The following is a 72,089-nucleotide window of genomic DNA, read 5'->3' as shown; positions in this document are numbered from 1 at the left end:
GGGATTGAATCTCAGATCTCTTATATAACCATCAGAGACTTTACCAGTCGAGCTAATTGAAACCCACCTTAAAGACATGATTAGATACAAACACAAATACTTGAGTTATATATATATATTTTTTAATAAAAAAATTCCAATCATGGAAAATAATAAGATAAAGATTCCAAAACATTTACATCTCAGATCACGAGTTTAAGGTGTAAATCAAGGTCTTGACAAGGTGGCAATCCATTTAAACGCCCTAACGACCTTTTACCTTAATGAATCCGTCTAAAACCAAAATCCTTATGACATTATGAACGCATGAATTCGTGTCTTGTGGCACCATGATTCCTTCCCAAGAATCCAAGATCATGCTAACACGCTAAGTTTATTTTAGAGAATGATTCTCAAGATGCCAATGTTTCTATGGCCAGTTGGCCACCTTAACAAACTCACATTTTTGGACTTTTGGAAGGATAAAATACCTCTCAAAATTTCTCATTAAAAAAAAAAAAAAAAAAGTCCCCCAAGTTAGGAGAATTTGGAGGGGTAGGTATTCCATTTATATTATTAAAAAAAATTAAATTATAAATTTTTATACATTTTTCTTTAAATTATCAAATTTGCCTTCCTTTTCTTCTCCCCACTTGTGCGGCTAAGCATTCTTTGAAACCCATTATTTTAACACAACCACGCGTTACCAAACTCTATACAATAAATAGAGTTTGGTAATGCATTTTTCCAAATATTTCCAAATTGTTCATCATCAAGAAGGTATGGTTCCCATTTTTCCAAATATTTCCAAAGGGGAGTAAGTTTCAGTTAGCTCAATTGGTAAAATTTTTTATGGTTGAATAAGAGATATGGGGTTCAATCTCCGCCTATACCAAAAACTGATTAATGTCTTGATCTGACGATAAAGAATTATTACCTAGAGTTGACACTATAACTTGAAATTCTATATAAAATATATATATATATATATATATATATATATATATATATATATATATATATTCCCAAAGAGGAGAAATGAGAAGGTGAAAGGTAAAGGAGGTTTGGTTTGGGTCTAGTTGACTTGAACATGTTAGCTAGGCTGTTTGGTAAAAGCCTTTAGTTGCAGCTTTTTTTTTTTTTTTTTTAATCTTCATATATTTTTTTAGGCAAAGTTTTTCCTTTAATAAACTCTATTTTAAAAAGCTGGATCGAAGTTGCGTAAATTCAACATTTGGACATGTCCAATTCCTAATTCACACATCGAATCTGGATCGGCATCAATCTGAGGTTCTCTTCTTGATGCTTGAAGAACGTAATGAGGGCATTTATGTCATTTTGTTCTGGTAGAGGCATTTAAATAAGTGCCGAAATGAAATGAGCATCCAAATATTTTAAAAATAATGTCTTGGTTGTAGTAATTAGGACCACGCGTCATCGAGAGCCGAGAGTTTCACGTATTCGAATAACCACCACTCTGTAACGTTATCCCTTTTCTCTTTATCTAAAATGGCCACTCATCCACTATGATTGTTTCCCCCGGATCAGGTAAACCAATTACCCAATGCAAATCCGTACAGATAATAGCCAGTGCCACGCAGTTTTTGACGCGTGTCTAATAAAAATCTGAATTTCTTTTTTTACAACCACCAACTCCAAAATGCCATTGCTCGTACCACAACATTATTTCCCATCAATAATAATTTTTTTTTCTTTTAGAAAGTTGAGCTCGAAATTGGTTTTAAGCTATTCACCTAATTAATTATTATCCGTGAATTTTAGTTAATTTAATTAGTAAGGTCTTTAATAATTAAATAAGAGATTTATGATTTAATGCTACCATTAGGAGCGAATACTATAAGTTATGAAACTTTCTATAAAAAAAAAAACTCTTATCAAACCATTTATTTATATTAAACGACTCGCTTCTATTCTCGTTGGGATTAAGTATAGACAGGAAATCTACAGATCAACAAAAGTAAACCAAATTCTTATAGTTCGGAGCCCAACTCCAACTACTTCTTCGTAAGTGAGGTGAGGTACTTATTTTGGTTTGAATATGGGGTTGACCTTTTTTGGTTGACATAGCCACGACTTTGGTTGTAGTCAGTTTAAATACATAAACCCCTAGTAAAAACTAGTAATAAGAGGTAGGATAATAGGTTCTCGTACTGTGACCTAGACCCTAGCCTCCTACCTTCTAGCCCACTCTTGAGGATTTTTTAAAACTTCCACAATCTCTTCTACCTGGATAAGAACTCAACTCACCAGATAGATTATAAAACTCTCAAAAAAAAAAAAAAAATCTTATCAAACCATTTATTTATATTATTTATAAAATTCGTACGACTCTTAAAAATATTATGCGACTAAACTCATATGTACATGGATGTGGAGTTAGCTTAACATATTTTAGGACCCTTTTATATTTTTTGAGAACATATTTTGGGACATAATGAGACAACTTTAAGCGAAACTTTTTATTTATATTTAAATATTATTTGAATAACATTTATATATATATATATATATATATATATATATTTTTTTTTTTTTTGCATTTTGAAATGCAAAATTACTACTAATTTATGTTTTTGTGTTCAAGTTTGCTAACAATTCTTTTTCAACTGATATAATCACTTGATTTTTTTTCTTATCTCTCTTTTTTTTTTTTTTTTTTTTTTGGAAGCCATTTTTTTTTCTTATCTCAAATAAGATTTTATCAATTTTTACGGACACTATACAACTGTGTCATGTATTATTAATAATATTTGTAAGCGATAAATGAATTAGGAAAATAATCTAGCTTTCTTATATAATTTGGTTAATCTGAGTATTTTCATTTATTTGTAAAACTTTTAGAATAAAAGTAAATATAAACCATTAATATAATAATAAATATCATGTTTGGGATGGTCATTGTCTCTCTTGGCAACGTTGGATTTCAGGTATTGAACATTAGATTTTAATAAGGATTTTATGAAAAACTAATAGGGAAAATTATACTTTACCATCCTAAATTATACCATAAATTACATTTTGCACCATAAACTTTCATAATGCATGGTTAGCACCCTAAACTATAATCCATGTTACACTTAACACTTCATTGTCAATTATACTGTTATCTTGGACGACATCACTTGAAAAGACTCAATTGCCCCTATTCTCAATCCCTTAAAAACAAATAAAAAATTACACTTTACTACACTAAACTTTGGTCTTCCATCCAATATAACAGCGGGGTGCAAAGTATGACATGAATTATAGTATAAAAATGCTAACCGTTGTGAAGAAGAAGGTTGAGAGGGTTCAATTTGATGAGAATGAAGAAGGTTGGGTTTCCTTTATGTATGAAAGGTTACCTAATCTATGTTACTGGTGTGGCCATCTCACTCATGATGACAAGGAGTGTAGTCTCTGGCTGCAGAGTCGTGGAACACTATCACCAAGCGAACAACAATTTGGTCCATGGATGCGTGCTAATCAATACAACCCAATGAAGAAGACAGTTGTGGAAGTCTAAGGGTATGACAAAGGAAATGCAGAGGCGAAGTATAAGGAGGGAGGGCTTACTAAGGCGGTGGACAAGAAACAGGGAATACCAACGAGGTTGCAGAGGATGGAAAACGCTGCTAGCGGTGGTTCAGGCAGTACAGTTACCGGTGAGGCAGTGACAGTTACCGGTGAGGAAGTGACAGTAAAAGGGAATCAATGTGCAACGGATTTTACGGAGGAATTAAAGGCAATAGATGAGGCAATAAACGGAAATATCGGAACCCAACGTCCACACGCAAGTCAAACGGGAGTAAATGAGGCAAATCATGGAAAGATGATGAATGTGGAAATTATGGAATGCGAGGAAAGGGGAACGGATCAGCAGGGTGCGGAACTAAATAATATCCCACGGTTACAGAAACGTATGGAAGAGGGAGATTTAATGAATCCAGAAATTTGCATGGGGTGGGTGGAAAAGGAAAAAACAAGTAAAGGAAGAAAGAAGGAGGGCATGAGGAATACGACAGGTAGTGAGGAGGGCTTAATTAGGCCCAGGCAAGAGGAAGGGGCTTGGCCCAAAGGAACATGGGTTAGAATTAGCAGACCAGCTAGTGGAAAAGAGGAAATAACAGAGCAGACAGAGGGGCCCAAACGGAAATTGAAAATGCAGCAAACAGAGGATGGCCTAATGCAGGAAAAAGAAAAACATACTAAAATTGAGCAAGAAACAAAAAAGACTTAAGCTTGCTATTGGCTTCAGAATTTGGATCGGCGGAGGTTGCTGGGTAGCCCCGCCGAGTCCAATGAATCTATTAAGTTGGAACTGTCGGGGGCTTGGGAACCTCCGGACAGTTAACGCCTTGAAAGAGGTAATAAAAAAATAAGCTCCCAAAATAGTCTTCCTCATGGAGACTAAGTCGAATGAGGATTGGATGATTATGGTTCGAGACAAATGTGAGTTTAAGAATGGTTTCTTTGTGGATAGCGATGGTGCAAGTGGTGGGCTGGCACTACTATGGAAGGAGGAGGTTTGTGTAGACGTCCAAACTTACTCACAAACACACATTGATGCTTTTGTGGAAGGCGAAACAGATTCAGGTTGGTGGCACTTAACAGGATTTTACGGCAATCCGGATACGTCGAAGAGGTTAGAATCTTGGGCAAGGATGAAGCAGTTGAGTCACACGTCCCCTCTACCATGGCTGGTCATTAGAGGCTTCAATGAATTAACTAGGATGTCAGAGAAAGAAAGGGGTAGTTCTCGGCCTAGGCAGCAAATGATGAGATTTGTGGAGACAATTGACTACTGCAGATTGAAGGATATGGGATTTATAGGTCCATGTTTTACTTGGCTGTATCAGAAAAAGGATGGGACTCAAATACGCGAAAGGCTTGATCGTGCATTGGCCACAAATGAATGGATAGACCGGTTTCCTATGGCTAGATTGTATCACCTCACATCCTCAGCTTCTGACCATTCACCATTGTTGCTTAGATGCACAAATAAACGAAGGAGAAGAAGACCAAGGCGGTTGTTTAGATTTGAAAAAATGTGGCTCAAGGATCCGAGGTGCGAGGCAGTGGTGTTGGAGGCGTGGAAAGAGGGGCTGACTTCTATTTCAAATTATCCATTATTATCATGTTTAGATCAATGTCGGATGAAGCTTGAGGCATGGAATAAGAACGAATTTGGGCATGTTGGCCAAAAAATAGCTGCTCTACAAAAACACTTGGAATGGCTGGAGCTACAGCCAGCATCTCCAAGTAATATCCAAGACATGAGGAATACAAGGATGGAGCTGAATGGGTGGCATGAGAAAGAGGATGCTATGTGGTTTTAAAGATCAAGGATTAGTTGGTACCAAGATGGGGATAGAAATACTCAGTTTTTCCATGCAAAAGCATCAGCTAGACATAAGAAAAATATTATGGAGGGGCTGCTTGACTCAAACGGATGTTGGCAAGATGATGAAGACCGAATGGGAGAGATGGTGGTGGATTACTATAAAGAGCTTTTCACAACAAGTGAGCCGAATGAGTTCACTGAGGTGCTGCATGCTATTCAACCAAAGGTGACACCAGCCATGAACCGAAAGCTTGCAAGGGATTTTACGAAGAATGAAGTAAGGATAGCACTCAAACAAATGCACCCTCTAAAAGCTCCTGGACCGGATGGTATGCCTCCTTTGTTTTATCAGCATTTTTGGTCGAATATTGGTGAGGTAGTCATAAAAACCATTCTTGATTTTCTAAATAATGATTTAGCACCCCCTAATTTTAATGAAACTCATATAGGCCTTATTCCAAAAATTAAAGAGCTAAAATGTGTGACTGATTATAGACCTATTAGTCTTTGTAATGTGGTTTTTAGAATTACATCCAAAGTAATAGCTAATAGGTTGAAGAAGATACTACCATCCATTATTAGTGACACCCAAAGTGCTTTTGTGCATAGACGGTTGATCACCGATAATGTTTTAGTAGCTTTTGAGTCCATGCATCACATTCATCACAAAAAGGGGGGCAAGAAAGGGGAGATGGCTCTTAAATTAGATATGAGTAAGGCGTATGATAGAGTAGAATGGGTGTGTCTTGAAAGGATTATGACAAAATTGGGTTTTGAGGAAAAATGGAGGAATCTGATAATGAGATGTTTTTCATCAGTGTCATACTCTGTAAGAATAAATGGTAATCCAAAAGGGCATATTATTCCTACAAGGGGTCTACGACAAGGAGACCCCTTATCACCTTATTTATTCCTTTTATGTGCAGAAGCTCTATCAGCTTTAATTCGGAAAGCGGTGGATAATGGAGAGATGGAGGGGTTGAGTATTTGCAGAAGTGGACCAAAAATCTCACACCTTTTCTTTGCAGACGACATCATTATTTTTTGTAAAGCCACAATTGAAGAGTGCAACACCTTACAAAAAATCCTTGCAGTCTATGAGAAGGCATCCGGGCAGCAACTGAATAGAGCAAAAACATCACTGTTTTTTAGTAGAAACACTACGGATGAGGTGAAGGAAGAAATCAAGAATCGATTTGGGGCACAAGTCATTAAGCAACATGAGAAGTACTTGGGATTACCGTCTCTTGTGGGAAGAAATAAAAGAAATTCGTTTAAGGAAATCAAAGAAAGGCTTTGCAAGAAATTAGCAGGGTGGAAGGAGAAACTCTTGTCAAAAGCAGGAAAAGAAGTGTTGATTAAGGCTGTAGCTTAGGCTATACCTACTTACATAATGAATTGTTTTAAAATACCCGACTCTCTATGTGACGAATTGATTAGCCTGATTCGCAATTTTTGGTGGGGTCAGAAACAAAATGAGAGGAAGATGGCGTGGCTTAGTTGGGATAAATTATGTGAACCAAAGGCAACCGGTGGAATGGGTTTTCGACAACTAAAACAATTCAACCTTGCTCTACTTGCTAAACAAGGGTGGAGACTTCAAACAATGCAAGATTCCTTACTATATAGGCTGTTTAAAGCACGGTATTTCCCTCGTACAGATTTTATAAATGCTTCAATTGGTACAAATCCATCGTATGTGTGGAGGAGTATTATGGAGGCTCAGTATTTGGTGAAGGAAGGAAGTCGATGGAGTGTAGGGAAGGGGACATCCATTCGGGTATGGAGTGATAAGTGGCTACCATCTACCTCAACATACAAAGTAGTATCCCCCAGATTATTCTTGAGTGCAGATACAAATGTGTGTGAGTTAATTGACCAGGAGTCTACACAGTGGAAAGCACAAGTGATTGATGCTCTGTTTCTCCCACATGAGGCAGAGTGTATCAAAAGTATACCGTTGAGCATACAGCCACCGGATGATAGAATTATATGGGCAGAAAGTGCAAATGGCTTATTCACTGTTCGGAGCGCATACAAGCTAGCAATGAACCTCTCCCGGTCTCCCAATTATGGCTCAAGCTCAGATGAGAGTCAAAATAAGAAATTTTGGAAGCTACTATGGATGATACAAGCACCACATAAGATTCGGCATTTTATTTGGAGGGCATGCCAAGATAGCCTACCTACAAAGACAAACCTGGTATGAAGGAAGATTCTGCAAGAAGACTGCTGCATTGACTGCCATGAAGAACCTGAGACAACAGGACACTTATTTTGGAGCTGCCCGAGAGCCAGAGAAGTATGGAGCTGTACAAAGATCCATTTCGATATAGCTGTAGATAAGATCCGCTCATGTTTTGATTTAATGTGGCACATGATTATGGAAGGAAAGTATGAGGAGTTCAAGGTAGCGTTGGTTGCAGCAATAGCATGGGCAATCTGGAGTAATAGGAACGAGGTGCGTAATGGAGGAAAAAAGAAATCGGGTGGCGAACTGGTGCAGTGGGCTTCCCGTTATCTGAAGGAGTATTATGTGGCCCTTGATCGACCAGCCACGGTTCCAGAAGTTCATGCTGAGAGATGGACACCTCCACCGCCAGATAGATATAAAGTGAACGTGGATGGAGCGGTCTTCAAAGCACAGAAGGCAGTCGGAGTTGGGGTCTTAATTCGGGACTGTTATGGTCAGGTAATTGCAGCACTGAGCAAGTGGATTAATGCACCATTGGGGCCGTTGGAAACTGAGGCAAAGGCTCTTGAAGCAGGAGTTCAGTTCGCAAGGGATATCGGTGTACAGGACATTATCATTGAAGGGGACTCCCAAACAGTTGTAAATGCACTGTGTGGTAACACCTCACCTCCCTCTTCAGTGGCAGCAGTGATAGCAGGTATCAAAGTCTTGAGTGGTTTTGTAAGACAGGTGGATTATTCACATGTCCGTAGACAATGTAATAGACCAGCGCATTTGTTAGCAAAGCATGCGTCTGGTATTATTGATTTTATTGCTTGGTTAGAAGAGAACCCTTGCTTTATTGAGCAATCTCTTCACCATGATGTTCTGAACTTGAACTGATTATTCAATGGAAGTTGCAATTTTCCTATCAAAAAAAAAAAAAAAAATGCTAATCGTGCATTCTGAAACTTTATAATGCAAAGTGTGATTTAGGATATAATTACCTCCAAAAGTATTAATTCTAATTCTAATTTTGATAGAGAGAGAAATGAAGAGTTTATTCAACTCCCACGTGTTTGGGAGATTACAACTTTCTTATACTCTTAAATTGCCATAAATAGTGTAATGCTTCTTACTAACATTTTTTTTTGAAATATAATTTCAATCTATAGTGTTCACTCCATGATATTTTTTTTAAAATGTAATTTTTATTTATTATGTAAGATAGATAGATGGGGCATTTTATTGGCCAATATAGAAGTTTAAGGACTTATTTATTTATTTTTGGCCAAGTTAGGGGCTTACTTTTTTTATTATTGTATTTTTTGCTAAAGGTCGAGTTGTTCCTATATGTATGGCCTTTTTAATTGTCACGTGATGTATTAAAGGAAGAGAGCTCAAACCGTTTGGAGTTAAACTTTTTCCACTAAAAATTTAACAAAATATTGTCACTTTGGGTCAATTGGTTGGTGGGTTTAATGGAGTTGAAGGATGTTTCAATAAATTTTTTTTTTTAAATAATGCTAAAGGTTAAATAGTAAAATTAAAGCTTACAAACTGATTTGATAATGAATGTGATTGGTGGGTTTCAACCATCTCATAAATGAATATTTGGAAAACATGCGCTTCCTTGCAAGTTAGCTATACAATAACAAAAGTTTCTCTGACCTAGGGTAACCCTAGCCGTCAGGAGAATAATCTAGTACCTACGTCAAAGTGGGGTTTCTACAGTCTTCCATAGTTCTACAGTCCTCTTCCCACGTTTTTGGACCTGAGGGAGAGAGCGGATAGTTCTTTTTTCGTTGAGATGGAGAAGTTGATGGGTTCGTGGAAGAGGTTTTCTCTCTCAGAGTGCGAAGGCGATAAGTTTGCTGTCCAAGAGGAGAATACGGTGGAGGAGCATATATTGGCAGCGAAGTTTTTGACTCGTCGAGTGCTGAATATGGAGGCCATAGCCAGGACTTTTACACTCTTGTGGAAGACCAGGAAAGGGTTCGAGATTAGAGACATGGGGGATCATAAGATTCTCTTTGTGTTTCCTGAGGAGGCAGATATTGATAGGGTTTTGGAAGGGGAGCCCTGGTCTTTTGATAGGCATCTCGTGGTGCTGAAAAGAGTCGACAGAGACGCTGCACTCCGATCCCTGGATTTTAGTGTGACCCGTTTCTGGATTCAGGTCCATGACTTGCCGGTTGGAAGTTTCTCTTTGGAATTGGCTAAGAAGATTGGAGCGGTAGTTGGCAAGGTCGAGAACAGAATGACGGATGAGGGCGATCAGTATGGAGTTAATTTCTTTCGTTTAAGGGTAGCGGTCGATATCCAAAAACCGTTATGCCGTGGACGTACTATTATTACGGCTAGAGGAAAGGAGGGTTGGGTTAACTTCCGATACGAACGACTGCCCAATATCTGTTATTGGTGCGGAAAGCTTACCCATGGAGATAGAGAATGCCCACTATGGATTAGAAGCAGAGGTACTCTCAAGGCTGGTGATCAGCAGTTCGGTGCATGGCTCCGTGCAACCACGCCAAATCCTTTTAAAAAAACAGTGATCCGGGTGCCGGGTTTGGAAGAGGAAGATGGTTGGAATGATTTTGAGATGCATGGAGAGAAGGATACGGCAGACAGCAGTTCAAAGGAAGTTGGCGGACGTGGCTCCAGTCAAGAAGCAGAACAGAGTAGGGAGGAGACCGGTAATCAAGTTGGTCAGGTGGCCAACCGGGAAGCAGAATTGGACAGCTCCGATCCGCGGGAGTCCAGTTTAGAAAGTCCAAATATTGCGGCGCCGGTGTCGCTTTGTAGTAATGTAGTAACGGTGCAGAAATCTTTATTTCAGGAGCAATTGGAGGAGATTGATTACGAAATTTCCAAATTTGATAACGTAACAGTCAACGAAGTCAATGATGTCCATGATGAGGTCACGCTCCACCAACAGGAAGATGAGAATCAGGTAAGCAATGGGCCTGGGCTGTTGGGCCGCTCCTCTGGTCCGGGTGTAGTGCAAGATAAAGGGAAAAATAAGGAGAAGGGCTGGGTGCGTAGAGAAAGAAGTCTAGTTCGGCCCACTGAACATCATTCTTCCATTTTAGCCAAAAGAACTTCCAGAGACGTGAATGCAGAAACAGAGGAAACAGAGGGGCACAAGAAGAAGGTAGCAAAGTCTGATTTAACATTATCGGTGGAGGCTGGTTCCCAGCCCCGCCGGAACCAATGAATCTTTTAGCGTGGAACTGCCGGGGGCTTGGGAACCGCCGTGCAGTTCGAGAGCTTGTAGACATTGTACAAGCGCAAGGTCCCGAGATCGTGTTCTTGTCGGAAACATGGTCGGATAAAGATTGGATGGAATGGGTTCGATGTCAGTTGAAGTTTGCTGGGTGTTTTACTGTCCCAAGTGAAGGGAGGGGCGGTGGGTTAGCACTCTTGTGGAAAGAGGATGATATGGTTTGGGTTGATAGTTTCTCACAATATCATATCGACGGGATAGTGCATGGTGGTTCGGATAACAGATGGCGCTTGACTGGTTTCTACGGTGAACCGGAAACGAGCAGAAGAGCTGAGGGATGGAATATGCTTCGTATGTTGAGTTCTAAACCAAAGCTCCCATGGTGCTGCCTAGGAGATTTCAATGAGTTATTGGAGGTTACGGAAAAAAGAGGTGGTGCACAACGGTCCCATAATCTCATGCAGTCTTTCCGAGACGTTCTTGATGATTGCGGGTTTGTAGACTTGGGATATTCTGGACCTGAGTTCACTTGGCATGGTCGTCGGCATGGTGAATGGATTTGGGAACGTCTAGACCGAGGGGTGGCAAACTATGATTGGTTAGCTCGCTTTCCGACGGGTAGAATCACTCATTTGAACTGCTATACATCAGATCATAGACCAATATTCTTAGCTCTTGATCCAAACGGGGAAGTACAGAAGTGGAAGCGAAAACCATTCCGGTTTGAAGCTATGTGGGTTACGGACCCGGATTGTGGGAATACTGTTTCTAGAGCTTGGTCACACCAGTGTCCAAATGGTACTCCTATGTTCACAGTGGCAAGTAAGTTGAAGAGATGTAAGAAACATTTAAAGAAGTGGAGCAAGGCACATTTTGGTAATGTTAAACAACAAATCCAGCAGAAAAAGGACTTGTTATGGAAAGCTGAGGAAAGAATGGTCAGGGAGAATAATTATGATGAGGTGTTGAGGTTGAAGTCAGAATTGAATGTCTTGATTGATAGGGAAGAACAAATGTGGCATCAAAGATCTCGGGTTCAATGGATTAAAAGTGGTGATAAAAACACTAGTTTCTTTCATGGGACAGCCACCAATAGGAAGAGAAGGAATTTTATCAAAGGGTTACGGGATGCAGAGGGTGTTTGGCTATCTGAGGAAGCTGCCTTCACAAAAGTTTTGGTTGATTTCTATACTGATCTTTTCACAACATCTAACCCGCAAAATTTGGAGGTTGTTTTGGAGGGAGTCCAGGAAGTTGTTCTAGGGATATGAATTTAAAACTTACAGCTCCATACAAGGCTGAGGAGGTTGAGTTAGCAATAAAAGAAATGGCCCCTTTGAAAGCTCCAGGGCCGGATGGCATGCCCCCTTTATTTTATCAGACTTACTGGACGGAAGTTGGTATGGATATTACTCAAGCTGTTTTATCTTGTCTTAATTCTGGCTCTATCTTAAAATCCATAAATCATACGTTTATTACTTTAATTCCAAAAGTAAAAAACCCGGAAAGAGTTTCTGAATTTAGACCAATTAGCTTGTGTAATGTGATTTATAAAATTGTCAGTAAGGTCATTGCAAATAGGCTTAAACCACTCCTTAACAGTATCATATCTGAAACCCAGAGTGCTTTTATTGCTGACAGATTGATTACTGATAATGTATTGATTGCCTTTGAATCTCTCCATCACATGAAAACTTGTTGCTCAGGGAAGACAGGTTTTATGGCTTTGAAGCTAGATATGAGCAAAGCCTATGATCGGGTGGAATGGGCTTTCCTAGAGAAAATTTTACTGAAGATGGGTTTTCAGAATTCCTGGGTATCTCTGATCATGGAATGCATTACCACAGTGTCATATTCTATTTTGATAAATGGTGAGCCACAAGGAATGATTGTCCCAACAAGAGGGCTAAGACAAGGGGATCCTCTATCCCCTTACCTCTTTCTTTTTTGTGCAGAAGGGCTAAATGCGATTCTAAGGGGGGCAGCTGATGATGGACATATTCATGGTTTCTCTATTAGTAGGCGAGGCCCAAAGCTTACTCACCTATTTTTTGCAGATGATTGCTTACTTTTCTGCAGGTCTACACTAGCAGAATGTGATAAAATAAAGGAGTTATTGGCATTGTATGAAGCAGCTTCAGGCCAGATGGTGAATCAGGATAAAACCACTCTTTTCTTCAGTAGAAATACTGATGAAGTAACTCGGGAAGCAATTAAGGGGTCACTTGGTCTTTCGGCAATTCAACATTATGAGAAATATCTGGGTCTACCTTCCTTTATAGGGAGGGGGAAGAAAGCAAGTTTTACTATAATAAAAGAACGAGTGTGGTCAAAAATGCAAGGGTGGAAGGAAAAGTTACTCTCTCAAGCTGGGAAAGAGGTAATGATTAAGGCAGTAATTCAATCAATTCCGGCATATTCTATGAGTGTCTTCAAATTGCCGGTTAGCCTATGTAAAGATATTGAAATGATGATTCGTAAGTTTTGGTGGGGGAATGGTGAGGCAAAAAAGGTGCATTGGGTGAAGTGGAGTACGTTGTGTTCCTCCAAATCTATTGGGGGTATGGGTTTTAGAGATATCCAAAATTTTAATAAGGCAATGCTTGCTAAGCAGGTATGGAGACTCTTGAACAATAAGGATTCACTTCTTTTTAAAGTGTTTAGCTCTAAATATTTCCCAAATGGAAACATTTTGGAAGTCCCAATACCTTCAAAATGCTCCTATGCATGGAGAAGTATCCTACAATCCAGGGATGTCATTCATAAGGGGGCTGTGTGGAGGGTCGGTGATGGCCGGAAGATAGATATTTGGAGTCATAGTTGGTTGCCGGAGGTGGGACAGAGCAGAGTGATCTCGCCTAGGAATGATGCAAGGGTTGAGAAGGTGTGTGATTTATTTTATCCTAATTCCAAAACATGGGACCCTGGTTTGATCCAGCAATTTTTTTACCCTTGGGAAGCAGAGAAGATCATGAGGATATATGTCAGTGCTGTGAATACAGAGGACTCGCTGGTTTGGCCTCTAACCCCGAATGGTGAATACTCGGTTAAGTCTGCATACAGAGTGCTTGCTGCAGAAGCTATCAATGGACTTCCTTCTTCGTCAGGTGGGGAATGTTCCTCACTGTGGAAGCGTATTTGGAAAATTCATGCGCCATAAAGGATCAAACACTTTATCTGGCGTGCAGCAACGGACTCCCTTCCCACAAAACAAAATCTTGCTCGACGGAAGATTCCGGTGGACGTGACTTGCTCCCTGTGCGAGGATTATCCAGAAACACTCTTGCATGCATTATGGCTGTGTGATCAAGCCAAGTCGGTCTGGAAATCAGAGTCTAGATTTTCTGGTTTGTATCGGAAAGCCCACAGGAGCTTCGCGAACTTGCTAGACTCTGTTTTTCAGCAAGGCTCTGTTTTCTCTGTCGCTCTCTTCTCAACAATTACCTGGAGTCTTTGGCAGCGCAGAAACAAGCTGCGTGTACGCCAACCCACGTGGCCCATTCAGGAGATAGGTCGAAGAGCAAAGGAGCTGGTTATGGAGTTCTTCGAGGTTCACCAGCGATCTCCGAACGCAGTGCAACATGTTCCTCGTGTCAAGTGGTCACCGCCAGCAGAGGGTGGATACAAAGCTAATTTTGATGCGGCTTTTTTTGAGAGTAGTGAGCTTGCTGGAATTGGGGTGGTGGTTCGGGACAGTTCTGGTAATGTCATGGGAGCGTTGAGTCAAAAAATTTCTAGACCCCAATCCGTGGAGCATGCTGAAGCCCTTGCCGCCTGTAGAGCTGTGATCTTGGTGAAAGAATTACTGCTCACTCAAGCGTGTTTTGAAGGTGATTGTCAACGGGTGATTCAAGCCATCAATGCAGGTGGTCCCAATCGTACACTGTTTGGACATATTATTGAAGAGATTTGCAATTTCAGCTCATCCTTAGTAAGTTGTTCCTTTGTTCATGTTCGTAGAGAGGGTAATAAATTGGCACATGCCCTAGCTAGAAGAGCAGTTTTATCTGCAGACACTGATGTATGGGTAGAAGAGCTACCCAATGACTTGGATGATGTATTTCGCTTTGATTTAGTTCAATAAATTTACTTACTTCTTTCTCAAAAAAAAAAAAATGAATATTTGAATTGCTTTTTATGTTCCTACTGGTTTGGTTGGTCTAGGTATAATAACTATGGTTTTTATTTATTTATTTATATTTTATGATTAACCGGTTATTACTGACTCTTATTGATTAGTAAACAAATAATTTTATTGGTAAGTTAAAATTATAACCAGTAATAACTTACTATCTATGATTTGTAGTGAAAGTATTGTAAAATTGTTGCGTACATAATACTTCTCATAAGTTTAATGTAGTGAACTTGTAGTACTTGTACCATTTCTACCAAACCTATCAACCCTCAAGTTACATCTACAATACAATATTATTGGTCTGTAGGATTTTTAGACTTACTTTTATATATGATAAACAAACGTTTAGTTAACAGATACCCTTTAAGTATTTATTAATGGACAATTTTAAGAAAATTTTAGTATTATTTTTGTGCGAAATATAAAAAGCTATAAAAAAAATTTAGTTATATTTTTATTTTCCTATAAAATATTTGTTGATACCCATTTTTGCAAATCCATATCCAAAAGCCCATAAGGAAGAAAGCCCAATAAAAATCAAGGCCCAAAGGCCTACCAAGAAGACCGAAGAGCAAGAAAGGTTCAAAGAAAGAATACAGATTTGCCGCAGATCTACAGCAAAATACAGATCTGTCGCAGAATACAGTTCTTTGACAGAATGGCTTCGGTAGATAAAGACAAATTGGGTCCAAGACCCTTTTGATCCAGTCAACATTATTTGGCCCACAAAGGCCCAAATCTTTTTGTATAAAAAGATAGGCATGAAAGCTAATATGAAGAAGCATGATGAAAAGAAACAAGGAACAGTAGGAAGTGTCAGCAGCAGGAATCACGTGAAGGAAAGCAAAGCCAAACCAGACGAAAATGACAAACACAACAGGAAACGCATGAAGAAATAAGACAGAGACACACAGCAGAACAAAACAAAACTAATCTGCTACGGTAGAAACGACGTGAGAACGAAAGAAGACAAAAATAGAAGACAGTGGAGCAAACACAGAAAGGCCGGAGCACCACCAACCTGTACACAGCCAATACAAGGGAGGTGGGCCTACGGTTAAGGGGATTCAGAGGGTGTGGTTTGGTGGTGGGGAGAAAAGGGGGTTTATGTTTAGTTTCTTGCCATGAATTTTTTTGGAAATATACCTTGCTGGGATGGTATCTTACCCAAAAGAAGTAATAGATGGTTGGGACCATCTGATGCATGCCATAGAGCTAGGTAGCGAGGTAGCCCAGTCCTTATTGGTTAGTCACCTAGAGGTAGAGGTATACAACAAGAACAAACAAAAGGGAATTTTGTCATGAAATGAGTAATGGTGCAGTTGACGTATTCTGAGCAGAGGTAGTGGCCGGGCAACCAATGGGTTGGTGGGTAGTCCTGAAGGGATGCCCATAACAAGCCAAAAACAATTGGTGAAACCCTAGGAGTAAAATGGAGAAATCTCATTGAATTAGCTCACTATAAAAGGAAGAGCTAACCATGACAGAAAAGGGGGAGACCCAATAGGGGAGAAGCACCTAAGGGAGGCATTTAGAAAGAGAGAGTCACCCAGAGAGGGACCCAACGGGGGGGAAGCACTTAAAGGGGGAAACTTATGGTAAGAGAGTAGTAAACACCTAGAGAGAAGGACCCAAGAAAAGGAAAGACCAAAAAAGGGGAACAACCCACGGTAAGAGAGTAATAAGAAACTAAGAATAAAAAGAATGGAGAGAAAGAAAAAAAAAAGTGGTAAAAAGAAGAGAAAAAACACGGCAGAATTAAGGGCATGCATCAATAGACCATCTTTTCTCTCCCTCTTAGCAAACCCACTCTTTGAAGTCTTCAAAAGTAATAGCTAGTAGTCATTTAGGCTTATTCTCCAAAATGCATAACTTTGATGACAGAAGCCTATGATAGGGTTGTTCAAATTGGGGTTTGGGTTATTTATTGGTTTACTTACTCTATGGGAAGATTCAATACTTGATTTTGATTGCAAATATATTTGATTTCACTCGTTATAACTTATATCTACTGTATTTAGTCATTCTGCTGTAGCACGTTTTTTATTATGTTTGCTGCATCAGTTGTCCTGCTGTGGTATCTTTACTTACTGTACTAGTTATTCTGCTGTAGCACATTTTATTATAGGCGTAAATGCACTTTTAGTCCCTACATTTTGACGTTTTTCCATTTTAGTCCCTACATTTTATTTTTTCCACTTTTAGTCCCTAAAACCAATTTACGCTTTCCGTTTTAGTTCTTAAAGCCTCATTCCGTCACCTAACTAATGAAGAAACTAACGGATGAATAAAATATATTTTTTTTTTCATGTTGGACAATAAAATAATAATTTTTTATTATTATTGACTAACTTTTCTTCAAAACGTTAAAACCCATGTTTGAATCGGCTGATCGATTCCTTGTTCCACTTCTGCCGCCTTCTTTTTTTCCTTCTTTCTTCTTCTCCCCCTCTCTACAGCTTCAGCAGAAAGGGTATTAAGAGACACGTATCACAAGTTGAGTGTTGGCTCTTTTCTTCGTGTTTTTGCTAGCCTTTACAATCGAGGTGTTGTCCATCTTGCCCGATGTCAAGCCTACAAGCACGAATCCCATGCTGGGCGCCTTGACTCAAACCATCATATATACTTGTCGCATGGTTTTTGCTTACTTAGTCATGCTCTCTGTCATGTCCTTCAACCTTGGAATCTTCATAGCCGCCCTGGCTTCCATTTCTAACAAGTACCCGAAATATACAAAAGCATAAACCAAATTATTCATCAACAAGCACATCCCAATATTTCCAATCCTCATATAATCCTATACCTGGAAAACAACACACACAGTGAACAAAAAATAGGGAACTGTAGGGAAAACACGAAGAAAAGAGTGAACCTAGGCCGAATGGAGTGGGTGTTGTTCAATTTTGGTCGAATGAAGGAGCCATGTAGGTGATGAGGTGTGCTCTGTTTTGGGTTGTACGGAACAGGGGCTGAAATAGTTTCGGTTTGGGGGGTAAAAACATGAAGAGGTCGTGTGCATGTAGAAAACGTAAATTTATTTTCTCCTACTTACACTTTCTTTCATTCCAATTTTTTTTATGTGCATGGATGCATGATATATAGCCAGTACTGATGATGTCCCACCTTACAAAACACAGAGAAACCCACTTATAAGATATGATACCGATGTGAGTTATGGCCTCCATCATTTGGCTTATACAAATAATGGTGTACAAAGCTATTGATAATGAAGAAAAAAAAAATACTTATCTAAAAATACTTTTATTCTTTAAAAAAACAAAAGAAAAACATTCACAGCTAGACTTACCAAATGTCTTTTAATTTGTGTCAGTGACGTGAGGTGTCTTCTTGCCAAAGATTCTTCAGGGGCGCTCACACTAATCTCACTCCCATTTCCTTTTATTATTTCTAGTATTCTCCGCACCATCTCTATATATAGCTCTCACATTGGTCAGCTCCTCACTCACAAGCACTCTTTCTCATTCCTTTGTTACTCATATATTTCACCTCTTTCAATTCTCTCTCTTCAAGTTTTCTTTTACTTTCAGTTTTTGCAGCCCAAATGGCCACAGTTGAGGTATTCAACTATTATGTTTTCTACATGCACACGACCTCTTCATGTTTTTACCCCCAAAACCAAAACTATTTCAGCCCCTGTTCCATATAACCCAAAACAGAGCACACCTCATCACCGACATGGCTCCTTCATCCGACCAAAATTGAACGACACCCACTCCATTCGGCCTAGGTTCACTCTTTTCTTCGTGTTTTCCCTACAGTTCCCTATTTTTTGTTAACTGTGTGTGTGTTGTTTTCCAGATATAGGATTATATGAGGATTGGAAATATTGGGATGTGCTTGTTGGTGAATAATTTGGTTTATGCTTTTGTATATTTCGGGTACCTGTTAGAAATGGAAGCCAGGGCGGCTATGAAGATTCCAAGGTTGAAGGACATGATAGAGAGAATGACTAAGTAAAACCCATGCGACAAGTATATATGATGGTTTGAGTCAAGGCGCCCAGCATGGGATTTGTGCTTGTAGGCTTGACATCGGGCAAGATGGACAACACCTCGATCGCAAAGGCTAGCAAAAACACGAAGAAAAGAGCCAACACTCAACTTGTGATACGTGTCTCTTAATACCCTTTCTGCTGAAGCTGTAGAGAGGGGGAGAAGAAGAAAGAAGGAAAAAAAGAAGGTGGCAGAAGTGGTACAAGGAATCGATCAGCCGATTCAGACATGGGTTTTAACGTTTTGAAGAAAAGTTAGTCAATAATAATAAAAAATTATTATTTTATTGTCCAACATGAAAAAAAAAAAATTTATTCATCCGTCAGTTTCTCCGTTAGTTAGGTGATAGAATGAGGCTTTAAGGACTAAAACGGAAAGCGTAAATTGGTTTTAGGGACTAAAAGTGGAAAAAATAAAATGTAGGGACTAAAATGGAAAAACGTCAAAATGTAGGGACTAAAAGTGCATTTACGCCTTTATTATATTTACTATGTTAGATATTATACTATCTAAACCTTTTCTGCTGAAGTTTTCCTATTTCTTTGTTGTTATGTGTTTTACTTTTGACACAAACTAATCATTATCCTGCCATAAGTATATATATACATATGTCTTATTTCTCATGTTCTGCAAAATTTATTTTATAGATGTATATGTGAATACGTATAAGTATATTTATAAATATATGTATGTATATATTTGAGAATATGCTAACCCATGTAAGCTAACATTTGCTTAATTAGTATTTTCTTTGGATTTTAAATTTGTTTATGTACAGGAAGTAGAAAAGTATTTTTGCAGTAAAAAATGAAGAGTAGTCATTCGCATTGCAAAAAGCTTTACTGTACGGCAAAAGACTTTAATGCACAGCAGACAACTTTACGGCACAGCAGAAGGCTTTATTGCATGATAGAAGGCTTTAATATACAGCAGACAACTTTAATACACAACAGACAGCTTTAATGCACAACAGACAGCTTTACGGCACAACAGAAGGCTTTATTGCACGGCAGAAGGCTTTAATGCATAGCAAACAGCTTTACTGCACAGCAGAAAGCTTTATTGCATAGCAGAAAGTTTTACTGCACAGCAGATGGTTTTACTGCTTGGTAGAAATTTTTGCTACATAGCAGAAAAGTCAGTCCTACGGCAGAAACTGGAGAAAAGTTCATTTCGCGGTAGAAACTGGAGAAAAGTTCCTTTTGCAGCAGAAATAGAGGATAAGCCCACTTTGCAGCATCTTCCTTTGGACTTGGACTCAACGTTTGCGCACAAACTAGCAGCGGCAAAGTGGTACTTTGGAGCCCATTCCGCGGAGCGCCAAGCCCAACTTCCTTCTTAGAAAAAGCCTAGACTAAGTGTTGTCCAATAACATCAAAACGTGTGTCTAAGGTATAAGAAACGTAAAAAGAATCCTCGACAATGTTTATAAAAATATTTCATATATGTCCACAAAATGATAAATTGTTATTGATTCTAATTTAAACCTACCACTGAAATTACATTTTTTTCCACTAATAAAGTTTTGTAAAAATGTTGTCCACAATTAACAGGAATGTTTCAACTTTCCAAATAGTAGTACCATTGTGCCAAACTCCAAGCTATTTTTTTTACAAAGACGTATACCGTTGTTTGTTTTAATTTTTTATATAATTTTTTTTTTGAGAATTTAATTTATAAGTGGATTAAGATATTTGAAAACCTATTTTGTAGACAATGTTTTAGTAGGAGTTATAAAGATGTATTTTTATGATATTATCTTCCAATTTTGTCTCTAAACTTAGTGCATAAGCCTAAAAACAAGAGAAATACTATATCCACAATATTTTCACAACATTTTTATAACAAATTATAGGTGGTAAATTGTTATTAGTTCTAATTTAAACTTACCATTGAAATTATTTTTTTGCCATTTATAACAACCCGTAACAACTTGCCCTTTTTGGTGTGAAAATATTATAAAAATATTTTTCGACAATTAACAAGAATGTTTCGACTTTCGAAACAGTAGTACCAAACTCATGTGCTATTTTTTTTTGTTACTGTTTTTAATTTAAACATAATATTGAAATTATTTTTTTGTTATTAATAATAACCCGTAATGACCTACAAATTTTAATTTATTGTGAGAATATTATAAAAATTTCCGTGTAAAATTAGCAAGAATGTCGAAACAGTAGTATCAAACTCCTGAGCTATTTTTACGTCCAAGTTAGAAATACGTCATTACCTAAAGCACCTTTACCAGTTACCTAAACCGTTTCAATAACTCAATCATTATATCAAAAAGGGGCATTTCCGTCATTTCAAAACTCACAACTAAACCAACCAACCAAACCGGCTCGACAGTGCCAGCGTGGCTGGAGACAGAGAGATTTTATATCAGAAAAAGAAAAAAGAAAAAGAAAAAAGAAAAGACTTTCCCGTTGCCTTTACCGAGACCACAAAACGAACTCACATAGCGCCGTTAAATCACAGACTTGACGGTGACCACCACACCCCTCTCGTGTTTGTAGGAGCTTAGTCCAAACATTTTCAATTTTTTTGTTCATTTTCTTTTAATCTCCGTTTACTCACAGCCCAAACAGGTCCAAACTCTCTCTCTCTCTCTCTCTCTCACATTTTTTTTTTCTTCTTTACCTCTCTGGCGAGCGCTCGGAATCTCGCCGGAGAACCGCCCTGCCTCGCCGGAAACTGGCGGAGCTCTGAAGTGTGAAGGAGAGAGAAAATTCAGAGAAACATGAAGGTATAATATAAGAATTTAAAGAAAAAAAAAATTCAGAAGGAAGGAAGAGAGAGAGGTTAACGTGCAATGCAGGGAAAAAAGGCATCAAAGAGTTTGGAAGATCTTGCACGGCACAGATTCCAAGACTAGATAGAAGAGTAGACGATGATCCTTTCTTTCTTATTTCAAATCTCCTTGCCTTAAGCCGTAATTTATTCCATTTCTCTCTCTCTCTCTCTCTCTCTTCCTTCATATACACCAATTTTGCTCCCCAAAACCCAAAAACCTCTTCAATTTGTCGATTTTTGATGCGTCCTTGTTTCTGATCCTTTTGTTTGATCGGAAAATTCAACTTGTAGAGGTAAGAAACTGTGCCATCGGTTTGCTCAATTTTCATTTTTTTTTTATTTTTTTGGTTTGGTAATTTCGCGCGTGTTATCTTTTAACTGAGTTGTAATCTTTGCTGATCTTCTTGAAAAGTGCTCGTGGATTTGCAATTATTAACATGTGCAAGCTTTAAAAAAAATATAATTTAATGCTTTTTATTAATTTCTCTTTCTATTTTTGTCATAATTTTGATGCGTTTATATCCGAGATCTTAAGCTGATCCAAGTAGTAGATTTTGGTTTTTAATAATTTTTACTTTGTATAATTCTTCTTCTATACGTGTGCTGCTGCTATAACTATTGGATTGTTTTACTGTATCTTAATTTGCTGAACCAGTACAATTACCGTGCAGAATTTCTATTTTCTTGTTGGAGGGAAACTTTTGAGTTATATATAGAGGTATGCATTTGGTTCTCGGCACAGGAAATGGAAGTTTGAAGGCAATTTTTTGATTTTACTTTTTAGCAGCCTTAGGGTTTCGACATGCCATTTGAGATAATGGACTTACCAGGTTTATCCTCATCGTCCTACTTCTCCGAAAGTCTTCCCAACGAGGTATTGAGCTTTCAATTGCTTGTTTATGTTACAATTCAGTGTATCTTCTGTTATTAGAGTTCTTGGCTTAATACATTATTAAATAGCATCGTTATAATGCGTTGAGTTCGGTGTTCCAATTGTCCTTATTTCTTTTTGTTATTATGTTTGGCAGAGACAAGTCGGTTTTTGGAAGTCAAATAACGTGTCTGATGGCTTTGGTGAGTACCATTAATTTAGAAAGTGTTACCGTTTTTTGTCCATAAACAGAATGCATATGCATTTTAAGCAGTTTTTTGTGTGTAGTCTTGTCATTGACGGTGCAGCTTTTCCATTTGGATTGTTGTTGGATTTAGCAGGTACTATTATTATTAATGTAACTGTCAGAATGTTTTTGAACTTTAGAGACTTCGAATTGCAATTAGGATATATACTGATAGATGTTACATAGTTACTCAAAATTGTGTCTCGTCCTTTATATTTAACAAATCAAGGGACCTTGACTGTTTTCTGTCTTATAGTCTTGGCTGTACAGTCTCTTGTGGCGTTGATGTTGTAACAGGAGCATGAGATCGAGACGAGTCATAAGCAACATGTAAAACTGGGAAATTGGAATTATCTCAAATCTAGAGAAAACATGTTAATGACCTGTTTAATGGTTACTATATTAACAAAGGTGCCATACTGTAGATATTAATTAATAGATTTGTATGTGAAATTTATAGCCTAATAGTAATTTTTCAATAATTCCAGAAGCAAGATTTTGAAAGTTCACAAATATGACTTTTCAACTTTTGGAGGCATATACTTCACAATTTAATGCATGAATTGGGGAAGTGAAGGAAGCTTGACTAGTTTTCCTTTTGAAGTGTTTCCCTAAAATTTGCAGCTAGTGTTGCTTTTCTTGTTCAAGTATAAGAATTATCAGCATGCTTTGATATCTAGGGTTGGGACTAAATGTAAATTGGCATGGAATTTGTAGTTTTGAATGGGCCCTTTTCTGCTTTTCTGGACTAACTTGAGAATTTGGCTGTTTGGAAAACCTTATTTGCCCAAAGCATGGGATGTATTCCCTTGCAGGACTTTATCTGTAAAATCTTAGCCAATTTAGTACACCTTTCGTGTATTTTTTTTCCTTAGGCTGATGTCAATATGAATAGATGTGGAATCCAAATTCAATATCACTGAAAATTTTGAAAGATAGAATAATAGAGATAATTGAAAATTTAAATTATGAGTAGACTTGATAAAAGTGCATGTGCTACCCAAGAGTAGCATATTCCAACTTTAATAGAAGTGGAAGTGGTGATTATCTCAGGGCATTCATTTCTTGAAAAATAATAATCATTTTTGTTGATGCATGACTCAATGTGTTGGAGCCAGTCGGGAGATATTATTTACTTCATCTTGCAGGAAGTCTACGTAAACATAGAGAGTAAAGGTGTGTTCTAATTTGTTGGTTTTGGTTCTTTTCTCTAGCGGCATCAATTGATAACCTAGCTTCGCAGTTTTAACCTCACTTTCATTCTTTTTATGGAAGTTCAGCGACACTTTAAAATAGCGAATTAGTTGCAATTTAGTTCTTACATTTGAGGAGAATAACGAATTGTCAGCAAAAAATAATGTGGTTCTATATGACTTCAAGGGTCAGAACAATGCCAATATCCTCTCTTCATAACCAACTCATGTGCAAGCTCAATTAGAACTGAATTCATGGTTCTATCTCTCTTCTAGTTATGAAGCTTTTTCCATAGCAGAAAATTGTGTTTCTGTACAATTATTTATTAAAGGAATTATCTGAATTTTATGTCAGTTCAACACTTTCAAGATTTGATTTTTATAAAGATCCTTTAGGTTAACAACTAAATCCAAATCCAATTAATGAATGTCTATTCTTAGATCAAACTAGAAGTTAGGTAGGTTCTTTCTCTTTTAGGATTCTAATCTGATCAAGCTCAATATATATAATTGACTGAAGATTGAACAATTATGACGTTATATTATTTCTCCACAGATAAAACTAAGTATTAATATCCTTTTTTAAACATAGATCGTTTATTCAGGATTTCAAACTTAAAATAACAATTTGAATTTATGTAATTATTATTTTTACATTCTGTCACATCCTGATTACTCAGCTTATGTTTTAATGTAACTGGATTGGAACTTGGGTCTTGCTAGTTCTGCAATGAACTCAATCTGTCTATGGCCTTATGCAATTCCAATTATTGAGGCCGTTCACTCTTCAGATTCTAATTGTTAGGTGATAATGGGGATTGTGCTAGAGTTCCTGACTGTATAGTGCGTACTTGTTTCATTTAGAATGCTTGAACTCATTTTTGCCTTGATGCATTGCTGTTCTGAAGATAAAAATGTATTTATTTCATTGGAGCAGCATTTATTAATTTCAAATATAGAATAATAATTTAAAAATTAATGTGTGGCTTTCCTATTTGAATTACATTATTTTCAGGGTAGCAAATGAAATACCTTCTCCTAGACATCCATGCAATTATTCCCTTTTATTTCAGAAGATGACATTTGCATTTAGTAATGAATAAAACTTGATCTAATGTGATGAACAGTGAGTGGTAATTCAGTTGCTTCATCACCAATGGAGAAGCTTATGCCAGTGGAAAGTCAGACAATGAAGTCCCAACATCCCGAGTCTTTCCTAATACAAGATCAGCGGATAAATTTTAACTTAAATAGGCATGCTGTGGGAGCAGGCAGAGCATCCAGTCATTCCTTGACTTTGAACGCACAGCCAGCATCTTATTCTGAAGAAGGCAACAAAATTAATATGATGGGCGCTCAGTATGAGAGTAGTCTCTTCTCAAGTTCACTGTCAGATTTATTTAGTAGGAAGTGTAAGTCTTCTTTGCCCTTCACTGCTTCTAGGTTTGCACATGGCTATTTGCTGGTACCAGCTTATATGCCTGAACTTTAAACGCACAACTAACATCAATGAATTCTAGATTTGGTTTCTAGTCTGTACTTTTATTGAGTCTATACACTTTAGTTTGATATGAATTTTCTTAATGCAGTGAGATTATCATCAAATAATACCCTATATGGTCATTCTATTGATACTGTTGCCTCCCACTATGAGGAGGAGGAACCTTTTGAGTCCCTTGAAGAAATTGAGGCCCAAACCATTGGAAACCTCCTCCCTGATGATGATGACTTGCTTTCTGGAGTGACTGATGGACTTGACTGTATTGTTCAACCTAGTGGAGGGGATGATGTGGAGGACTTAGACTTTTTTAGTAGTGTTGGGGGAATGGATTTGGGAGATGATGGTTCATCTGCTGGACAAAATAATTCGGAATTTCCTGGAGTAGTTTCTAATGGTCAGCCAGGGGCATCAAATGGTTCAATAGCTAATGAACACCCATCTGGTGAACACCCTTCCAGGACATTGTTTGTCAGAAATATAAATAGCAACGTTGAAGACTCTGAGTTGAGGGCCCTTTTTGAGGTGTCTTTTCCTCTGTTTTTGTTGGTGTTTTAGTTTGTGCCTCACGTGTATTTTCACTTGGGCATTATTCTTAATAGAAAGTTGAATTTTGATGTGCAGCACTATGGAAATATCCGTACTCTCTATACAGCTTGCAAGCATCGTGGTTTTGTTATGATCTCCTATTATGATATTAGAGCAGCCCGAAATGCAATGAAAGCTCTCCAGAACAAACCACTAAGGCGTAGGAAGCTTGACATACATTACTCAATTCCGAAGGTGAGCTTCTGCATTTTCATCCTTTATGCATGGTGCTACTTTCAGTAATCTATCATCTTCTTAGCATTATGTATGAGAATCTGATGCAGGATCCTTGTTATATTGCAATCGTACTGACCTCTGTAATGGTAATTTGGTAGTTCAGTCCATGTTCTATTAATTTGTGCATATTCATTTTCACTTGACTTCTTGCCTTTTGGGGTTATCTTCTGTCAGGACAACCCTTCAGAAAAAGATATTAATCAGGGTACACTTGTGGTGTTTAACCTTGATTCCTCTGTTTCAAATGATGAACTCCGTCAGATTTTTGGTGTCTACGGAGAGATCAAGGAGGTAAGCTTCTTGTCAGCTATTACGGTTGACTTAACAAAAGAATGATGGAGTTATAATGCATGGTTGGTTCTTGTTCATGTATTGCAGATTCGTGAAACTCCACACAGAAGTCATCACAAATTTATCGAATTTTATGATGTTAGAGCTGCAGAGGCTGCTCTTCGTGCATTAAACAGAAGTGATATTGCTGGGAAGCAGATTAAGCTTGAGCCAAGCTGTCCAGGGGGATCAAGACGGTAAAATATTGTCCAAGCACAATTAACTCTGCTTTTACTGTTTGCGTATTCTTTCTATCCTCTCTCCCTCCACTTTATCTCTCGTTGGAATGACGGTCAAGTAGGTGAAGGCAAAAATATGATACTTGTTCTCATTTGGTGGACAAGATTTGAGTAACCACCTACTGTAAGCATAAGGTTACAGGATGTAAGCATTGGTGTTTGTGTTTATAATTAATGCCCCGTGCTTCTTACTTAACCATGTTAAAATTCAAGAGACTGACCTATTATTTGTACTGAAATGTCATTTGTGTGGTTCATTGCTTTGGATCCATTACTAACTTTCCTCCTTTTTCTTTGTGGCTGCAGTTTGATGCAACAAATCCCACCAGAGTTGGAGCATGATGATGGTGGTCCTTATCTGCAACAAAATAGCCCTCCTATTGACCTGGCCATTGGCTTCCCTGGTATAGTAATTTGCAATTTTGTTCTTTAACTATTAGTTCAGAGAAAAACAAAATTTTTTTCTCACAAAGACGTGTTAACAGGCTCAATTCTGCATGGGGCAATTACGTCTGGTAGCATGGATCATGGAACTGTTTTGGGGGCACACTCTGCAATACAAGCTCCATCCATGGAAACTGCATTGCACCATGCGATCTCTTCTAGCGTTCCTAACAGCTTACCCTCTCTGGTGAAACTTGAATCATTTAGCAATCAGATTGGCCTTGCTGAGTCTGGACGTTCACCAGGACAACTGAAATTTGATATTCGAGGAACTCCAACTTTCCATCCTCATTCACTTCCAGAGTATCATGATGGCTTAACTAATGGTGTTCAGTTGAATTCTCCGGGCACTGTGAATCCAAACATCAATCCCAGTCCACCTGAAAGATTTGATAACAGGCAGTTGCGAAGAGTAAGCTCAAATGGGCACCCAGTTGAACTCAACGAACCTGGTAAAAGCAATGGATCACTAGGTTCATCTCTTTAATGGTTTTCATTATATATTTGTAAAGTTTCCCAATAGCTCAATGCTAACCTAACCCTATCTGAACTTTTCTTATTAAGTTGAAAAAGAAAGAAGAGTCATTAAAAGAAATAACTAAAACCAGAAATAGCAGTGGTTGACTTGACTTTGACAACTGGGTTTGTCAAAATGGCTTACCTTTTCTTTCTTTTTTTAGTTCAGATATATCTGAGTGGTCTAGAATAGAGTTGATTGACTGGATAAGTCTTAGTTGTACCCTTAGTTCTACATTCAAGCAGGCGCCGCATATGATATCCAATGAGGTTCCAGCACTGGGGAATGCGAAGTAACTTGTCAAACCATTTCTTATACTTGGCTGCAATAAATGTTGTAGAGTTGGGAGTGGTGATCTGAGACACTACCACTTGCTTCAGATTCTAATGAACCTTACACCAAACACACTAGAAGATTTCTTCACGATTGTCCATATGGTGTAAGGTTCATTAGAATCTGAAGCAAGTGGTAGTGTGTGTGTATATATATATATTATTTATTTATTTATCGGTTATTAAGACTTAAACTATGGCTGAACTGTTTTTTAGTTAGAAGGAAAATGATGCCTAATTAGTTTGGTTTATTTCTTGGTTATCAATATGTTTATTTAACCGGTTTTCCTCTCTCAGTTTTTGGATCTGCTGGTAATGGGAGCTGTCCTCTTTCTGGACATCAATATACGTGGAATAGCTCCTATCACCGTCAGCCTCCTGGCATGATGTGGCCAAACTCACCATCATTTGTCAATGGAATTTGTGGAACCCATCCTGCACCAAGACTGCATGCACCTCCTAGACCATCTAATATGTTGAATTCAGTTTTACCCATAAATACCCACCATGTGGGATCAGCACCGGCAGTTAATCCTTCTCTCTGGGATAGGCGACATGCCTATGCAGGAGAATCCCCCGAGGCTAATGGATTTCATCCTGGTTCCCTTGAGAACATGAGAATGTCTAATAATTCACTGCATGGGATGGAATTCGTTTCTCATGGCATCTTTCCTCATGTGGGTGGAAACTGTATGGACCTGCATATTCCCCCAAAAAATATAGGACTCCAATCCCATCATCAGAGGTGCATGATCTTTTCTGGTGGAGGTCAAATGATTCCAATGATGAATTCCTTTGATTCTCCAATTGAACGATCTCGCAGCCGTAGAAATGAAGGCGGCTCTAGTCAGGCTGAGAACAAGAAACAGTATGAACTTGATATTGACCGCATAATGCGTGGGGAAGACAACCGAACAACACTTATGATAAAGAACATCCCTAACAAGTAAGAGGCTTCTCAAGTCAATCTTAAGATCATATTTGTAATAGTTGTATCTTTCTTCTTTCCAGTAATAATTACTTGTTTAACATTATTTGATGTGGTATTTAACTGGTATGTGTTAGGTGCATAAAGGTCTCGTTTACCATTTGACAAACAGCTCACTTCATGACCTCTAATTGATGTAGTATTTAAGGCCATAAAATTAAATCAAGCTAGGTAGAGGAAATCTTGTGCTATGCACTCAAGCATTACAAGTGATAGGAATTGGACTCCAGATTTTTTTACTGTAACTGTTCTAGAAATTTCCTGTTATTCATATTTTCCAATCTTGCTGCAAATAGAAGGAATAGTCTCATTTGTTTGTATGTTTCCCCGCATTCCTTTTTGGTTCATTTTAGTTCTGAAATTGATTTGTTTATAATTGTAGGTATACATCAAAGATGCTTTTGGCTGCAATAGACGAACGCCATCGAGGAACTTACGATTTCATCTATCTACCAATTGATTTTAAGGTAAATACAAGCTTCTTTACAAATGCCCTCTAATTTTTTGGATAAAGATTTGTATGGGAAGAACAAGACTTTTTGAGTAATTCTACTTGGAATTATTATGTGTATATTTATCCCCTGGACATTTCTTGCAGAACAAATGTAACGTGGGGTATGCATTCATCAATATGACTGATCCTAGCTTGATTGTTCCATTCTATCAGGTTTGTTATATATAAGCCTTAAGTTGAAAGGTAAAATACAAAGACTAAAGCTAAAAGAAAGTTCTGATTTCTGCAGGCATTCAATGGGAAGAAATGGGAGAAGTTTAATAGTGAAAAGGTGGCATCACTGGCATATGCTCGTATTCAAGGCAAGTCTGCTCTCATTGCACATTTCCAAAACTCAAGCTTGATGAATGAGGATAAGCGATGCCGACCAATTCTCTTCAATACTGACGGCCCCAATGCTGGTGATCAGGTATGAAAATTGCAACATGCTCTTCAGAGTACTTAGCTAATTTCTATATATTATTTTATTTATTATCATTCTTGTTGCACAGAAAGAGATCTCATGCTGACCTTTTCTAATTTGCAGGTGCCTTTCCCAATGGGGGTTAATGTTCGTACCAGACCTGGAAAAGCTCGGACCAACACCCATGAGGACAGCCATCAAGGAAGTCCACCAAAATCGGGAAATGGGGAGGATTATACTGGAGATGCATCTTCAGGTTCTTCAAAAGAGTTAGACTAAGAAAGCCATGCATTTTTTGTGGGCACTAACCTTACATTACTGAGTAATCTAAATCATATCCAACCAAAATCCTGGTTACATATACTAGGGGTGTCTGATGAGGGAAAAAAAGCATCTTTTGCTTTTGATAAGCCTTAAAAGAATTTAGAGGAGGAATGCTTGACCAAAGCAAAATATCTTTTGAGTTTTCTTTTGCTTTTCTTACCAATTTTTGATATTGTTAGAAAAAGGAGCATCTGGTGGAGCTTCAAAATTTTGGGTGGCCTTGAGAGTATTATGATAAAATGACATGTATATGTATAGTTTCTGAACAATGAAAAGGGGAGATCCTTCATTGCGTATTGAGGAGGTTTCTCTGCTACACCTTTTCCTTTCTTTTATTTTCTAATTTTTTTCCCCATCCCCCCGATTTTGTTGTTTCTTGATTGACGAACTTGAAGCCCATCTGTAATTGTTGAGGTACAAAAGACAACTTGTTGTGAAATTTTTTGAAGTGGGATGAACCAATTTATGTATCGTTTTTTGCTTATTAGAGATATATTGGTCCCTTTTTAAATCATTGTTGGCCCTTGTCACCTGCAGATACTCTTAAATGACTCAAAATGAGATACCTTGTTCATTCGTTTTATGATTCATGATATCCTATAATGATTGGTTTGTATATTGTTAGAAGTGGATGCAACTGTTTCTCAAAAAAAAGAAAGAAAAAAGAGAAGTGGATGCAACTGCAATTTGCTGGATTACTCTGTTTTCTTAGTGGGGAAAGATCGACGGTTGAAGGACTATTTTATTATGCAACTTTTCTAGTAATTTACTGTGGCAGCATTTCAAATTTGCCAAGTCCTCACCTAAATAGATATCATAGATGTGAAGTCGACCTTAGTACCATGATATTCTGCAGTGTGTGCGCAAGGCAGTCCAAATAAAGTTAAAATGGTGTTAGGATAAGGAATTAGGCCAAAGAGTATTCCTTTTAAAGTTTTATTACCTACTCATCTCCATAATTTATATTTTATATACTAAAAAGAAAAAAAGGCGCAGAGATATGGGCAATGGCCATTCATGCGCCACTACTACCTTTGCGTATTGGAGGGTGAAAAACAGATCAACTCGGAAGATATTGCTAATGGGTTGTTCTGTACAATCTTATGGGTAGGATTGGATATCTGTCAACATTGCCTAGTGCAAGGGGAATGATTTTACGTTGGGGAAAAAAAAAACTTTTAATGCCCATACCTCATTCACTTGACCATAGGTAGTTTCAAAAATTAGATCTTTTCAAGCCTTTGGGTGGCGATATATATATATATATTCCTGTGTGCCTATATGAAGCTATGATTGCAAAGTTGATCCTACTGATTTTTTTAGCCTAAAACAAGATCCCCTCTCATTGAACCTAAAAATCACAAACCTTGTCTTATAAAGTTCGATAAATACCATTATTCACTCTAAGTTAGATAGTTTTTTGAGTTACCAAACACATTTTATATTCTTTTCCTTTTTTAAACCTTTGAAACTTTTGTTAAGCATTTACGAATCTTGATCTTCCTAACGAAACAAATGAGCATTCTAAGATTTCTAAATTTAATGTTCTTGTGATATTTAGAACTAGTCACTCAAGCATCAATAGTTCACTTTATTATAGTGAACATTTAAGTGAGATGCCATTTTCCACTCAAAAAAAAGAAAAGAAAAAAAAGTGAGATGTCAATCTATCATTTGATTGAGAGAATCTACTCGCACACTTTCTCATTACTTGATGCACCAGTAAGTTGTGATTAATATGGAAGTCTTAGACCAATCAGAACTTCTGCTTTAGCCAATTGTAGAAAAATAGGATTTTTTTTAAAAAAATAACTATAAATCCGAAACAATATTATTAGTTGGGCAACTTTTCAAACTATTTGCATTTCTAGCAATTCGAGTCTAATAGACTCGATTTTGCCATTTAAAAATGCACTTGAAAATCGAGTGTGAGAAACTCGAGTTTGAAAATCGAGTGTCTCACACTCGATTTCCAAGTATATTTTCAAATGGCAAAATCGAGTCTATTAGACTTGAATTGTTAGAAATGCAAATAGTTTGAAAAGTTGCCCAACTAATAAAATAGTTTGAAGGATTTAGTTATTTTTTAAAAAAATCCAGAAAAATATGTCAGCTATATTGTTTAGGTTATTTAATTTGTTTCTAAACATTCATCAAAAAAAAAGAAAAATCTCTGCTAGGAGTCTTGTACTTTAACTGGTTGGCACATTTTGATGTTGTATTTTCAAAGGAAATATATAGATTTCAAATCCCCAATCTCATAACTTTTGAATTATTATTATAAAAAAGAAAAAAAGAAAATCTCACAATTACGTTGTTCTTGAAAAGTTAAATGAAAGGATTTTATTTTTAAAGAAACTCTTCAAATAGACGAACAAGCATAAAGTTTGATGGATTAATAATGCTTTCACCTACATTTTCTCTCTAATTACCTAACGAGATTCATGCTCTATGTTAGAGGGGTTAAAAGGGGGCCTGTGGTGCGCAGCATCATCTCCTAACTTCCAAATATCGTAAATTTCAACTACATCAATCCAGGTCCAGGACATACTCAAGAGCCAATTACTTGTATAATCTCACGTGGCACTAAAATTGAACATTAAATCGTTTCAAGAGCACGACAGGACCATCAACCATGATCGCCATTGACCACACAAGGCTGAGTTATTCATCTCCGAGCCCTTTAAAGCAGTTTCCCAGGGGAAATTTTAAACCAGCACCAGTCCCTATAAAATGCCCCCAGTCCTAACCCCTGTTCCCTCTCTAATAATTAGACAGTTGACAATCATATTCATATAGATCTATTTGTTTCCAAAAACCTTGTTAACTCAATTAGTTGGCACCTCCGGGCGTTTCCATATCATCCTGGGTTCAAATCCACCTCCTCCGATGGTAGTTTTATTGAATAATAAAAAGAAAAAGAAAAAAGGAGCCCTTTACCTGCCACGATCACGGGAACAAAATCTGTGGACGTAGCAACAACCATTTCTCATAACATGAAAATTGATTTAGATTCCCAATCAGATTTAAGGATATATAGTTCACATGAACAGCAAAGTTGGAATCTAACTCAAACAGAATTTTTTTTATGAATGCAATTCCATACAATGATACAGACAATTAAAGACCAGGCGAGTAGCTCAAATGTGTAATTCATGCAATTCAGAATTGAAAGCTACAACTGTCCCAAGTTTCAGGGAAACTCATGTTTAGGTCCCATTGTCCCCAGTCATAGATCAGAAGTTTTTGAACAGTTGAGAACAAGTTACAGCATGAACTAATAGAGCCTCGGCCTTCAGCTTTTAGTACAAGATGTCCCTTCAACAGAAGTTAGACTGAGAGCTCAGTGACGAGGGAATTAAAGACAACCTGTACATAGGGACATGAACTCAGATAAAAACCATCTCCTTAGGAAATTTAAAGTGCCAGTCACAGAAAGAAAAACAATTTGTTAACAACACACAATTATTCCGAAACCATTGCCACTGCTATCTTGACTATACAGGTATACACAATGGGCAACATCAATGCATGAGGATGCTGCCATCATCCTCTGTTGAAAGGCATTTCAATAATTCACTGGTTCCACTTCCATGGTGGCATGATGGCAGAAATGAGGAAACTCATATATAGATCAAATGATCGAAGTCATGTCCACAAGCCAACAAATTGTATAGAATTGTTGGCATCCACGAGGAGTGGGTTTTCAAAAGGTCTAGTTTATAGGTTATCCTACTGGGGGCAGTAAAGTCTATCAGAGTAGTGGTACAGAAGAGAGATGTAAGAAGAGCTTACCACAAACACGAACAACAACCATCACTTTGAGTAGAGAATATCGTAGTGACCAGGGCGATATAACAAGGTAATGAAGGGACTAACAGTCTCAGTGCTACCACTAGCATTCGGAAGACCACCAACAGCAGGAATAAAATCATGATGATTTACACTGACACCAGCACTATCGCACGAGCTGCGATCAAGGTACACAACACGGATTGGCACACCCAATGCATCCGACAGGGCAGTAATGTGCACATGGTCGCTCTCTTCACCCATTGGCTCCACTGATGACTTGCAAAACTATGGAAACAGACAAAACTATGAGAGAGAGAGAGCTTCATCTAATCTTGTAACCATGAAAAGTTTTAACCATACTTACCAGAGAACAAACTATTTCTGAAATGACTGGCATGTAACCAATGCCAGGGCATATTAGTTACTTAACAAAGAACAGTACTAGCATATTAGCATTTCAAGTCCAACAACATAATTATTAGCATAACAACCGCACCTGATTAAATATCTTTTTTTGATAAATAAGTACCATATTAACAAAATGGAAACATTTCAAGAACACAGCAGCCAAGGCTGCTACCTCCAAAGAAAACACAAGCTAAACAACAGCAGGAAACAAAAGACCAGGCCTAAACTCAAAGCAGACTGGTTATCTCTGACCCCTACTTGTAATTATCAGGAACTAATTGAGAAGTTTGAGTAGGAACTTAAATTCAAGACATTCCAAGAACTGACAAGGGGATTCCCCATTTACAGCATATAATTCTGTTCCTGGGTGTAAGCTTCCCCTTTGCTATCACCCAAGCGCTTATCTCCCAGATCATGTTTTTTCATTAAACTCTCCTCACTTTGGATCTGTCCCCCCAAAATCATAAAGTTTCATAGGTACCATACTTTATATACAACTGATCCCCAAACTAGCTTTATAAATAATGGCATTTGGTCCTTTGCCTTTTAAGTTCTCCACGCCCCATTCATCTGCTTTCTCCCATTCCAGCCCAGGCTTTCATATTTTTTTTTATAAGGAAAATTATATTTATTAAGGAAAAAAGGCTGAGACACAGGATGTGTATGGTCCAATTTTCAATGAACACAAATCATAATGAGAGAAACTGACAAATCAAAAAAAGACATCCAAGGAATGCCACCCTGGGCCCTCATCCAATTGTAGGACTGCAAAATATGCTCTTTAGTTACGAAGGTCGGATGTTCAACTCCATCAAAGACCCCCTTGTTTCTGTCATATCACAAATTCTACTATTTTACATGACAATAGCTACTCTATGGTGATGAAAATGCCCATGATCACAGATTTGGGTATCACCCAGACCATCCCAAACAATGCAAAGGTAAATGACCATACATCAGTTGCCAAGGGACAGTGGTGTAGCAGGTGATCAATAGATTACCCACTTCTTTTACACATGCAACATCAATCAACTATCAACAGATACCTCTTTCGAAAGTTATCAATTGTCAATATTATCCCTAACGCCACAGTCCACACAAAGTACGACACCTTCTGTGTGACCTTGGTCATCCATATACTCTTCCAAGGAAAGGGAATATCTGTAGAACCTAGAACCCCTAAAGGGTATTACAGAATGATTGAACCTCAAACATACCCCCTTTTTTTGGCATCCATTAAGGCTTGGTCTTCACCCATTGAAGAAGGCAAATTATCATAAAGCAACTCAAAAGCAGCGATTCCGGTTCCCAATCTTGATAAGGTTGGATGACATGAGGAATCTAGTGGTAAATTGCACCCTCAGAAGTGCTGGCTATTTAAGATGCCACTGAGGCCTCGTCCACCACTAAGGCATATTCGACTAGAGACAAATCTTTAAGAGAGTGGTCACCACACTAGTTATTTGTCCAAGATCTTTACTCTAGAGCCATCTTGTACCTCAAATTGTAAGAACTTGAAGAATGACTGCTCTTCCACAATCTAACTCCATGGGGACGTCGAGTGTATTTTGTGATCCACCCTCCCCAGTCTTCACCATATCTAGCATGAATTACTCTCCCCCAAAGATGGTCCCTTGTCACTCCAAACCTCCAAAGTCACTTCCCTAAGAGTGGTTAAAAGAGTTAAGTTCTCTGATGCCCAGAGACCCCTCTTTTAAGGGTGAGCACACCATTCTCCAATCCACCAAGAGGAACTTTTAGGAATCATGAATGCCACCTCATAGAAAGAGCCTTTTTTCCAATTTATTAGCCACATGAGTAGGCATCATGAACAAAGACATCTTATCAAGCATTTTCTCATAAGTTCTTTTACAAAGACTATATATATAAATCACTCATCTCCATAACAATGACTTTGATTTTGTACAGATACTTCTCATACATAATTACATTTCCCACTTGCAACAAAAAGCAAACAAGGCATTAAAAGACAGAAAATGTAATGCAGAAAAGTATGTCAAAAATTTTTTAACATATCAAACAAACCTGCTCTACGGTTGCATTTGTTAATCCCATTATAAAAGGTTCAAAAAACTCTGAGCGCTTTCGTATTTCTCCAGAGGTAACAAATCTGAAAAACATTACAACTATCCAACAAAATTGGTCAGGAAATTTAGTAAGGGGCAAAATGGATGAAGGCTTTTGTGCGTCTAAAGTCACTCACCATAATCAGATATTGACTGATCTCGACTCCTAAGTAAAAGCTCCTCTTGGCTGTAGCAAAAAATAAACCATTTTATTTTACACGCTGAGTGAGCAATTTGCAGACAACATACCATTTTGGCATCAGAATATAGTTTTAGTTCATAAGTACAAGTTTATCAATACCTTATGGATGTTCCATTTCCTTGAAGGACACTTTCCAGCTGCTCAAGGAATAACTGAAATTTTTTTCACATGGAATAGAGAAAAAACATAGGTGTTAAATAAAAGAGTATTAAAGCTTCCATTAATAAACTACTGACCACTGGTCAAAATTTTATGATTTAAAACATCATAAAGGGTAAAATACAATATTAAAACTAAAAAAAGCTAGGCATTCTATCATCCATATGTACATGAAAAACTCAAGATTAAAAAGGTTTATGCCAATGTTTACCCTACACTTTATGATCAAAAAATGGTCCACATGATAAATGTCTCAAGTAGCCAATCTATTCCAAAATCTTAAGCAGGCTATGTTCTAGGAGTACATAAACAACCTTTGCCAAAACCAATGTCTCATGCATTTCCACAGCCAATTCATTCACGAAAAATACCAAAGTAAAAAGGTCTATGCCATTTTCCTTATAGTGAATATAATTCCACAATTTTTTAATTAAAAATTCCATTAAAAAAACTTTAATAATTAGGAAATATTAGGTTCAGCATCCTGTCCATATTTTTAAGGCATTCAAATATTGAGTTCAGTGGCAATCCAATAATACAGTCACTCATATGTGCACCAGTTAGGACAGTCATCAATCTGAATAATTGAATTATTACTCACATGAAAAGCAGAATGTAAACCATGGGCCTACAAGTTCTTTATGAATCATAAGGGAAGATAATTAATTATATATTAGTAAGGACAAAGTTTGGCTACAGCTCCCACTAAAAAAATTAACATGTCTACATATTTTGAAAATCTAACTAGATTGCATGTTCTTTATGTTCTTAACACGCATGTCAAATTTCACGCCAATTGGATGTTCTTTACTATTCGATCCATAAACTTATTTTTAATGCATAACTCCAAACTAAAACAACTTGACCTTTAAACATTTGATTGATGCCATAACTATTGGAAATTTTGATCTTCTAGAAATTTTGCAAGCATGGAGATTTATAAGAAGAAAATGTAATCCAATGGTGGATTTGTCAAAATTCACATCCAATAAAAAGATTTCAAGTGAGTTGTAGCCAAACTTTGTCCTTTTAGCAAGCGAATCATTTTTTTTTTAAATTCAGGTCAAAGTGATACACAAGAAACAATATCCTACACGTATTTGCAAAGTTTGTCACTTTTTTTGTAAATGATAGAAAGAAAGATGTCTTTGTTTACTATAAACAAAATATCCTATAATGAACTGTATAGTCATGCATGCCAATGAACAAAAAAGGTACAACATGAGAAAAAAAAAATTTATACATACAGTAGAAACTTTAGTTACTCAAAGAAAGAATTAGATTAAGTAATTATGAGAGTAAAAAAGAATATTTACCTAAAATACATGATACTTAATTCAATAGGCCCTATTGTGAACAAATCAAAAAATTGTTTTTATTCTCAATAATATAATCTATATAATATCCTAATTATCAAAAAAAAAAAAAAAACACTATATAATCTACTATGTTAGTATAATAAGGTTATGGAAAAAGTTATAATTTACTATGGTATCAAGGCACTTCTCATTTATGTTCGAAATTCCAGATATTTAGGCCACTCACTGAGGGGAAGTCTGGGCATACATGGGAGAGTTAGATGGTAATTTTAAGCTTTTGGGTAGTGTGAATCTTAATCCTCGTATATATATAAAAATATATATATATATATATATATATATATTCTATGGCCCTAGACTAGCCATTACAGTTCCAAGCATTAACAGAATCAGGCTGGAAAATACTGTAATATCTGGAAAAAGTATAATTCATAGTTGCCAAGAGCCATTTAGCTCAGTGGCATAGCTTGTTCTCTTTTATTAGGAGAACTATGGTTTGTTTCCTTCCTCCCCTATTGTTGTAATTATCCCCAAAAAAAAAAAAAATCATATTTCAAATGCAACAGATATTACATGACAACACGATTTGTTCAAAAGAAATAATAACTTCATAAACTATAAGTAGTATATTAAACCAGAGCCCAGTCTAAACTCAAAGAGTCACGGTTACTATTGCAAGTCCTAACTGTAGTGAAACCTACTTTAGCAAAAGGCTGAATGCTTTGCAAAACATCCAGAAGGAGAACTTCAGTCAACTTGACAAAGCCAAATTATTCATGTCATCAGCCAAGCTAGGGTCAAGGTACGAGCATAGAAAGAAGAAAATGACTAGAAAAGCTGAAAGCTGCAGACACTTCAACTCTGGCATATCACCACTTCCTTTCTTTTTCTTCTTTTTTTTTTTTTTTTTTTTTTGATACACTGTAAGTTGGGAAGAGTGGACTTGAATCTTGGATTTCTCCGTTGGAAATACTAAGAAATGCCATTTGACCTAATGGTCATTGGTATCACCAGTGACTTTCAATTATAGGTTGTTTATATCATTTTCTTTATAAGTAATAATTTCACTAGAGAGAGTGCAAAAGCAGTGCAACACTAGTACACAGGAAGTCTATAGAGGAAGAGACAAAAAGGAAGTTATTATTTCATTTGAAAAATACTGAACAATATTCACTCTAAGGAAATGCCCATCACACACATAAAGATCTATGCAAAGAAAGGAAATAAGTATAACTAACTCATAAGAATCCAATATATAAATATATATATATGTGTGTGTATATATATATATATATATATATTAGATATTAGGTTTACCGCAAAAAAATCCTCAAAAGTGAAGTCTGCATAACCCAAGCTCTGAAGTGTTTTTCTACATTGCTCAACATTGGATTTGGCACGATCAACTTCTGCTCGGTCTTGTGATTCCAAAATATGCTCCTATTATGCAGCATATAAATTATTTAGCAGCCAAAATTCCTGGAACACTAGCTCCAAGAAGAAGCTTAGGGGTATACACTCAAAATACAGGAATGAAGAGAGTTTGTATAATGCACATTAGGACATACAAGGTATGAAAACATAAAGCTCCGAAAGAAGCAGTTTCCATCTCCTCTTGTTCGCCGAATGGCGGCGTACTTTTCACCAAGCACCTGCATAAAGAGAAATAGAAATCAATTTACAAGGAAAATAATAATCATAATAGCAAGAAGATACACAGAACACACAGAACCTTTATTTTCTCCAACAAGATGGGGCTCCCTGATTGATATTCAGCTGCCAGAGAAGACAGTGGTTCCTGTCATTCCATCACCAAAAAATTTCTTAATATCACACACATTCAGAAATCAGAACAAGAAAAGAAATTACCATCCAATAATGGCAATGGTGCCAGTCAGAATCTTATAAAAGCAACAGAAAATTTGCATTGAAAATAAAAAGTAGGGAGAAGAATGTAAACTAATTGCGATGCAGAAACAATATTTGAATACCCAAAGCGGACAATCAGCGTGCACGGGGAAATCCCCACACATTCCGCTTTGGGGAGCCAAGTCCGCACAGTACACCATGCCTTGCTCCAAGGGCTTATAAGGCATGCGTGGGGCGCTTCTCTTGCCGATGTGGGACTAGGGTGTCATAGAGTCAAAGCACCCCAAAAATCCCAAACCCCATACTTGGTAATAAGAGCAAAACCGTGCGGGCTTGGCTCCCCAAAGCGGACAATCAGCGTGCGCGGGAAAATCCCCACACATAAAAACTCTGTTTGTAGTGGTACACCATGCCTTGCTCCAAGGGCTTAAAAAGCATGCGTGGGGCGCTTCTCTTGCTGATGTGGGACTAGGGTGTCACAAGGTCAAAACACCCCAAAAATCCCAAACCCCATACTTGGTACTGAGAGCAAAACCGTGTGGGCTTGGCTCCCCAAAGCGGACAATCAGCGTACACGGGAAAATCCCCACACACCCAACATACATAAAACAAACATATTGATGAGATTTTTATTTATTTATTTTATTTTGATAGGTAAGAATAACATTTAATTAAAAAAGAAGAGAAAAAAAAGAAGAGTAACTATACAATTATAGGCATTATAGCAGACTAATCTAAATCTAAATCTAATCATAAGAATAATTATTTAAAAAAAAAAAAAAAAAAAAAAGAAGCATATTTGGTGAGCTAGAATTTCAAAGAGTTGCAGCAGTTGCTCTTGCCTTGTCGCCTACAAATGGGGTTTTCTCGGCTTCCTCAGCTCGGATTGCAGTTTGCTGCTGCATAATATCATCATCCCCAAACTTTGCCCAATCATCAAAGTCAGGTGTTGGATTGGATGTTGCAGCTTCTGATTCCCCATCTGCTCGGGGCCCATCCTTATTCTGCATTGTCTCTTGCTGCAAATGAGAAAAATTTTCGTCGTTCAAAGTCCTCTAAATTGGGGAATAAGAACTTCCTGTCACGGATTTGCAAAACTAGTTCAAACAGCCGTTCAATAAAACATGTACATTTTCTTTAGTATTTTTTTTTCAACATATAACAATGTTACAGAGGCTAAAGACTAATTCCGCAAACCAAAATGCCCGGCCAACATAGATATCATCATATAATCTGATTCACTTTGTACAACAACGCTTTTCACGCGAATCAACATATACATACAAATACATAAAGACTTCACAAAAAGAAAACATTTTACAAGGTGACAGATTTTGGTAAATAAATAAAGTTAATTCCTTTTGCAGTCATATGTACAAATGTATAGAGTTATACACATGGATCTTCAACCAAACCTTTTAAACATTTTCTTGAAGCGTATGGAAAAGAAATGCTATACACTCAATAGTATAGTTTTGGTTTGACATGAAATATATGTAAAGACTGAAAGAATTACAACATGTAATTAATTAGAAATTAAGAATGAACATACACCGTGTACAGTTATCGTCAGATACATATAAAAACAAGTTTCATTTTGCATCAAATCTAAGAATTAGTTTGTAAAATCATTTGATGGTAAAATCCCCAAACCTGGATGTGCGTATTATGTATGAAGATGATTAAAGAATCAAAGCAAAGAGAGAAGCTTTAAAGGCTTTTTCTTTTTGGGGAAATAAAAATTAGGGGGTGGAAATGGAATGAATGAGTGTGTTAAGTAAAAAAAGCATACCTAATTGAAAATCGAAGCGGAACTGATTAAAGCAAAGGTGATCTCTGAGACAGAGAGAGAGAGAGAGTGAGAGAGAGAGAGAGAGTTTGGGTAATAATAATAATAATAATAAGTAGGAATTAGGATTAGGATCTAATTCGAAACGAAACAAAGGTGGGCCCCACTGGCTGAGGCTGGTCTCCAAGAACACGAACTGAAACTAACAACTCAACTCCTCCGCGATCTTTCGTTGGATTTTAATTACTTACTGCACACACAAGAAAAATAATTAAAAAACAAATTTTTTTTTTTTTTTTTTTTCTAAAATTTCAATTGAAAGGTGTGCCTGCGTCCTCCCATTTTTATTTATTTATTTTTTTACACCTAATTATCTGATCACGTGATGTAAATTTTTTATTATTTTAAAAGTCAAACTAAATTACATACACTTCACTTTTTTTAAATAATTTATTAAAAAAAACTTTTTTTCTATAGTTAATTTAAAAAAAAAAAACTTGAAGAACGAAAAATTTAGATCTTAAATGTTTATTTTAAAAATATTAAGTAAATTGAATAATAAGGCGTTTTTCTAATTTCAGGTAACGAAACCCAAGTGAAAGAGCTAACAATTAGTGAAGTAGTTACAATATTGCAAGAAAAACTCTAGGTTAGTCTTAAGAAGTGAAGCCTGGTTAGTTTAGACTTGCCCAAAAATCATGAAGTTGAGCCGAATTAGTTTGTTTTTAGTTGGTTTATGTTACCTATTCTAATGATTTGTATAAATACTCGTAACATGTGGCATTTCATTCATTGAAGAATAGATGCTTTTTTTTTTCTCCCTTTATCCTCTTATTGGAGGTGATTACCTTAAATTAGTCAATTTCGCATCCTTTCTTATTCATTTCCTCACTCATTCCCATTAATTAATCTTAGAATCTAGTAGGTTCATCTATATATATATATATATATATATATTGATAAGAAGAAGCAACATGGAATGTATATTGATAAACTCTTGTATTCAAGTGGTCATCCACAATCTTAAGTTGATCTCCCTTTTTTTGATACAGTAAAACAATCCCACATATATATAGCCTTTAGATGTCTCTTGAGGGATAAGAGATAAGACTGTAATAATGAACACAATTATGGATATCCATTTCCCATGGATATATATCTTTATATATTTCAAACTTTCCACATTTCAAGATTTACACATTCCAAGTAAACCTTTCATTGTCCAAATTGTACACATTTCAATCCGATTTTATTTCTAACACTCCCCATTGGATGACCACTTTCTAAAGAACATGCCTCATCAAAACCTTGCCAAAGAAAAACCTTGTGGGAAAAAAATATGGCTAAGGAAAAAGAGTGCAATATTCTTGTATAACTCCTAGTGTCTTAGGATTGCCTCGTTAAAACTTTACAAAGGAAAACCCAGTGGGAAAAAGCCTTAGCGAAGGAAAAAGAGTACAATCAGCACACATCCTTTAGAAAATTTACTCCCCCCTTATGAATACATAGAACTTCCACTGTTCATGGTAAAAAGATCCTTAAGTCAACGCATGCCAATGTTGTGCACCATTTTCTTAAAAGTCTCAGTTGGTAATGGTTTAGTGAACATATTAGCCAAATTATCACATGATCGTATTTGCTTGACATTAATATCGTTGTTCTTCTGGAGCTAATGTGTACAAAATAATTTTGGTGCAATGTGCTTAATTATATCACCTTTGATATAACCTCCTCTAATTTGAGTGATATAAGTTGCATTATCTTTAAATAATATTGTTGGAATATTTTTGATTGATTTACCGATCTCGAGCAAACAAATTCACGATTCACTTCATAAATTGCAATAATCTCTGCATGATTTGAGGAATTAGCAAAAATTGCTTGCTTAATAGATCTCCAAGAAAATATTAGTATTTTCATAAGTAAATAATATCCTGTTTATGATCAACCTTTGTGTGGATCAGAAAGATAACTCGCATCAGCATATCCAACTAACCGTGGATTTGATCGATTTGGATAAATTAATCCCAAATTAGTCATCCCATGAAGATAACGTAATATATGTTTAATTCCATTTCAATGTCTTCGAGTTGGTGTAGAATTATACCTTGCTAGTAAGTTAATTGCAAATCCTATATCAAGTTGTGTGTAATTTGCAAGATACATCAAAGCACCAATTGCACTAAGATATGGTACTTTTGGACCAAGAGTTTCTTCACCATCTTCTTGTGGTCGAAAATGATCTTTCATAACATCAAGTGACCGATCTACCATTGGAGTGCTCAAAGGACGAGCCTTATCCATTTAAAATTGCTTCAAGACTTTTTCTATATACGTTGATTGATGAACAAAATTTCCATTTGGAAGATGTTCAATTTGTAGGCCAAGACAAAATTTTGTCTTACCAAGATATTTCATCTCAAATTCATTCTTTAAACTATTTGCTATTTTTGTTAACTTTTTTGGAGTCCCTATAAGATTTAAATCATCAACATATACTACAACAATAGCAAATTTAGATTCTGATTTTTTGATAAAAATGCATGGACAAATTGGATTATTCTCAAATCCTTCTTTCAAAAGATATTCATTGAGGCGATTATGCCACATGTGTCCGGATTGCTTTAACCCATATAAGGATCTTTGTAGCTTAATAGAATACATACTTCGGGATGTAGAATTATATGTTTCAAGCATTTTATATCCTTCAGGGATTTTCATGTAGATATCATTATCCAATGATCCATACAGATATGCTGTAACAATATCCATTAGTCGCATATCTAAATTTTCTTTTCCTACCAAGTTAATAAAAAATCTGAATGAAATTGCATCCATTACAGGAGCATATGTTTATTCATAATCAATACCAGGTCTCTGCGAGAAACCTTGTGCTACAAGTCGCGCTTTGTACTTTATAATTTCATTTTTCTCATTTCGTTTACATACAAATACCCACTTGTATCCAACAGGCGTTACACCCTCAGGTGTTCAGACTACAAGTCCAAATACTTCATGTTTAATTAGTGAATTTAATTCTACTTGAATCGCCTCTTTTCATATTGGCCAATCATTTCTACGTCGACATTCATCGACGGTTTGTTGTTCATATTCGTTATCATTACTTCTGGTAATATCTAGAGCAACTTTATAAGAAAATATATTGTTGACAACAATTATATTTGTATTTCATATTTCTCCTGTATGTACATAATGTATCAAGATCTCATTATTTTCAGGTACCCGATCCTCTTCAGGAGATAACTCTATAGGAGATTTCTCTTCAAGATGTTCACTTTCAGGAGATTTTTGTTCATAAGTTTTGGATAGATCAATTATTTTCGTGACTAGTTTCATGGGTATAGCCTCTTTAGGGGCTGCAACTTGTTTTTCGAGTACTTTTCTCTTTCAGGGAATTTTATCTTTAGCATCGACAGGTCTTCCATGCTTCAGACGTGGCTTTGATTCATTTGCTACTATATTAATTGATTGTTTTACAGGGACTTCAATCCATGTTAGAGTATTAGAAGCTAGAATGTGAGATTTCACTATTTTCTTATTGTCGGTGAATACATCTAGTAATTAATTTGCATTTCCTTGCAAATGAATAATCTTTTGAACTTCCAGTTCACATTGATTTGTATGAGAATCAAGATGGGATAATGTCTAAACATTCTAGGTTATTTTACGTCGTGCTTCTGGCAATGACTTTTCTGCCCTTAATGGTGGGAAGATTGTTTCATTAAAATGACAATCTTCAAAACCTACCTTAAAAACATCACCAATTAGAGGTTCAAGATATCTAATGATAGATGGTGAATCAAAACTTATATAAATTCCAAGTCAACATTGAGGATCCATCTTAGTGTGTTGTAAGGGTGCAATAGGTATATATACAGCACAACTAAATGTGCGCAAGTGAAAAATATTTGATTGTTGACCTACTACAAGTTGCAATGGTGAGAATTTATGATAAGCAATTGACCTAATGCGAACTAATAATGCACCATGTAATATAGCATAACCCTAAGCAGAAATGGGTAATTTTGATTTCATAAGCAAATGTCGAGCAATAATTTGAAGTCTTTTGATAAGTGATTCACCATTTTGAGTATGTGTATGGGCAAGAAGATGTCCAACATCAATTCCAATTGACATTCAATAGTCATCAAAAGCTTGAGATGTAAATTCACTAGTATTATCTAAACGAATTTTCCTAATTGGATAATCAAGAATTTGTGCTCTCAACCTAATTATTTGAGCAAGAAGCCTAGCAAATGGAACATTTCTAGTAGAAAGTAGCTACACATGTGACCATCTAGTTGATGCATCAACTAAAACCATAAAATACTTGAACGGATTACAGTGTGGGTGTATAGGTCCACATATATCACATTGAATTCTTTTTAAGAAAGATGGACATTCAACAACAATTTTTGAAAGTGATGATTTGGTAATTAATTTACTTTAAGAACATGCACTACATGGATAATTACTAGGTAAAAGAATCTTCTGTTCTTTAAGGGATGTTTGTGAGAGATTTCAATAATTCGTCGCATTATTATTGATCTTGGATGTTCAAGACGATCATGTCAAAGCATAAAAACCTTTAGGTCCAAACACTTCTAGTGTATTGCAACATATGTTTCAATTGTTCTCATTATAGTATAATATAACCTAGAAAAGAACATATGCAATTTTTCTAATATAAGCTTCTTGCCTGATTCTATTGAAGTAATATAAAGAAATTCTTCACTGCCTTCATTATTGGTTTCAATGTGATAGCTATTATACCGTATATCCTTAAAGCTATGTAAATTTATGATAAACTTAGAAGAATACAAAGCATCATCAATATAAAGTTTTGTGCCCTTTGGCAACATGATAATTGCTCTTCCAGAGCTTTCGATTAAGTTTGATAAACCCGATATGGTATTGACATTGGCTTTGCATAATATAAAATTTTGAAAATATTTCATATTTTTAAGGATCATATGAGTTGTTGCACTGTTTGCTAGATCCACTCCATTTGAAAAATCAAGATAATTCAGAGGATCTTCAGGATCATTATGATTAGCAAAGTTCGTTTCAATTTCTTTTATGAAGGCTTGGTACAAATTTACCAAATGTTTAGGCGTGCAACAAGTACATGATCAATGAACTTCCATATCACACCTATAACACTTATTTTCATGGCCTTTTGGTGGTTTTTAGCAAAAACTTATTATTTTGTTTAGCCACTAGAAGACAAAATATTAGTTCATAATACTTTATGAACAAATGCATTTGATATTACTATTGCAGGAGCATATTCGAGACAAGATATATGTGTCCTCTATCATATAATTTAATTATGGGTTGATTTTAAAGTGCCAAATTAATTATACTCACTTGCACCTTTAATTTATTGCAACTTCAAGTGCACGTCATGTTGAGCTTTTAGGATGATAAACTTCTTCTAGAACTTGTATTTCTTTTAAGGTATCTTTTATTGTAAAGTACTCAAATTTCATGTAGATAATGATAAATAAACATTATTGCATTTGCACGACCCTTCCGAGATACACTATTGCCATCCATAATAATATATTCAGGATTTATTACATCAACATGAATCTCATCAAGATTCATTGCTTCTAGATGAATCATAGCATCAAGAATCCATAATAAGAAATTATTGCCTAAGATGTCAAGGGCAACAAATTTAAGCTTGTAAGGTTTGACATCTATATCAAATATATAATTACATAAGAAATTAAATAAATAAACATTTTTATCATACAAAATTCTATTAAAATAATGCTACACATACATATTCAAAAGTTTATTGTAATGAAACAATACATTCATATTCAAAGTTTATTAATACATGTTACATATAGTTATAGCTATGATTGAGTTGCTTTATCACTAACCATTGAAAGATAAATAGGATAATTACTAATTCTTAGGAAGAAAACTTACAATGAGTTGAGAGAACTACACAAATAAACTTTAATGTTTGAAGAACAATAGGAGTACAACTTTCCTTTCCAAAATTGGGTAGAGACTTGCCCTGATAACATGTTGTAAAATAAGAGCTAATATATAAAATTAAGTGGGAAGAGAACAAGGAATATATATCGATAAACTCTTGTATTCAAGTGGTCATCCACAATCTTAAGTTGATCTCTCTTAGATCAATACTATTACAGTAAAACAATCCCACATATATATAGTCTTTAGATGTTTCTTGAGAGATAAGAGATAAAGCTGTAATAATGAACACAATTATGGATATATAGTAACGTCCCAACCCTTTTTGAAAAAAGGGTAAAGGGGCAGATTTTTGAGACACCCATGTGACCCCCACCTACCCCACTCCCCTTAACCACACATTCTCACAAATATCTCTCCTCCCTCTTTGGCCGGTCAACTAAGGGTCTCCTACACTTTTTCTTTTCATTTTCTCAAGAACACAAACACACACTTTTCACACCTCTCTCTCACTTTCTCACCGGTGCTCACTCCTCCACCACCATCTCCATAAAAGTTTTTTTTGGTGAGACTCACCGAAAAAATTCTTAGGAACCTTTAAGCATTTTCATCTCTTTTATTTGAGATAAAAACTCCTAATCTTTTGGTGGGTTTATATGCTTTTGGTGGGTTTATATGTTTTTGCTAGAAGTTCTCTTTATCTAAGGTTTGATAATGATATTCATGTGATTTTTGAGTTTTGGAAGTAATATTCATGTGTTTATATGTATGGGTTTTGTCTTGGTGGATTTATTTGATGAGTGGGTTTATGGTTTTTACAATGGTGGCTATCTAAGATTTATTATGGTGAAGATTTGGGGGTTTTGACTTTCTAATGTGAAATAGATGGTAAATATAATTTTTATTGATTATTTAGAACTAGTTAAAGATTCAAATTGTTTGTCTTGGAGGATATTATGATTTTGATGTCATGGGTCTCTTGATGATGTTGTGTAAATCTTGTGAGAACTACATATAAATTGTTAAGATTTTAGTATTAGGGAGATGATCTTTAATGGGTTAATTTTATAAATTGAAGTCTATGCCTTATGAATTAAATTGTTGGGTAACTTTGGAAGTGAGATATAATACTTGTAAGGTTAAATACTTAAGCTTGCCTAATTAGTTGCTTTTTTAGTGATCTCTAATTCGTAGTTAGATACAATGTCAAGTTTTATGCTTATTGTGATACGTTTGCTTGGTATTGTTTAGGTTCTAACTAATCTCCTTTTGGAGTTTTGAAAGTTAGGCTTTTTGCAAATTGCAAGGTAAGTAGCTTCTTAATGAGATTTTTAGAAAAATAATCATATTGCATAAAATGTTGTTTTTGGGCTGTGGGTTCTTTTTTTTTTTTTTTTTTGACAGCACATAGGCCCAAGTAAAAACAAGGATCCTGGGCCTAATGCTTTATGTTTAAAGGGACTGGGCTTGGTTCACCATAGTTAAGTTGGGTTGATTTCGAACCAAGTTGTGCACAAAACGTGGATCCTACAACACATGCATACTAACACGTAGAAAATATACACGTATTGTACAGCAAGGGAGAGTAAAGAATGATATAAGCAAAATGAAAAGTGAAATAAACGTTAAGGGTCCTTAGGTAGTAAGAAATGATTCATTATTTTATGAAGTTTTTAATACATCACGCTCTTTTTGCACTAGGATATATTACAAGGTCTACATAAGTTCAAAAATCACATACTTGGATAGCTCCTCAGGCTTCCAAGACTTGCGAAGTTTGAATTCCTTTGAATCCAAGTGTATTCTTTAGTGGCTATTTTAGGATCCTGGACGATGTTTTCCCTTTTTTCTCTCCTTTTGAATTTTAAAAGAGTTTTCTAAAGGATCTTTTCCCTTTGATTCACTATTGCTGAATGAATTTCATTGTTGGTTGCCCCTCATTTTATAGTGCCACCTTAGGGATTTTTGGCGTACCATTGTTTTCCTCCATTTGTTGCCCTGGGTACCATAATGGCTGAACCCTTCCTCATTTTCTCACTATTTCCCTCTTTTGAGGTTCCCTTTTCAAAAGCTCCTAGCTGACTTTCCCGTTCTAGGAGGTCCTAAAGGGCTGACTTCTAATCTTTCTTTTCCCAAAGCTTCTAGACACCACCCTTTTCAGACCCACCTTTTGGCTGCTTTGCCTTTTGTCCTTTTCCCTAAATGGGAAGATTCCTTTTTATCAGGTTAAAAGATCCCCAGCCTCCTTCCTTCATGGTGCATCTTCCTAGGTTCCCCGAGGTACCAGACCTTTATTCATAAATTGCTGGTTCCCAAGTTTTCTACTCATTTTCTGTAGCATTGGGTGGTTGATGGGATACATCTGTTCTCGTTCTTTGTGTTCTTAGGCATGCTCCCTTGAGATGTCAAAATCTCAACTTGGCCCTGTTGCATATCCCGAGGATCCCAGGCTCCTGGGAATCCCTAGGTATCCTGGTTTAGTTTTTCTTCTTGGGTTCCCAATGATTTTTTCCCTTAAGGGCTGGGCTGAGCTTCTCTTTTCTTTGTTTCTTAAGGCCCAAAGCTTGCCCACTCGTGAGCTTGGGTCCCTTCCTATTGACTTTTAATGAATTTGGGCCTTGCCCTTTCCTTGAAAGCCCAAATGGCTCTTAGATTTCAATCTTTTTGTATTGTTTTGGCTTTGATACAATATTGTGATATTTTGGACCTCAACATTGGTTAAACACATTTTTGGGAAATTGTTTATGTAAACCATATTTTTCCTAAATGGTTTCGTGTTATAGTCTATTACATATATGATTACTTATGAAAAGTGCATTATGATTTATATTGCATATGGGGAAATACATGAATTGTTGACATGGAAAATATGAGCATCTTTGATTTAACCCTTTAATAATGAATTCACGGATTTTATGGTATACTAAAAAATTTAAAGCTGCTTGCCTTGTCTTGTTACTTGGGAAATTGATGCAAAATATTTTGATAAGAAATGGTTTCAAGGACTTTGAGAATATTGTGGATATTTGGCTATTGAAATATCCTATGAAACTACTTAGAAGTAAACTATATATTTTGAATACATTTAACTTGTGAGCTTTTGATGTAGGTTTGCCCTTATGCTATGATGTTGGTGATTACCCCGTCTTTGTGACAACGAGTCAGGTTGGAGGCTCCCACTTTGCATGACACGGGTAAATCCTTGAGTGTGTGGGTGAGGTTGATGCCCATAGGGCCAAAAGACCACACGCAAAAGAGGTACTATATAATGTGTAATTCCCTGTTGCCTATGGGGGGAAGAGGCAAATCCTTGAGTGGGTGGGTGAGGCTAGGCAGGGCCAAGAGGTCACATGCAAAAGATGGCACGTTATCCCCTGTTGCCTATGAAAGGGATAGATAAATTCTTGAGGGTGTGGGTGAGGCTAGGTAGGGCCAATAGACCACATGCCAAAAGAGGTACATATCATGCTAGTGATTTGTGGGTTTTAACTTGTCTCTATGGCAGTATAATGTCTTTGTGACATTTCCGTCTTTGTGGTGGCTTGTCATGTGACTTGGGTTGGCTTTTCAGGTTTTTGGAAAAATGTTGTTATGCTCACAGTATATATATTATGTAGTTTCATGGTGATCATTTTTTAGAAGCCTTAAGTGGCATTATTTAATCATTCTTATCATGTTATTATTGAAAATGATTTTTTAGTTTTCAACTAGAAATTCTCAAATTGTTTCATGTTGTAATATGCACATAATCATAAAGCTTGCATTTCCTCTACCTCAAATAATTTTGTTACTTACTGGGCTATGTCTCATCCCATTCTTTCACAAACTTTTTCAGAGTAGGCAACGATCTCTTGGGACAGGTTTTTGTGGCTAGAAGTAGTTAGACTAACTACTGATGGAGGCTGAACTTTTGTGATGATGATCCTTAGGTGTTGTACATCATAGGGGAAGCTTGACTCATTCTTTTGTATATAATAGTCGTGTTGACTTTATTCTCATTGATGGGACAAGCTGATGATGTGTAATTATATTTATTTAGACCTCTATTCTTTTGTGTCCAATGGTCCTTGTAATTATTGTATAGAGATCTTACTTATTTTGAGAGTATATTTAATGAAATTATTATGAATATTCTTGATGTTGGGTATATTTAATGAAATTATTATGAATATTCTTGATGTTGGTACTTAGTATGGATTATTTGGATTGATTGTCAAAATGGGAAAAATATACAGGTACCTTTGGGTTGTATTTCTCATACTTTGGACCCTTTTGAGTTTGGGGCATGACATATACATCTCCCATGGATATACATCTTTATATATTCCAAGCTGTACACATTCCAAGTAAGCCTTTCATTGTCCAAACTCTACACATTCCAATCAGACTTTATTTCTAACAATCTGGAGATTTTGGAACAACAAATTAGCCAAATATCTGAGATTCTCATTACTCTAAGAATTACACTACCAAGGTTTCAAGAACCCAATGAGCAAATGGAAGCCGTGGCATGCAATATAGATGTGTGGGTTTTTTTTTTTGTTTGGTAAAACAGTACACAGGCCCAAGTTAAAGAACAAGGATCCTGGGCTTGATGCTTTATGCTTTAAGGGACTGAGTTTGGTTTACCGTAACTAAATTGGGCTGATTTCAAACCAAGTGGTGCATAAAGCGCGGATCCTACAACACATACATACTAACATACAACAAGCATATACGTATTGAATAGCAAGGAACAGTAAAGAATGATATATGAGCAAGAAAAGTAAAATAAAACGTTAGGGATCCTTCAGATAATATGGAATGTCTCATTATTTTTTTAAGTTTTGTGATACATCATGCTCACTAGGACGTGTTACAAGGTTCAAATAAGTTCAAAAATCATAGACTTAGATTGCTTTTTAGGCCTCCAAGACTTGCGAAGTTTGAATCCCTTTGGATTCGAGTGTGTTCTCTAGTGGCTATTTAAGGATCTCGGATTTTGTTTTTCCTCTCTTTTCTCCCTTTTTGAATTCTGGCAGAGTTTTCTCAAGTATTTTTTACTTCAATTGACTGTGGCTAAATGTCCTTCAATGTTGGTTGCTTACCCTTTTATAATGCCATTCTAGGGTTTTTGGGGTACCATTGATTCCCTCCATTTGCTCCCTGGGTACTAAAACTAATGTTGTGTTAGCAACATTGTTGGCTGGTCCCTTCCTTATTCTTCATTATTTTCTTCTTTTGAGGTTCCTTCTTCAAAAACCTCTAGCTAACTTTCCCGTTCTAGGGGGTTCTAGAAGGTTGACCTTTGTTCTTTCCTTCTCCAAAACTTCTAGATTCCACTTTTTCAGACCCACCTTTTGGCTGTTTTCCCCTTTTGTCTTTTTTCCCAAGTGAGTTAATTCTTTTCTGCCACATTGAAAGATCCCCAGCCACCTTCCTTCATGGTTCTTCTTCCTGGGTTCCTCGAGGTACTAAACCCTTACTCATGAGTTGTTGGTTCCCAAGCCTTCTGATTCCTTTTTTGCATATTGGTGTGGCTGATAGGGATATATTTGTTCTGGTTCCTTATGTTTCTTGGCATATCACTTTGAACTGTCTTAATCCCAACCTGGCTTTACTGCATGTCCCGAGGATCCCGGGCTCCTAGGAATCCCCAAGTATCTTGGCCCAATTCTTTTCCTAGGCTCCCCAACGATTTTTCTGACCTTTAAGGGCTGAGTCGGGCTTTTTCTTTCCTTTGTTTCATGAGGTCCGAAACTTAACCATTCATGGATTTGGGTCCCTCCTTATGGACCCTTAATAGGTTTGAACCTCTCTTTTTTCTTTATTAGAGGCCCAAATGTTTTACTTTCTTGGACTTCACTTCAATCCTTTGCGTTGTTTTGGGCCTTGTTTCAACATTGTTGTTGGGAAATTTAGACCCCGGTTGATAGAATTAACAAGTTTTAAACCCAAGTTGTTAATTAGATTTATTATGAATAAAACTTGTTAAAACAAACAAACATCAAATCATGTCACAATCATGCAGCGGAAAAATAAATAAGACAAGATATGATAACCTAGGAAAACCAATGAAATAAACTAGTTTCACAGTAAAAAATCTGGGGGGAAACCTTCTCGAAAAGTAATTCACTATAGTAAAAAGAAGTTTCAGATCTAGTACAAAACCTTTGTCCCTAAACTCTACAATCCTTGTAGATGAACTCACAGCAGAAACCTTCTACCGCTTCAGAACCTTTGAACTCTTCAATATATGAACACCATCCTTTTTGCACGGATCCCAGTATGTGACTAACCAATGATGCACGGCTCCCAGTACGTGACTAACACACCAACTAGAAAAAGATGTTGGCTGCAAAGTTTTTCACTTCATCAACAATGAAGATCAAGAAGCACTTAGTTACAAAATCCTAAGGCGTAAAGACGCAATAGCTTCTTTCAGAGAGAATAAGGTATCGGTCAGCTTTTTCATATGTTCTTCTTGTATTTTCTTATGTGATGGCATTTGAAATAAGCCTTATATATGTCTAGGGTTGTGAGAAAAGAAACCCTACACATACATGTCAGCATGGGCCGAAAATCAGATCTGGAAATTTGAATTTCGTAATTCTCGATAGATACCTCGATAGCTATCTGACAAGCCTCATTAAACCTCGATAGATACCTCGATGGCTATTGGTCGAGCAGCTGTCGAGCTATCTGTCCGTAGATGTCGAGCTATCTGTCTAGCTTTAGTGAACAGCTTTTCTTCACTTGTTTCTTGGTCCAATCTTCATGGCTTTAATACTAGACTTGAACAACATGTTTTTTGAAGTATTAAACACATCCTAGATCTACCCAAATACAAGTAAAGTGCGTTTTGTCAAAAGATTAGCCAATTACATAAAATAGTGACATATGTTCCTAACAAGTGAATCACATATGTCCTAACAATTGTGATTTTTTGGACCTCAACATTTAGCCCCCCGAGCTCGTGGGTTGCTTGCAGTCCATGCGTGAGTAGACAAGACTCTTGATTTCTGTAGGGATTCCTTCCCTGTTGTTTCAATTGGCTTTAGGGTCCCCTTTCTCCTTTCCTTGGGATCCGGCTTCCCCACACTATCCTCTAGTATCCTGGTTTACATGTGTTACACTTCTTTTACAACTTCCCCTTTTTGCACGAAACGTTGCAGTTAAGTGTCTAAGTAAAACTTCTCCATCCACTTTTTACGTTCCCTATAACTCCTATTAATAACTGCCAATAACTCTCTCTCTTATAAAATTAAATATTGGCAACTAACGCATCTTTCAATACATCGTCTTCTCCAACCGTCCCCTGTGCCATTATTACCGTTACTTCAAACCATCTTTTTACTTCTAGAAATTTTTATTTTCAAGCTTATCTTCTTCCTTCCAGCTTTTGTTTTCTCTGTCCCTTCTTCTCTGTCCTTCACCCCTTTAACTTCTCTGTTTCTTGTTGCATTGTTGTTCCACAGCTTCTTCTTCCTCACAAAAAAGGAGGGAGCGTACTCCCAATCCTTCTGAAGGTGAAAGCTTTTCTTGGTCTGCATAGGGTGAGGTACAGGGGGTCGTGGAGCGCCTAGCCTTCCCTTTACGAGATCCCTGGTACACCCCTAGCCTGTTTTTCCCTCAGGTGTCGCATGGCGAGGCCCCTCCCTCCTCTCATACCTAGGTATTTTCTGGCCAGTCTAGGTTTGCTAGTTCCACCCAAGTTCCAGATCCAAGGAAAATTTTAGATCTACAGATTAGGTGAGGATCTTGTGAGGCAGTTCCCATCTTTTTCGACTTTGTCCTGTGGAAGATTACTAGTTGGTCCAGTTGGGTGGATAAGGAGCTTTTTGATGGTGAATTTGTTAGTTACTTAGAGCGCGTTGGGATCCTAAAATCAGTAGCAATTTTTAGGAATCTTGAAGGTTTCAGGGACGCCAAGGGCCTTAGACACTTGGTGTGCCGTTGGTACCCTTCTCTCCATACATTCTTCTTTTTTGTTGGTGAGCTCACCATCACTTTGGAGGATGTGGTTAATAATTTCCTCCTACCAATGTCTAGTGACGAGAATCCTTTTGATATCAGCCTTTCCAACAAGGATCTCGAGAATGAAGATAAGCTTTTCAGTCACTTTGGCGGGCGTACTGCCTCTTCCGGGGGGAAACCAACCAGAATGGGCAAATGGGTCATGAACCTTTCTCGAGAGAAAGACAAGGCAGTTAGGCAAGCTGGGTTCCTGACACTATGGCTTAGTACGTTTTTTTTTTCAGTGAGTTTCTCGGGTATGGGATTAAGTCTGTTTTCTTTCCTCTTATAATCAGATTGGCCCGGGGTGCTCAGTATCTTTTAGCCTCCATGTTTTTAGGCTATGTTTATTCTTAGTTGGACTTGCTTCATGGGGATGAAGTTGAAGGAAACTCTTGCTATATTATTACTTCGTCCTTCCACTGCGCTATCCTTCAGGTGTTTATGTGGGATCGTTCTTCTGTCACTTTGTCAAAGTGTAGGAATTTGAAATATGTGAAGGATAAGTTCTAGGGATCCCCAGATGTGATTAAGGGTCTGTGTGACAGTTCTACTAACAGTCACCCCATCATCTTCCGCTGGTCTAACTTGAAGGGGGGCAGCCTAAATTTGGTGGAATTGTTTGATTAGGCAGGACACTTAAGTTGGCGTTCTCCTCGAGAATTCAATCCTGGGTTCGCCTGTGATTTTGTGTTGGCCTCTTTCCTTAACTCCCCACAGAATACCTTTGATCTGCATTAGGGAGATGAAGGCAGCTTGGCATACTTGGCCTGTACCAGCACCTCGTGGCTTCTAATACCTTCATCAAATGGTCCAAGGTACACTCACTATTTAGCACACCGGGTACTTAGGCAATTCAGTTTTGATTAGGACATCCTGCTGGTGTTCAAAGAGGTAGTGCCTTCTCTCCCTTTCTTGGATCAATTTCTAAGGCTCTATAGGCCTTTTCTTATTAGTCACGGAGGAGCCCTCAGTTTGTGGTGCCAAACTCCTAACATGGAGTTTTTGCTTCCAGTGGCTTTACTGGCTACTGGAGAAGAGTTCAGAAGTCTTTCTTAGATTTTGTTGGTTCTGGTAAGATTGGGAGGGTTCCTGATCCTAGTCTTTTCTCCACTTCTACCTTCAACAAGCGTTTGGCCCTCCCCACTGCTGGCATTGTGTCTACTGCAATAAGCAGCAAATCAAGATTTGTGGAGTGGCATGCATCTAGGGGTGGTTGGGTATGCTATGCGAATGATTTTCCTGATGCTTGGTCAGGGTGTGACCTTATTGTGGGCGTTTCTTCTGGTGTGCCAATCAAGAGAGGGTTGGTAGAAGCAATTGGTGCTGCAACCCCCGTGGGCAAAGGTAAGGAGAAGTAGATCAAGCAGGAAGCTGTCAAAAGAGCTGAGATTGAAGAAAACGTTGAGGGTACTGAGGCTGGCCCGGAGACTAAGAAGAGGAAAACTGCTAAGTCTCGCAAGCAACTAGTTGTTTTTGAGGAGCCTGAGAGAGTGGACCCCTCTACAGTTGGAAAGGAAGTCGATCATCCTTTAATCCCAAAGATCAAAGTGAAGAATAAGGTAGAGTCTTTGTCTTTTAGGTTCCTGTGAGTTCCTCAGCCCATGGTTCTTCAGGGTCTCATGACATCACACCCAGTCTCCCCTAGGAACCTCTAGGCGTACCTATAGTAGGCAAAAGACTGTTGGAGAATCTGTAAAGAGAGAGAGAAGGGCAATGCCTCTTTCTTTCTTCTTTTTTTGTGACATCTGCCCATCTTGGTTTGTTGTTCTGATGTGTCTCCCTTTTTTTTTTTTTTTTTTTTTTAAATTGATGAATGGTTGCTCCCTTTTTTGCGGTCTAAGCGTAAGTCAGACCCCAAGGGAGCTAAAATTCAATCCTCTAGTGATGATGTGGTGTGGCCTTCTTTCACTTGTGTTTTTTTATTGTTTGCTTTCTTTCTTTCTTTGGTGCTGTGTACATATATATATATATATATATATTTTTTTTTTTTTTGATGTTCTGCCACTTGCTTCTTCTTGCTCCTCTTTTCTTTTGCAGGTCAAGGTGCCTCCTTCTGTGACTGGTTATGCCTTGGTGAAAGAAGTGGTCGTAGCTCAGTCCGCTGCTGCCTTAGGTGTGAAAAAGAAGCCCCCTAGTGGTGGCGTCGCAAAGGAAGTTAGGCAGGTAGTGAAGGATGCACAACCCATTCTACCTTCTACTTCCTTGGCCGCTTAGGACCTTAAAGCTCTTCAGTCTCCTATTCCCTAGGATCCTGAGCCCGTGTAGACTACTAGTCCAACTAAAACTATGACACTTGAGCCCACAACTGAGTTTGCATTGGGCAATGAGTCTTTGGGAGGTGCGTCCTCATCTACAAGAGCATGTAAGCCTTATCCATCTTTTATTAGCATCTATTCTTATTTTCCTTATCCCTTTTTCCTAAAGGTTCTTGTTCCTTTTCCCCCTTTGTTTTCTTTTAGGTCAAGCCAGCGCCTAGTTTGCCTTTGAAGCAGCTCCCTCCTTGGAGTCAGAGGCATCTAAAGGTGTGTATTGCTCACCATCATTACCCTTCTCCCCTTTTTGTACATATCTCTCCTTTCTCTCTTTCCATACTTCTTTCTTGTCTCTCCTTTTTATGGCAAAGCCCCCGGTGTCCCTCCCTTCCTTTAGCAATTTTGCCAAGGTTTCTTCACCTTTTCTCCAACGCGCTTTATGCCTTTTCGTAGAGTCTTTTGAGAAGTCAGAGGGATGGGAGGAGGAGCCTCCCATGATGGCTAAAGTAGCTGCCCAAACTCAGAAGGAAGCTCTACCACAAGGGATTGGTACTTTTTCTTTGACTTTCCCTTTCCCCTCTATCTTTATTTCTTCCTTTTTTTTTTTTTTTTTTTTTTTTTTTTTTTTTTTTGCTTTCGTAGTTGCTAACACGGGTGCCAAGGATCTTGAGCCCGCAGTTATCTAGGTTGTTGAAGGTCAGACAAGGATCCTCCTGACTATTCAAAGGGTTGAAAGTCCTCTAGCTCCTGAGGGTGAAGATGCGACAATGGAGGAAGCTCCAAAGATGACTGTCTTAGATCCCGGCTTGGGGTTCCTTGCTTTCCTGGCCCGCTTTGATTCCTTGGAGTTCAACAACCTTCCTGCGAGTAATTTTCATCATTTTGGGCCTCCCTTTGGCAACTTCCTACGATTCTCTGTGCTTATTAGGAGTCTGCCACTCTTGGAGGGATTATTCATAGCCTATGGGGACTTCACCAATAAGTTCAGGGGAGGCGTATTCTAGGGCAACATCCTGATGGAGCTCCTATGACTTTGTGCTGATTTCTCTAAGGGACACTTCTCCTGATTCTCTATCCGAGGAGAGGCTTTTGGAGTGGAGAGGAGTGGTGTAGGATCTCGTGGAAGCCAAGTTCAATTTGTCTTTATTGCTAGAGTACCTATGGTCCTTAGTCCACATGTTGTTCCAGAGGAAGGTTTCTAAGGACCTTGACGCTGAGATTACTGTTGCTGAGAAGGCCCTGGCTTGTGCTCACAAGGCATTGCAAGATCTGAAAGTTAAGAAGCAGCTAGTTCTTTCTTCATTGACTGTTCCTGCAATTCCCTTAGGAGGCTCTTTACTGACTGGCCTTATACCTTAGTTCCTTTCCCTCTTTTTTATTTTATTTTTATTTTTTTATTTTTAGTAATTCCAAATGTATAAGTGTTTTTTTTTAGACAATTGAGGGTGCATAAGTTTATCTTTATTTTTTTTTTCGAAAACTACTTCTGACTACTTTATTTATTTATTTATTATTATTTTTTTAACTGAGTCTTGGACCATGGTCCTTACAAATTCTTGCTATAGGTCCTAGACTAGGTACCCTAGTGTTTGTGTTCTTGGGCAGGTACTGAACTGGTTACATTAGATGTTTTTCTTCTTTCTCTTTCTCTCTCTCTCTCTCTGTGTTTCTTTTTCCTAGTCCCAAGTCATGAACCAAGCAGACCTGTTTTGGGACAAGTACTAGGCTAGGTACCCCTGCCACTTAATCCTGCTCACGGTCCCAGACCATGTACTTGAACTAATTGCGGTGTGTGTCCTGGGTCACGGTTTTACCTTCCTTTTTTTTTTTTTTTTTTGTTGCACTGGCTCAGGTATCCCACCCAAACTTGCCCACATTTGGGCTATGTAATACTATACAATTGTTCATTTTAGCTATAGCTCGATTTAAACAAAAAAAAAAAAGAAAAATAAGATTCCATTGAAATACAACATTGTTGCCATACTAAGGAACATAGGAGGATTGACAAAGATAGTAAGGATCATAGAATGTCCTTCTACCATGAGCTCCTAAAAGAACTAAATAAAGTTCATAACAAAAGAAAAAGAAAAAAAAAAAAAAAAAAGAGTGACGAAATACTTAGCAGATTGGAGAATGGCAAAAAAAAGGTTCTCGGTGTACTGAATCCTCCCCCTTTTATGCATAGTACTATTTCAGCCATTTCTCGTTTATAAGGTCCGTTAAGGCAGTCCCATCTTCCTTTATGAGGTAGTAATATCCACTATCGTGGGCTTCCTTGATGATGTAGGGCCCCTCCCATTTTGGAACAAATTTGGAAGGTCTTAGGACATTCTTCACATGCTCTACTGCTTTTAATACCAGTTGCCCTTTCGTGAAAGCTCTTGGGTGTACTTCCTGTCCATATGCTTTAGCCATCCTCTGCTGGTAACTTTGACTTTTCCTTCTGGCTACTTCTCATTCTTCTTCTAGCCTTTCCAGGTCTGCCAACCTCCTTTCACTATTTGTGCCATCTATGCCTTCTTGGATTTCTTCAAATACTACTCTTGGTGTAGGGATGACTAGCTCCACGGGGTTGATGACTTTTGTCCCATAAGCTAGGGAAAATGGTGAAAATCCTATGGCTGTCTTCAAGGAGATCCTACATGCCCAGAGTACATTTGCCAGGTGGGCACTCCATTTCCCCCCATACTCATGTTTCATTTTCTTGAGAATTTTTAGTATCACCTTGTTGGTAGCCTTAGCCTAGCCATTTCCTTGTGGATAATATGGTGTGGACCTCCCATGCTTGATGTGATATGCCTCGGTCAGGTTCTTCATATCCTTATTTATGAACGGGGTTCCATTGTCGTTGATCAGTCTCCTGGGGATCCCGAACCATGTGATGATTTGTTCCTGAATGAAGTTTTGCTACAACTGCTCTAGTGGCTTTTTTCAAAAGGATAACCTCTACCCATTTTGTATAATACTTTGTGGCTGCCAGGATCCATATATGGCCATTAGAAAGAGGGTTTATGGGTCCTATAAGATTAAGCCCCCAAGTGTGGAAAAGCCATGGTGTGGTCATATCTTGCAGCACATTTGGATGAGTATGGATTGCATCTCCATGTACTTGGCATGCATGACACGTTTTAACCAGCTTCTCGGAGTCCTTTTTCATTGTAGGACAACAGTACCCCAACTGCAACAGCTGTCTGTAGAGTCTTCTTTTCCCTGGGTGACTTCCACAGTCACTAGAATAGACTTCCCTGATTGTTTCTCTGGCTTCCCTAGGCCCTAAGCATCTTAGAGAATCCCCATTGTATCCCTTTTTGAACAAGATTTTGTTCTGCAAGAAGTATCTAACAGAGAGTTTTCTGAGCTGGTGGGCTAGTGTCCTATTAGTTGGCAGGATTGCTTGAATCAAGTATTCCATGAATGGGGTCCTCCAATCTTCTGTTACAAACACAGCATAACTTTCTTCTTTGTCCACCGAAAGCCGACACGTTTAACATTCCTCCTGTATAGTTGCAGCCTTTTTGTTCATATTTGGCCAGTAGTACCCCATGTGCTGCATCTTTCTGTATAGGCTAATTTTCTCTACAATCCCATAGACCTGGCTATGCAGTTCTTCTAATCTCAACTTCCGTTCTTTCTCATTGATACATCTAGACAAGATCCCTCCGGGCAGCCTTTTGTATAGCTCTCCTTCTATCAAAGTGTAATTTTTTAGTTCTTTGATACTTCCTTCATGCCCCAACTTTCCTAACTTCCTTTTTACCTTATCTCTCCAATCTTTCTGTTCTGGTTCTTCAGGGAACATCTCTTTGAGGATCCCTATGATAAAATATTGTCACAAAATTTAAATTTTTGCAATAAATGATGACATTTACTACAATTGAAACTCTTCATCAAATTAAATACCTACAACCATTTGCAATGAATATTTTGTCATTCATACTTCCTTCTTTATCATTTTATTTTATGAGCCTAACTACGATACTTAGCTTACTTAATTCTTTAATGAAAACCTTTTTAAGAAATAAAAAAATAAAAAAATAACAAAAGACATATGTCATTGAAATTTCTATTAGATAAAATTATAAATCTAGAAGATTTAAATCTCTAATAAATTTGCATTCTCTAGGTAACAAATAGAATACCATAGATCACCATTTTTACTTTTTAAGTATGACTAACACATAAAACTTAAAATACACAGAAAATTTTTGGGACATTAAAATTTAGAGCAGCATTTTTGATATTGCACAATGAAATGTTTAGGAATCATAAGATTTTGTTAGGATTTAATTAAGAGAGTAACAGCAAAGACTATATGCTTGTATACAAAATATAAAGGAGGAAATTGTTCAACTTTAAAGTTGGGGGATGAAACTACTCCAAACATAAAGGGGGAAAGTACTTTTTTCTATAATTTTTTTTTCGCTGGTAAACTATATGTTTTTTACTTTAAACAATGTGTTAAAAAAATCTAAGAAAATTGTCTGTAAAACTATGAATTTTGGCTCAACAAGTTATCTAAACAAAGAAAAAAAAGTCAGGAACACAATAAATGTTACGATATTTTCTCAACATCTTTATTTTAGCTATGGTGGGCCTTGGTATGATATTTTATAATTTTATTTTAGAGTAATGCTATGTGAGAGTGTTTTTTTTTTTAGCACACAGGCCCAAGGATACTGGGCCAAATAATTATAGTTTGGTGGACTGGGCTTTGGTTCACCGCAGCTAAAGGGCTGTTTAAGAACCAAGTGGTGCACAGGGCATGCTTCCTACAATACACATAAACTAGCAAACGAGGATATTTGTATTGAACAACAATCAAAAACAGCAAAAGGAATACAAAGCAATTAGGAAATACACAAAACAATGGTTAGGGATCCTCAAATTAATAAGAAATACTTCATTAAATTTTCTTTATTATGATTACAGTGTGCTTACTAAGACGTGATACAAGGTTCAAGTAAGCTCAAAAATTATAGACTTAGATGGCTATTTAAGCCTCTAAGACTTGCAAAGTTTGAATCTTTTTGAATCCAAGTATGTGCTATAGTGGCTGTTTCTAGGATATCGGGAGATAGTTTAATAATTTCTTTGAGTATTTCTCGACAGAACTTTTTCAATTATTCTGCTGTAATTTTCTATTGCTTTCTTCACAATCTTTTTCTCCTCTTTTGCCGGCTGCTTTCTCCCCTTTTTATAGTGTTATTCTAGAATCCTGAGGAACTATTGATTCCCCTGTTTTGCCCCCTGGGTACCAAAGCCCATTTTGTACCCATCGCCCAGAAGGTTGAGCTTTCCTTGCTTCTCATTTTTTCTTCCTTTTGGTGTTGTTTCTTCGAAAGCCCATGGTTGACTATCTATTTCGGAGTGCACTTTTTTCTGATGTCACGTTCCTTATGGTTCAGCTTTTGGCCGTCCTTCCTCTTTGTCTTTTTTCTCAAGTGGGCGGAATCCCACTCTACTGGTTCGAAAGTTTTTTGCTGCTACTTCTCTTTTTATAGTCCTTTATTCTGGTTCCCCGAGGTACCGTTCATTTGCATTGTGAAAGGTCACTCTAGGGTTTCTTCTTTTTTTCTTGCTGGATCTCTGGTACCTGAGAAGGATGTATCTACCCTCTGTTTCTTGTGTTCTTTTGGCTTTTCCTTTGAGCTGTCTTAATCCTATCTTGGCTGTGCTACACGCCTCGAGGATCCAGAGCCTTTGGCAGCCTCTGGGGATCCCGACTCAGCTTTTTTACGCTGGTTCTTCTCCAATCTTTTGATTTGGGCTTCTTTTCTTTTTTCTTCTTTCTTTTCTCATTGGCTAAGGGCTTGTCTTTTTTTATTTATTTATTTTTTTTTATGGTTTTTGGGCTTCAAGCCTTTTGGGCTTACCACCTCTTTTCATTTTCTATGGCCCCTTGTGTTATTTCTTTGGGCCAGGGTGCTGTGATTTTTTAGACCTCAACATGCTACATCTATAATGTTTTCACAACATATCCTAGATTGTAAATTGTTATTGATTTTTAATTGGGACAACCACTTTAAACTATGCATAAAAAAAATAAAAACCAATTGAATAAAATTGTGTGAAATAGTAAATTTTTGCTCAACAAATTTGATTAAACCAAAAAAGAAGTCTAGAAACACAACAAAATGTCACAATATTTTCACAATACCTTAATTTTCAGCTGTGGTAAATTTCGGTTTGATATATTATTATTTATTTTATAGAAATGCTATCTCCATAATATTTTCATAACAAATTATAAATGGCAAGTTGTTACTAATTTTAAAATGGACCCACGATTGATATCACTTTTTTATCCATCAATAGTAGCTTACCACCTACGATTTGTTGTGAAATTAATGTGAAAATGTTGTGGACTTAGCAATTTTTTATTTGATCTATAAGAAATTGAGATCTCAACAATTGTGAAAATATTGTGATAACAACAAATGTTACAACATTTTCACAAAACATTTATTCTCAGTTGTGGTTGATCACATTCTCATATTTTATTGTTTTATTTCGACCTATAAAAAATTGACATCTCAATAATTGTGTATTGTGAAATATGTTGTGTCAATATAATAATATATATGTTAGCTCATATAAATATATATATTTTTTAAAAAGAGCACAAACCAATGACCGGAGAAAAAAAGAAAAGAAAAAGAAAGGGCTAATGAAGTGATGAACAATATATATTGAATAAATCAAAAAGTATTGTAGCTTTTACACATTCATACAACAAGTGTTACAACATTTTCAAAAAATATTTATTTTCAGTTGTGGTTGGTCACAATCTCATATTTTATTATTTTATTTCGACTTATAAGAAATTAGCACCTCAATAATTATGAAAATATTGTGAAATTTATTATGTCTGTGGGGCCCAATAATTTATGGGCCCGGCCCGCTTGCTTATGGGGAGTCCACAGGCCTAAGCCGAAGAAGGCCATGGCCCAAGCTCAAAGATAAGAAGCTCAAAATAGCCCAGGGATACAGCCGAGGACAGCTTGGTCCTCGGCAGACCCAAAGTCTCATTGATGAAAGTGGTATACGGGCAAACTTTAAAGATCAGAAAATATCTCAGGGAAGTTGTCCTTAATACCCTTCACTGATGAGACTCTGCACCTAACAGAACCGGATTTTTAGGCTTTATTAACCATTCCCAACAATTCTGGGATTAGACTGACGGGACAAATATCAGTTCTGGAAAAGTTGACCCGACACGTGGACAAGGGACATCGAACGTAAGCTAGTATAAAAGAAAAGGTAAACTAATCAGAATGGGGACCCCCCATCTCACTTCCTGGGAAAAACTCCAGGGATGAGAATGATCGGACAATATATGTACACCACCACGAAAAACCCACTGCCGGGTAACCGGAGAAAGGCATTAGTGCTCCTCGGACATGATCCGAGGAGTCCAATCCCTCAAGTTACAAAGTTGTAGGACTTGGATATCCAGGCTGAAGCCTTTTCTTATCTAAGTTTCCCTGAAGTCCGGTTTGGACCAACGCCCTGTGACCAAACGCTAGCCTTTCAAGCCCACTCTCTACAAATCTTATTGTGAGGGATCCTTCACGTGCGAGCCCAACGTCATTGTTGGGCCGTTTGAGAATCGTGTCCCTACAATGTCGTATAACAATAATTTTATTTTTAGTTGTGGTTAATTCCAGAAGGATATATATATATATATATATTTTTTATGAGAATACTAAAACTTTGTTCGGAAGAGGATAAACTTCATCAAGCGATAAAAAGCGTTCAATAATACAAGACGTTTCCTCTATCCAAGTAACAAAATTGGAAATGTTTCTAGCATACTGAGCTAGGCCATAAGCTGCTTTATTACCCGTGCGCGGGACATAGACAAATTGCACCTGCCTGAAGTAGCGAATAGCCTGAAGAGAACCTGAGATAAAGTTGACAATACTAGCAGGAGGAATTAGACTACCATTAAGGGACTGAATCACAGACAGAGTCACTTTCAAAAATAACGTCAAGAAAACCATTATCTCTAGCAAACTGGATGGCTTCCTCCATAGCCTTTGCTTCCGTTTCAAGCGGACCCAACAGAGCCTGGACCAACTTACTCATCATTGCAGCAACGTTACCCCACTGGTCACGAACCACAATGCCTACACCCATAGATTTGAGAGAAGAAAAGACCGCACCGTCGACGTTCACTTTAAACCAAGGAGGTTTTGGAGGCAACCACAGAACCTCTGACACAAACCGAGGCTAGGTAGGGAGATATATGATTTGCAAGCTGAAACCCTTCCAAATATGTCCGTGCCCACTAAAGAATGTGCCCAACCGATTGCCGTGCACCTCCCAGACGCACCTGATTCCGCGAATACCAGAGGCGCCAAGCAATCACAGCAACCAACGCCAATGATTTAACCTCCAACTTTAAGGAATTAACATCTCATCAAATATGAAAATATTGTGACAATTTATTGTGTTAACTAACAATTATATAGAGATATATATATATATATATATATGTATATATATATATATATGTATATATATATATATATTTATATATATATATATATATATATATAAAAAGAGTTGACTGAGAAGTATTACCCAAAAAAAAGGACAGTAAACAGTGCAAACTGAGCAAATAAAAAAAAAAAAAAAAAAGTAGCTACAGGCATTCACATTTTTGTTATAAAAGTGTTGTGAAAAATGTTGTGGATGTAGCACTTCTTTTTTCACAACACATTTATTTTTAGTTGTGATTGGTTCTAATATAATATTTTATTTTGACTTATAAGAAATTAACACCTCAATAATTGTGAAAATATTGTGACAATTTATTATGTTAACTAAAAGAGAAAAAAAAAAAGAAAGAGGGCAGCAAAACAGTGCAAAGGAAGGTGGGACAGATTAGCCACTCCTAAAAAAGAAGGTGGCATGGGGTTTCGTGATTTACGAGCTTTCAATCTTGCTATGCTAGCAAAGCAAGGGTGGAGATTGCTTCAGAATGATGAATCTCTATTATACAAGTGTTTTAAGGCTAGATATTTTCCACGGTCTAATCTTCTTGAAGCTGTTGTATCCCTTAATTGTTCTTTTGTATGGAGAAGCATAATGGCGGTGCTACCTATCTTGAAAAATGGGTGTTGTTGGAGATTGGGAATGGATATTCAATTAGAGTTCATGAGGATAGATGGATTCCAAATCATCTAACCAATAAAGTTTTATACCCAGCCAGTGAAGAAACTGATGGAATGTTAGTGGCTGACCTCCTTGATCCGGACCTGCAATGTTGGAGAAGAGAGCTGATCACATCAGTGTTTCATACTGATGATGCAGAGGCAATATGTAGAATTCCATTGAGTCATCGACATGTGCCAGATTTATTAGTTTGGATGTATAATAAGAATGGTTTGTTCTCAGTAAAATCAACTTATAGGGTGGCTGTGCAGATTCAGAAAGGTGAATAATGGGCTGAGAACTCTAGTGGCTGTGCTGGAAAACAAGTGTGGAATGCTTTGTGGAAGTTACATATTCCTAATAAGATTAAAGTGTTTGGCTGGAGGGCTTGTCAGGAGATTTTGCCAACACGTTTAAACCTTGCGAAGCAACGAATTATTCATGATAATATATGTCCGAACTGCGCCAGATTTCCTAAGTCAACAGTACATGCATTATGGGACTGTGGGGTTGCTGTGGATGTGTGGGCTGGGAGTGCGCTGAAGCTATAGAAGTGTGCACATGGCCAAGCTGATATGATAGAGCTGATGGAGTATTTGTTGAGTAGACTTTCTGTGCAGGAGATGGAGTTGTTCTTAGTTCAGGTGTGGATAATTTGGAATCAACGAAACAAGTTGCTGCATGGGGGAAAGTTTCAAGATCCAAACATGTTATGCAGGAGAGCTGTGGAGTACCTGGAGGAATTTCGGAATTCTCAAGGAAATTTGCGTGTTGATGGTGTGGTGCATTCAGTTGGTGACGTGTGGAAACCACCTCCAACTTTGGTTTTCAAATTAAATTTTGATGCAGCAGTGTTTTTGGAAGCTAAACAGACTGGATTTGGTGCCATTATACGAAATGATAAGGGTGAGGTTATGGCAGCGATGTCAGCAGGAGGACCACCAATGAGTAGCAGCGAAGAAGCGGAGCTGTTAACGTGCAGGAAGGCAGTAGAGTTTGCCACTGATGCTGGCTTTACTGAGCTTGTGATCGAATGAGATAATAGTAATGTAATGAAAGCTTTATCTTCCTCTTTGGCTGATTGGTTGCTCTTAGGCAATGTGGTGGATGATGTGCGCCACTTAGTTTGTGGGATGCGGTGGGTAAGTTTTAGTTGTATTAGGAGAGGGGGTAACCGGATAGCTCATGCTCTTGCACAACATGCTAGAAATATTTCTGAAGATGTGTTTTGGATGGAGGATTCACCTCCACCAGCTTTGAATGTCTTGTACCATGATTCTCTTTTGTTATAAATAGATGAATGTTCCAGTTTCAAAAAATGATTGTAGTTTTCATTGTGGCTATAGCACATTGGCACTTTTTATATATAGAAATAATTACTTATAACTACTTATACTTCTTTAACTTTAGTTAAAGAAAAAAAGAAAGAAAGAAAGAGAAAATCATTGATTGCTCTCATGAGGATATGGTGATAATAAATAATAAAAAAAAGCATTTATAAATGAGTGATATGGTGATAATAATCTATGCTATTAATAAGATTTCCTATATGACTGATATGGTGATAATAATCTATACTATTAATAAGATTTCCTATATGAGTTTTAGTACTAAAATATTCTCACACAAATTCTTAAAGTCTCTAAAATACCCATATATTTTAGCTAAAAAATTTTAAATTAAAAAAAAAAACAAACTGGGTAAAAGAGTAATTTACTATTCTTGAACTTTTTCTTTTATCTTCTCCATTCAACCTCATTTTTAAACATTATTTTTTTTTTTTGGAGAAAATTTTAAACATTATTCTACTTTACCTTACCTCATTTAAAAAAAAAAAATACAATATATCATTTTTAAATATTATAACACTGAACCAAAAAAACAAACAAATAAAAAAGAGCATTATTACACGTGCAAAGTGCGTGTGACGAGTCTAGTCAAACAATATGCATTTATAACTATTTATTGTTTGAGTTCGAATTTGGTAAAGGTGTGGTGTAAATTCATGTTTTACATTATCCAATAAAAGATTGTTACATCAACTTTTTACTTTTTTTTTTTTTTTTTAGGAACATCAACTTTTTACTTAAAATTCAATACAACCTATCACATTTAATAATACCATATTAGTCTTTTTACTTAAAACCTAAAATATGGTATTTATTGAGATATTATCCTGTGTGATCAAATGTATTTATGTTTTAGTAATATTATGATATGTCATGTCTTTATTGGAGGGTATAAACCAAAAGGGTTTACACCAAATCCTTATAGAATTTAATCCTTTATTGTTTTACGTTAAAGATAAAAACTCCTAATTCTTGAACATGAGCATGACGCGTGTGAAAAGGCTAATAATTTATTATTTGATGGAATGAAATTTTAAACATTTCAACATGCAAATTTTTTCAATTTATAAAATTAGATCTTTCCATAAAATGAATATTTTCCTTCCATTTTGATTATGTTCATTAGGCAAAAACATAAGTTATTACATGCCTTCCCATGGTAAATATAGAATTAAAAAAAAAAAATTATAACAAGCCAGCCCAAGTCGTTTATATGGTAGTAAATAAAACAAGTTGTTTGTGAATAACTCGAGCATGATTTGGAAAAAGGGTGGTTTATGTTCATTTGTTTAGCAAACAAGCCAAGCTTAAGTATAAGTTCATGTTCAACTACTAATTAAGCCAAGCTCAAATATAATAAAGTGTTTGTAAATATGAGGCTCAATTTAATTATATATTACATTATTATATTTTTATATGTATACTTGTTTTAAAAAATAATTATTACGCTTGATATTGGATTGTGTAAGTTTGCAAATAGGCTTATATGATATCGAATTATTATTTGTACTTTTTTGATAATATAAACAATCTATTACTAATAAAAATTCATAAATTTGTGAAAAGAGTAAAAAAAAAAAATTTTAATCATGAGCCAAATTTGAGAAAAGAGTAAAGAGTATAAGAAAAGAGTAAGTTAATCAACTTGTAAACAAATTTGAATTTGTTTGACATAAAAATGAGCCAAATTTGACTATATAATCTTGTTTGATAATAAATTTAAGCTTGGGTTGTATTTGAAATAAAACTAAATGAATAAAGACAAAAATGCAATTTACACCCTCAAACTTTGCTCAACAATTATTTTAGTCATTTAAATTTGAAGTTGGTTATTTTAGCCAGATAAATTTGCACAAAAATCATTTTAGTTATTTAAATTGGAAATTGGTAATTTTACTTCTGTAACTTTGCCTAGAAATCATTTCAGTCCTTTAAATTTGAAGTTTTTTATTTTTATTTTTTGATGGGACTTTAAGTTTGAAGTAGATCATAGAATATCATTTTAATCCTTTAAGGTTAGAGGGCAAAAATAGCCAAATACCACTATTTTTCAAAATTATTAGTGTTTTAACACTGTTTGAGAAATATTTAGCAATGTACCACTTTTTTTAAAACTCGAGTTTAAGAAAATCGAGTACCATAAAAAATGCGACACGAAACTCGATTATGTGGAACTCAAGTTCGTTGATCTGTTACTTGAGTTTAATACACTCGAGTACCATGTAAGAAACACTTCCCAATTCCCATAGCAGTCACATAGTCAACAATAGCACTCACACAACCACAATTGTTGACTTATCACCCACAATTGCACGCCTTTCTATCTCTTTTAATTTTTTATTTTTTCAACTTCTATCTAATTTTTTTTTTTCTCACTGGCTTCCAATTGTGGGTTTCTCTTTTTTCTTTCTTTTGTCAGGGTCACGTAGAATGGGAGATAAGTCAACAATTGTGAAAAAGGTAGTGAAAGAGTTTGAAATACAGGAAATAAGTTTTATATCACAAGGAACTTGAGTTCTATAAACTTGAGTTCCAAGTGGACTTTTTTAAGAAACTCGAGTTCCATGTTAAATTCGAGTTTCATAAACTTGAGTTTCACAAAAATGGTAGATTGCTAAATATATCTCAAACAGTAATAAAACACTATTAATTTCAAAAAATAGTGGCATTTGGCTATTTTTGCCAAGATTAGAGTCCCTAGAATGATATTTGGTTAAAGTTATCAGACTAAAATAACTAACTTTAAATTTAAATTTAAAGTACTAAAATGATTTTTGGACAAAATTAATGGTGTAAATTGTATTTTTGCCATAAATAAATAAATATTTTTAATTCTCGTTTTAAGTTTAACTCTAGTTAATCTATCAAAAAAAAAAAAAAAAAAAAACTCTGGTTAAGGTGACCGTTCGAAACTTTGAGGGCCGGGCCGCTGGACCATTTTTTGGGGGCCCGATTATTCATTTTTAGAATTCATGCATAAATGTTTCTAAAAAAAGAATCAAAATCAAAATCCTCCATTAAAATTGTGAAAATATTATTGCTGAAAATCTGAGTATAACTTCGGCTATTATCCATGACAAAACTTTCGCTTTGTATATAAATTGACAGATTCATACGCTTCTCACATTGAATTCCATTTCCATAGGCTCCGTTTTTTCTCCAGGTAAATTTTTTTTTACTTCTCTATAAAACCTTTGCTTTGTTTTTATAAATTCATGCTCTTATATAAGTCGATGTTAGGGTTTGTTAAATTATTGGTTGCGTATTCGATACCATAGTGAGACAAATTTCTACGTCGATTCTCATTTCTGGTTGCTTTTTTGGCTTTCTATACGATTC

The 72,089-nt window shown here is 36.7% G+C and overlaps 4 protein-coding genes across 14 annotated transcripts in view; 3 read left to right on the top strand and 1 right to left on the bottom strand.

Annotated features, from left to right (window-relative positions):
• Positions 1 to 21,362: 21,362 nt before the first annotated feature.
• Positions 21,363 to 30,902, top strand: LOC126718066 (protein MEI2-like 4). Of its 6 annotated transcripts, none has more exons than XM_050420115.1 (15): positions 21,363 to 21,956; positions 22,451 to 22,537; positions 22,692 to 22,737; positions 25,102 to 25,386; positions 25,564 to 25,997; positions 26,097 to 26,255; positions 26,472 to 26,588; positions 26,676 to 26,824; positions 27,173 to 27,270; positions 27,352 to 27,783; positions 28,457 to 29,105; positions 29,530 to 29,614; positions 29,746 to 29,814; positions 29,891 to 30,070; positions 30,188 to 30,902. In XM_050420115.1, the coding sequence occupies exons 2-15, from the start codon at positions 22,466 to 22,468 to the stop codon at positions 30,341 to 30,343; spliced, it is 2,931 nt and encodes a 976-aa protein (XP_050276072.1). In that variant the 5' UTR covers positions 21,363 to 21,956; positions 22,451 to 22,465; the 3' UTR covers positions 30,344 to 30,902. The 6 variants fall into 6 exon arrangements, with proteins under 6 accessions (XP_050276072.1, XP_050276071.1, XP_050276070.1 ...); XM_050420114.1 differs by having other exon boundaries at positions 22,448 to 22,537; XM_050420113.1 differs by having other exon boundaries at positions 21,364 to 21,956; positions 22,335 to 22,537.
• A 2,552-nt stretch (positions 30,903 to 33,454) lies between these two features.
• Positions 33,455 to 42,232, bottom strand: LOC126718065 (OVARIAN TUMOR DOMAIN-containing deubiquitinating enzyme 1). 3 transcript variants are annotated; one of them, XM_050420110.1, is made up of 10 exons: positions 42,020 to 42,232; positions 41,070 to 41,305; positions 40,091 to 40,156; positions 39,927 to 40,010; positions 39,676 to 39,798; positions 36,980 to 37,032; positions 36,816 to 36,865; positions 36,638 to 36,738; positions 34,184 to 34,468; positions 33,455 to 33,757 (listed from the first exon to the last, which is right to left on the bottom strand). In XM_050420110.1, exons 2-9 carry the CDS (start codon positions 41,235 to 41,237, stop codon positions 34,205 to 34,207), a joined length of 909 nt encoding a protein of 302 aa, XP_050276067.1. In that variant the 5' UTR covers positions 41,238 to 41,305; positions 42,020 to 42,232; the 3' UTR covers positions 33,455 to 33,757; positions 34,184 to 34,204. The 3 variants fall into 3 exon arrangements, with proteins under 3 accessions (XP_050276067.1, XP_050276068.1, XP_050276069.1); XM_050420111.1 differs by having other exon boundaries at positions 41,070 to 41,246; positions 42,020 to 42,201; XM_050420112.1 differs by lacking the exon at positions 42,020 to 42,232 and adding an exon at positions 41,881 to 42,015 and having other exon boundaries at positions 41,070 to 41,246.
• A 25,744-nt stretch (positions 42,233 to 67,976) lies between these two features.
• Positions 67,977 to 68,438, top strand: LOC126719652 (uncharacterized). Its single transcript, XM_050422183.1, has one exon. It carries the CDS (start codon positions 67,977 to 67,979, stop codon positions 68,436 to 68,438), a length of 462 nt encoding a protein of 153 aa, XP_050278140.1.
• Positions 68,439 to 71,689: 3,251 nt separating this feature from the next.
• LOC126718064 (uncharacterized) overlaps positions 71,690 to 72,089 on the top strand; it is a 9,491-nt gene continuing 9,091 nt past the window's right edge. For 3 of the 4 annotated variants that reach the window (XR_007652811.1, XM_050420108.1, XM_050420106.1), the window contains exon 1: positions 71,690 to 71,913. The gene's annotated coding sequence lies outside the window, so the exon portion shown is untranslated. The remainder of the gene's footprint in view (positions 71,914 to 72,089) is intronic. The other variant, XM_050420109.1, reaches the window with a different exon arrangement.

Source organism: Quercus robur, chromosome 3 (genome assembly GCF_932294415.1).
Source record: "Quercus robur chromosome 3, dhQueRobu3.1, whole genome shotgun sequence".
NCBI classification, from domain to species: domain Eukaryota; kingdom Viridiplantae; phylum Streptophyta; class Magnoliopsida; order Fagales; family Fagaceae; genus Quercus; species Quercus robur.
This window is presented reverse-complemented; position numbering and strand designations above follow the sequence as displayed.

Coding starts and splice junctions, on each gene's coding strand:
- LOC126718066 (XM_050420115.1), top strand. CDS start 22,466: ATGCCATTTGAGATAATGGACTTACCAGGTTTATCCTCATCGTCCTAC. Junction 25,387..25,563: donor AGATTTATTTAGTAGGAAGT/GTAAGTCTTCTT, acceptor TTCTTAATGCAG/TGAGATTATCATCAAATAAT. Junction 29,615..29,745: donor ATCTACCAATTGATTTTAAG/GTAAATACAAGC, acceptor CATTTCTTGCAG/AACAAATGTAACGTGGGGTA.
- LOC126718065 (XM_050420110.1), bottom strand. CDS start 41,237: ATGCAGAATAAGGATGGGCCCCGAGCAGATGGGGAATCAGAAGCTGCA. Junction 40,011..40,090: donor TCTTGTTGGAGAAAATAAAG/GTTCTGTGTGTT, acceptor CTCTTTATGCAG/GTGCTTGGTGAAAAGTACGC. Junction 39,799..39,926: donor GCTTTATGTTTTCATACCTT/GTATGTCCTAAT, acceptor GCTGCATAATAG/GAGCATATTTTGGAATCACA.
- LOC126719652 (XM_050422183.1), top strand. CDS start 67,977: ATGATAGAGCTGATGGAGTATTTGTTGAGTAGACTTTCTGTGCAGGAG.